Source organism: Colias croceus, chromosome 4 (assembly GCF_905220415.1).
Source record: "Colias croceus chromosome 4, ilColCroc2.1".
NCBI lineage: Eukaryota > Metazoa > Arthropoda > Insecta > Lepidoptera > Pieridae > Colias > Colias croceus.
The window spans coordinates 208,468-278,014 of NC_059540.1; the positions used below are offsets into that span (position 1 = coordinate 208,468).

General features: G+C 33.8%; 2 protein-coding genes across 3 annotated transcripts; one reads left to right on the forward strand and one right to left on the reverse strand.

The window, feature by feature from the left end:
- The first annotated feature begins 28,259 nt into the window (after positions 1–28,259).
- Positions 28,260–47,599, forward strand: LOC123691268 (rhomboid-related protein 1-like). 2 transcript variants are annotated; one of them, XM_045635569.1, is made up of 7 exons: positions 28,260–28,306; positions 44,961–45,057; positions 45,436–45,801; positions 45,907–46,059; positions 46,337–46,512; positions 46,802–46,983; positions 47,276–47,599. In XM_045635569.1, exons 2-7 carry the CDS (start codon positions 45,028–45,030, stop codon positions 47,398–47,400), a joined length of 1,032 nt encoding a protein of 343 aa, XP_045491525.1. In that variant the 5' UTR covers positions 28,260–28,306; positions 44,961–45,027; the 3' UTR covers positions 47,401–47,599. The 2 variants fall into 2 exon arrangements, with proteins under 2 accessions (XP_045491525.1, XP_045491524.1); XM_045635568.1 differs by lacking the exon at positions 28,260–28,306 and adding an exon at positions 35,262–35,510.
- A 1,415-nt stretch (positions 47,600–49,014) lies between these two features.
- Positions 49,015–60,544, reverse strand: LOC123691269 (flocculation protein FLO11-like). Its single transcript, XM_045635570.1, has 11 exons — positions 60,491–60,544; positions 54,631–54,678; positions 53,954–54,166; positions 53,599–53,673; positions 53,224–53,454; positions 52,712–52,930; positions 51,812–52,580; positions 51,330–51,739; positions 51,096–51,209; positions 50,740–50,925; positions 49,015–50,578 (listed from the first exon to the last, which is right to left on the reverse strand). The coding sequence occupies exons 1-11, from the start codon at positions 60,531–60,533 to the stop codon at positions 49,623–49,625; spliced, it is 3,264 nt and encodes a 1,087-aa protein (XP_045491526.1). The 5' UTR covers positions 60,534–60,544; the 3' UTR covers positions 49,015–49,622.
- Positions 60,545–69,547: the final 9,003 nt, after the last annotated feature.

A 69,547-nucleotide genomic window follows, 5' to 3' on the forward strand; every position in this document is an offset into this window, starting at 1 on the left:
TGAGCTTATGTCAATAATTAGCGTTAGCAGTTTCTATTCCATGGCGTTATGTACGTTTGTCTAAAGGCCCTACTAACACGTTTATAGCAATTGTATTTTAATCAAAACCTACCCAATACATATTTGATTGCGAGAGTTTTGTCAATATGTGTGTCGATATGAGTATGACATTATCACTTATAATGATACAATTGATTGACGTCAAATGTTCGTCATTACGAGATAAGTGGCGCCGGGATAAATTAGGCCTTCCGAGAATTGTTTAATTACTAGTTCTTAGGTCTTCTGCGAACAAATGCTACGAATCGGTTGGGTGTAATTGATGGAGGCGGTATGGGCTAGTTGACATATATTTCTAGCAATTGTGGAAATTAAGGGAACATGAATTTAATTGAATATTTATTTGATGTATATCAGACGCTTATCAGCTGATGATTATCAATTAAGAAATAAAATAAAACTGTCATATAAATGTGCATGCACATTGTACAAAGTTTTCTTTGACTATTGTAGAGCTTCTAAGATAAAGTTTTATATAATTTATATTGTTAAAAAAATAATTGAAAAGTTCGAATATCACATTACAACGAATATTAGCATAGCTTGTTTTATGTATCTGTATATGTGCGTGCGTGTTTATATACACATACACATGTGTGTGTGTTTGGCATAGAGAATGAATAGCCTTTACATCTCACCGCTTTTTCGCCAAACTGTTTAAAACCATGTTTAAATAAACGATTATAATGGGAACTTGTTTATAAAGTACGAAACAATCTTTCACAGTGAACGTTTAACGAAATATTTCGATTGATTTCATAAATAAGTCAATTATCGCATCTGCCTTGTACAGCGTTCCGTTCGGATCGTGTAGAATATACAAAAATCAAAGGCGGTCAGTGACAGTCGCTGTTGCTAATTGGAGAAACGCCTGTGCCAAATGCGATGAACCCTGTGGGAACAATATTTTTCAGATCATAATAATATTTTTATGACACTATAATATTATGTATGTGTTAACGATCTCTCCGCCCGCGTCTTATAAATCTGAGGCTTAACAAGGTTTACAGGTTGAAATAATAAGATTATTATTAATCCCACTATGATGAGGAAAAGCAGATGCTTAGAAATAAAAAATAAAAAAATAATTAAATAATCCACATCATAGTGGGATTATTTGTGTAGGTAGGTACGTTAAGGTATTTCATATTGAAGAAGGGTTAATTAATATTTACGCATGCCTACGTACAGTTATGTAAAATCTTTGTCAAAATCAAAATAAATAGTGTTACTAGTCATACAAAAAGTTTATTATATTTATATACTATATTATTTCTAGTGATGCATTGATTATAAAGAAAACATATTAAAGAATTTAATTTTTGTACTGTTATTAAGTCTAAAGATAGACGAAACTTAGTCGCTTTAATTAATTTGTAGGCTTCTCGGTTTACTCGGCTTCAGAAAACTATTCAGTTCGATGACATTGCTTTAAACTTGAAGGACAATAAAGGTCATTTTACCTGTTATACTTTTGATTTTTCGATGAATTTATTCTTTAGAAATGAAAAATCTTTTTTGTAGGACTTTGGTTAGTGGATTCAGATGGTGTTCGAAACGTCGTCAAATAACGATTATAAACACGTCGCTTTTTAAATTTATTAAAAATGGTTTAATTTCTAATTGTATCGCTAAATATTAGTCAGTAAAACATATTTTGATTTCATGCAAGTATGAACCAACTGGATTACCAAAAACCCGCATAGTTCCCGTTCTTGTGGGATTTCCAGGATCAAAAGTAACTTGTCTTTTTCTGGGTCTTCAGCTACCTACATATCGAATTTCATTATAATCGGTTCAGTAGTATTTACGTGAAAGATTAACAAACATCTATCCTCACAATCTTTCGCATTTATAATATCAATAGGATTAGTAGTATTTACCACATCACAATGAAAACGTTCTCGTATATGCAATTCACAATTTGCTTCGTCAAGATTTTCCTGCTATGAATTTTCTTTTCATCGCGCTGCATGCAAAGGCCAGTGACCTCAGCATCGCGCTGACCCGCGGTGTGGTCGAAATATTGGACGCCAGATATAGCGCAACACCGCAACGACAGCTTTACTGCATGTATTTTTGGAGAGCTTTCTTTGATACTCACTCTCAATTTTATTGTACAAACGTGCATTGATGTTCAAAGAGCAACTATATATATAATGTATTCCAAATTTTTGCTAGATTTTGCTATGCTTTTTCATGAAATCTAAAATTAATTTCCTCATATATTTGCAGTTCTTGGTATCGTTTGCTTGCAATCCAGGTTGAAAGTAACTTTTTAAATATATTTTGCACTACTATAGTCAATGCTTACTTTATATCAATGTCAAGTACATTAGTATTATTAAGAGGGTTTGTGGGAACCAGTAACATACACTGAACACCGATATTATACGACATTTAAGTACATTTAATATAAAGTTTAATATAAGTAATAGTGAACTTTCTGAACCTTTTCGCAATTCAAAGTTGTACTGGCATTTTTTCTGATTCTTGCTAATGAAGTGACAAGTTGTTTTTAACGAAGGATTGTGCAACGAAACATCACGTGAAGTAATTAAATTGTCTGTCAGAGATGTAGTAAAAGATCAGGGTCGGAGTTTGGAGACTAGAAGAACTAATTTAAGTTAATTAATTATTATGTTTCATCTAAGTCTGTTACGGATCACTCCTTTCACACTTATTAAGCCGAGAGTAGAAGGATACTGGGCAGTGGGCTCTATCCGCAGTGAAAACCATTGAAAATAATTTAAAACAGTTTTATATTGCTCGTTTTTCTAGGGTCGGTTACAGGAGACTCGGTTACTTAATGTTCCTAGGGCTTTTCCTCAATCCACCCAGATTTGAATTGTAACAATAGGCATACAACAATATTAATACCTATATATATTTTATATCATTCATTTTTAAGTACAACAATTATTTGGTGACGCAATACACTAACAATTTTTTTTACCTACTAACTTACTAAGTGTATTCTCCATAGGACAATAAATAGAGCCTCCTGTGGAGTCCGTCTGGTTGTAAATAGAAAGTTCTAGACTGTATCGTTGCAACCTTGAAACTATTCAGACTTCAGTCTTACTCATTAGTACGAGTATCTTAATACGGTGGCATTTACAGTATTATTTGGTTGAATTAAAATATTTAAATTTGTTTACGAAAACGATTAGGTATATGAGTCTAACCCGATATATATAATGTAAAATTAAGTTTATCTAACTTAATTTTACATTCATCTAGTAGCTCCTTTTTTATTGTGTTTTTTTCAAACATAAATGTACAAACATCCGTTTGAATTGATTAATAAGCATTATTTTTTTTAGGAATTTAGGCAATACGTAGGACAATACTGAGATATTCGAGAGTAGATAGTGATTAGTGTTGATAAAACATTGCTTATATAATCAAAATTTAATAATTTGCTTTACTTTCGAGTTAAAGCAATAATTACAGTATAAACTTAATCAAATAAAAACAATATTTAGTACATTTTAATGGTTTATTTACTTATGAAGCAGAGCGGACGCGGCGCGCCACATCCGAAAGTGGTACCAAATTTAATTTAATTTGTCGCTATAAAGCTTTTATTGATTTTTGGTTATGCGAACGTTTCCTGGAGTAATTGTGATGTAATTTTAAAATTAATTATGGTGAAAATTGAATATTTAACAACTTCGCATGAGCGAGGTGGTGGTCGTAATTTTATCAACGTGAAAAAATGATGAATGAATGATGTAATGTTTGAGATTGTGCTTGTATTGCCAAAATGAATAGTAATTTTTATAAAGATTCTCCGTCTAGTTGGTTCACCTAATTTTTAAAGCAAAGAACCTCTTTAATTTAACCTTCAGCTCAAGATACACCTTACTATCTAATTAAGGGTCGATTTTTCAATGCTTGGATAAAACTTATCCGTCCAATAAAGTATTACACGATAATATTAAAATGTCACGTAAACTGTCAAATACGGGCAATTAGAATACGTTTTTAAAATGGTAGTTTTATACATTATTCGACGAATAAGTTTTAACCAAGGATTGAAAAATCAGCCCTTAGATTTAAGAAGTAATTATGTTTCAAATAGTAATAAGAGCTTCCTAAAGACTTTATTTTTCGTCAACGACGTCAAGGTGTCAGATATTTAATAAATAAGCTCCATTTTATACTTCAGTACATTATCAACGCACATTTATATTCTCGATAAGCCAAAGCGTGTGGCGAATCGATCACGCATATTAGTTATACGGTATCAGGTACTTAAGTCTACGATAAGAAAGCCCATACGTAAATTCTAAAGATTTTCATCTTTAGATAAGAAACCGGACAAAGCTCATATCGTAGTATTATAGTATAGTATTCGTGTTAAAATTCAGATTTGTCGAATGGATTATGTATGTTTCATCAGATTACAAGTTGTAGAAGGAGTCTTTAGAATGATAAAGACAAATCTGGACCAGCGGTATCTATACTAATATTATAAAGCTGAAGAGTTTGTTTGCTTGTTTGAACGCGCTAATCTCAGGAACTACTGGTCCGATTTGAAAATTTATTTCGGTGTTAGATAGCGCATTTATCGAAGGCTATATATTATCATCACGCTAAGACCAACAGGAGCGGAGCAATGCGGGTGAAACCGCGGAGCACAGCTAGTATCAAATAATATCATGTAGGTACTTACAAACTAATATTATAAACGTACGATTATAAGGCGAGGAATGTACTCAGCAAGGACAAAAGGAAAGGCTTCACCGACGCATAAACTGTGGAAACAATATTTTAACGCACACGCAACCTGCAACTTTTGCACGAAATGCCATAAAAGTTATCATGATTTATTTCATACAATAATATAACTTTATGACTTTATTTCAGCAATGTCAGGTGAAAGGATATAATATCTATGAGAACATCATTAACATTATTAAAGCAAAACTTTTGTATGATGGTTGGAAGAGATTGGTTGCCCTATAACGCAAAGTTATAAGTTAAATATTTGGCTGGAATTTCATACGCAAATATTATATGGCTTGAAATGTAATAAATCCCCTCTTTATCCAAGTCGGTTACACGCGACTCGCGAATAGGTTCAGAATAATGTACCGTAGGTGTCTAAATTATTCGATATTTCGCAACGTTGTTCTGTCTTGACACCCGAAAAAAATTACCTATGACCTACGCACAAATCTACTGATTCAAAATGAATTTTGTGAAAATTCGTGAAGCTGTTTGGAAATAAATTAACAAAATATATATTATATTTTATAGAGAATTAATAAAAATAACTTAATATTTAATCTACTAGCTGACCCTACAGAAGTTAACCAATATACATATAAAAAGCCAAACGCCTGAAGTTGTAATAGTTATAAACTTTTCTGACCCTTTCCTAAAAGTATTGGAAAACTTAATAAATATAAGTGAATCGGCAATGGTCTTGGGTAAGGAAAAACATATCTATTTATTTAGACAATAATATAATGTGCAATAAAGATCTATTTAAAATAAAAGGTGCTTATTTTAAATATTAGAAAAGACATGTGGAGATATGTTGGTTTTTTCCTTACATCTAGCTACCTGATACCGGTATGTTTCTTATTGAGGATATAATTTAATATACTCGGAAACAACCCTTATTCTAGTAGGTACCATGTAAAAACCTATGGTCACTTCCTTTCAACCGTTTACGGTATAACTAACTAACATACAACTCAAATCCCGTGACTAGTCCCATAGTGAGGTTGTTCACTCTATACAACATAGTTTTTGTCCAAAGCTGGTTTATGTCTTCGGAGAATTGCTTTTTAATCATTCATGTATGTTAATCAAGTTAGCAAGAAAAGACGTATTGCTATTGGCAATTATTATGTAAATATTTGCATATTTAAGTTCATCGTTTTTTTTATTACAGTAGGTGAGTAAGGTTTATTTCTCATGGAATGAATACGCATACAAAATGAATTTAGTAGACTACTTAAGTATCTATGTTAAATACTACAACGAATATAAAATTTATTAAATAAATGGACGGCATTCTTCCACACATAGTGATTAAGTACATAATATGGAAGTTGTTTAAATAGAGCGAAATATAATAAAAATTTCCAATACCAACCGTAATTTCTCACTGGATAAATATGGTCTATACATCAAATAAACGCTTTATGAAGTTCATTGTATGAAACGTATGAAACAGTAATTAGTGTCGAAGTGTCGTTGTCTCCAATATATCAGAGAGACAAGTGGCAATCATCGCGTTATTAGTTTGGGATGGAAACAATTTGGAGCCAGGCTCGTGGGAAATATCAGATATTAGTTAATTTATAGATTCGGTTTCACTTGACCTTTTTGCGATTTATTATTCTTAAATCGCATATTAATTAAATTTTATAATCACAGTTTTGAGTAGTATAGGTATTAAATAAATATTATATGTAGATGCATCATATTTTATCTAATATTTTTAAAGGTCTACCTACCATTTTCTTATGATTTAGCTTTCCTCTCCTTCTTGTTCCAATATTATTAACATATTTCTTATTTGTTTGTTACTATACAATACGAAATCAATTTCAATGTTAATTAAATGACCGATAAACTCAAAAACGACTACACTGATTTCATACTGTTTCGATTGATTGATGAATGCCTTAATGGTTCTCAAGGAAGGTGGAAGGCTAATATTATAATCATATTAAACATGTGTATTTTGAGTTCAAAGAAATTAGTTGGATGTATTTGTTCTAGTAAATAGCCGTGTTGGTACAATACAATGTTTAATGCAAACTATTTTGGTTACGTTTAGATTGCAGGTCGCGGCAGTAACACTACGATTCTACGAACTGTTCAAATGTATGACCACATTATTACTCACAAATAACTTATTTATGGAAACGACAAAACGTATTTTTGTGGTAAATCTTTGTGGTATAGAAATTATCGTATGGTTATAATAGGTTCATAAATCATAATTCTTCTCTTGTTTTGGTAATAAAACGTAATTATTATCATTTGCGTTACATTATGATGGCATGGTGAAGATTAACATCTAGTTACTAGCTTTTAAAGGTGACGGCAATTTGTAACTAGGTAAATAAACCACTACAAATCTATAAGATACGACTCTATAGACATTTATTAATCTAACGTCTCTTCTCAAACAAAATGTTTTTATTGGATATTTCGAAGTTGTGATTTATAGGTATCATAAATGTATGTATCGTTGCACATAGGTAAGTACTTTCATTTTATGACCTGTAATAGATTTCTCAGAAAAGCACTCTTACCATACCAACAGTATAGATACAAAGTGTGAAGAAATAGCACAGTCTATAATATTATGTGGTCTATAGCATAACCATAAAGTGTGTAAATATTTTAAATAATAAGTTTGTTTGTATGCTTCATTTCAGGGCATTATTCCCGTCGAGTGGACTGCCACACTATAATTTATACCCCTGCAGCGTAAGTTTGGCTGGTTCATTCGAATTTAGTCACCGTGACCGAAAAAGAAGCATATTGCTGTTTTAACTTCAATCCAAAGCAGTCAGTAAATGTATATATGATTCATAAAAGCATATTGTTCTACATAATATAGTAGTACAAGAGAGCATTTCATCGATAATCCGCCATAAACTGTATCAGGCTATGTGAGTCACTTGGCCCACTTGTTCTCCTTTGTTTACAATTACGCACTCGCTGCTCGCTGTTTATGATTACCTGTTAATTATTTTAGTAATAGTTTATTTTTGAACACTTACTTGCCTATAGACTTGAATTTTGAAGTACTACGCCACCACTGCCTTATGTAATATTCATAATAATAAAATACTTTGATATATTTATCTAAATTATTCATTATTTTGTATAAATAATAAGTATTACCACAGTATTACAATATTATTTTCCTATGGTAATACTGTGGTATTACCTACGTTCATCAAAGCCTAAAAGGTAACAAGACATTTATTGACTGTTAAGCGGTACGAAGTTCGCCGTGTCTTAGCTAGTATATTATTAATAAATAATTCACGTTTCTACGCAATTATATCTTACTCTTATTTACCGTAGATGTCGACGGATTACTTGATAAGAACATTGCTTTATTCGCCGTTAATTTGTTGCGTAAAAGATCAATGTTTGTGTGTGGTTGCATTCCCAGGAAGAACTATGAATAATATTATTTTTGGCATAGAAAATTCAGCTAGTATAAAGAGAATAGATGCAATAGGTGGTAAACGCTTTTGTCTATACATTCCTCATATATGGGCATGGGACCTTACATATAAATCAAATAATAGCTGTACCGTAAAGTGGGGTTATTTGGTACAAAATTTATCGAAAAAAATATATTGTAACGAAGTATGTACATCTAATCCTATTTTGATATTTGTTTTTGACAGATTCTACAGTGATATACCACTGGCTAGCACTGCCAACCCTATAAGGATTAAAATACCAAAGATATTATTTTTTAAAAGTGCTGTTCCAATTATCGCAACATGGGGATTTTTTGGAATTTGATACAGATTGTTCTTTTGTTTCAAAAGATTTTGGAAACTTTTGATTTGAGCAAGTTAAGCGATATTCGGAATTACGATACGGTAAATGACCTTTTAAAATAATAGAGCTCTTGTTCTTTTACGTTGTTACAATCCAGTTACTTTCCGAATGAAAGTTTACCATATGAATAGAGTGCCACTATATTTGGGGATATTTGGAATTAGTATAGTCATTCGTTGGAACTTTAGTTGGCAAATGTAGGATATATTTGGAATAATTTAAGGGGAAGTCAACACAAAAATAAAAAAATCAGTACTTTTATAATATATTTTCTGGATATTTGCACCCTCTTTTATTAACCGACTTCAAAAAAAAAGGAGGAGGTTATCAATTCGGCCGGTATATTTTTTTTTTTTTTTTTTTTTTTTTATGTATGTACACCGATTACTCCGAGGTTTCTGAACCGATTTACGTGATTCTTTTTTTGTTCGATGCGGGATGGTGTCGAATTGGTCCCATAAAAATTTTATTCGGATAGGCCTAGTAGTTTTTATTTTATGAGCATTTTTGTCTGTAGGTATTTGTAAATTTTGCAAGTGCAAGTTTGAAGTCGGTTGTTTTTAACGCAGTTATCACTTGTATATATAATTTTTATTTCCGGGGTCATCCGTCAAATTAGTTTCGTCATAGTTAATTATACAATCTTCAGCAACACCTTCAACTATTTTTCCATAATTTTCAAAAAAGGCATCTATATCTTGTGGCGTAAATCTTGCTCGATCACTAGAAATATTTGCAGATTTGCGATTTGAAATTTGTGACTTATATCTTAAAAGAAAATTACGGGCCCAATCCACCCCGGGCATATTGTCTTTAAGCCCATATACTTTTTTACCAATCTTATTAAGGTATTTCTGGGCAAAAATACGGAGATCAGTCGAATCAAATGGAAAGCCCCACTCGCCTACTACTAAAATAAATTTAACGAAAATTCTCTCCTCTTCAGGTGAAAATAAGGTCGGATGACCAGCCTTCTCTTGCGAGCAGTTGATATTCCTAGTTTTTCTACTCAGGGTACTCTTTGGCACACCGTACGTATTCGCTGCATCTGTAAGACTCATTCTTCCTTCTTTTACACTATTGATGGCGGCTTGTAAGTTTTCCGGTTGGTAGTTCTGATACGGTAAATGTGACTTTCCATTTCTTATATTTGAATATTTTCTAGTGTATGTTCGAACCATGGTTTTAAAACTGAAACAAAAATGCAGTCAACATACCCTTAAATACAAAAAAAATGTACTACTTGGTACTAGGGGCTATTTGGTACATCATTCATACTCCGAGTAAAATAATAACCAGACATAGAAGGGGCTATTTGGAATTTCGTTTCAAATAGCCTCAAAACTGTTTCAAAAAGCCCCATTTAGAAAAAGATAAAAAATAAAGTGTTTATAACCTCTTCAGAAAAAGCCGGCAATAAGCATTGAAATCACAACAAAACACATGATAAATGACAAATATTATATTCAACTTACCTCCAAAATTTTGTTGTAAATAAACAAAAGTAAGACACCCATAAATTTAGCACAATTTTTTACTTTTTTTAAACAATCATTTTGCGACACACGCAATGCGTTTATAACCTCAAAATTTTGTCTCGTACTACTGCTTTAGTATTAGTGTTGCCAGATGATAAAAATAATATTCTATTGGTAGAAAAAAATAAAATATCAGTTCTTAAATATTTTATTTCTGAAGTTTTAATTAACCCCATGGTTTCCAAAATACCCCACTTTACGGTATATATTATAGAACAAACCCATAATTATAATATCCCTTTAATTCCAATAAGTATGTAATATCCTATAAATTAAGAATCACTTAAACCCTAAAATCTCCTAGAATATGTGCTCCATTAAATCCAATCTAATATATGTCCAATAAATAAACGAAACGTTCCGGGAACATATTTCAATTCGATTATTGCTAAAATATGAGACTCAGATTTGGCAACACAAATACAAGTTACTGCGTATTTGCGAGTTCAATTATTTATATCCGATATTACTGGGAAATAACTAGGAATCCATCTGTACTATATTATGAGAATGTAATAAGAATTTAGCACATTGAAGTTACTTGGAAGAGAATATTCGATTTAGGTACTCTTAAATTGATATTGAACCCAAATATCTATACTAATATTATAAAGAGAAAAGGTTTGTATTTATGTATGTATGTATGGTTTTCACGCATAAACTACTGAACCGATTACAATGAAATTTAGCACTTGGTAACTTGGATTAACACATAGGATAAGTTTTATCCCGGAAATCCCACGGGAATGGGAACTATGCGGGTTTTCCTTTGAAAACGCGGCTTTCCTCAGGCGGAAATCTAGTACTATCATAAAATTCATATTTAACAAGAATTCTAACTAAATATTAGTATATGAAATACTATCTGTCTCTATTCTCATGTGTAAATTAATATAGAATATTCTGAACTGCAAAGGCATTCGTAGAAAGGTTTAATGTCTATATTGTCTATAAATAACGACGGATTTTAGGAGTGGGTAGCGACCTTGTCTGTGCGAAGAGGCGTGGGTTCGATTCTCACAAATTAAAAAGGAAAACCACGGAAAATTATTTGCGGGAACTCTGCTATAAAGGAATTGAAAAGGGTATTTACAAAGACCAAGATGGAATTAATTCTCATCTGTTCCTTTTTTAACTTCGATATCTTTGAATGATATCTTGCGAATATTCTTTAGGTTTTTAGATAAAACGACGCTGCTCTTTGTAAATTTTCTTAATTACTTTCATTCTCGTATATAAATTTGCAAATCGGTTCCCGTCTTTTGATCTATGAGAGAAAGATTAATAAAATCTTAATCTGTACAACCTTATATATTTGCTTTTCTCCAAGCGAGGGATATCGAATTTCATCAATAGAAGATAATACCTATCTCTATTCCGATCTTTGTAAAAATCTTGTAAATTGTCGTTGTAGGTATATGATAAAATAATCTTATAGTTGATTAGAGAAGATGTTCATCTAACAAAACAAAGGTACTTATAACGAGTAATTGATAAAAGAAATTAAAATTAATGTTACTATTTCCTCACTAATAGATTTCAAGTATTAGATAATTAGTGTACAGACTGTAAATAATCCATACAAACCATACCTAATATTTAAAACAAAAATATTGTAAGGTGTAAATACGTATTACAAATCTAAGGCATTTAAAAGATATAATAAATCACGCACACACGCATTAAAACTGTAGAACTTTTATACATAAATACTGATGAATTTAACATTACACATAGGTAAGCAAGATCACGTAATAAATCCACTTTCAAAAAGAATAAATGTGTTTATGACTCGAAAGATTCCGCTCTGAATATTTCGCATGTCTGCTATTACCCCGCGAACGATATCTCAATAAATAATTCGAATGTTACGTTTTTATCATTGTCATTCTATTTGCATTACCTTTGATGTTCCGAACAAACATACATTAGGACAGAATGTTTGATATTATGGAACATAAGATGAATATGATATTACCTATGTATGTTTAATGGGCTTTTATTTATCGTGCATTGTTTTTTCACGCATATATTTTTGTTTATTATGATTGATGTTTTGAAATTATTCTGCGTAATATGATTGCAGATTTGCGTTTGAAACGAATAAAAATGATGGTACAATTATTTGAACACTAGCCGCTCCGTGCGGTTTCACCCCTGTGGCTCAACTCCTGTTGGTCGTAGCGGGATGATACATAGCCTATACCTATAGCCTTCCTCGATAAACGAGCTATCTAACACCAAAAGAATTTTTTCTAATCGGACCAGTGGTACTCGAGATTAGCGCGTTCAAACAAACAAACAAACTCTTCAGCTTTATAATATTAGTATAGATAACTTCTAGAATTTTCATACTTTTATCGCAAGAATTTTAACTCTGTGATGAGGTGTTAGTTTTCACAAAAATATTTCTAATATTAAAGTCTATGAATTGATATTTATTGTATACCTGAGGGAACGACGGCTATGAATTTCTTCTTTAACATTTTTGTTATTTATGAGAAACGAACTCATCTCGGGATAATCCCGTACAATCCTACGTACTTTAAAAATTCAATAACATAATATTGCAAAGTCTGGAGCTTACTTCCTGCCGAATGGATGGCGAACATCTATAGACGGAATTTGATGTGAAATTATTAGATTTGATTAAGGTGAAGGCTTTTTGTAAAAAAGTGAAACCTCCAATAAGAATAATTTTTATTGAGAAAACAGAACTTGAAGGAATTTGTTTCATCCCAGCGAAGTGAAGAGATAGTTTATTTATAAATTTTCCCTTATTTTGTTTGCAGAGCCGCTGGATGCAGGTCACTTCTGATCAGTCGTCTGAAAATCTCATGAGGACGTCCCATATGCGAAGCTGTGACTTCTTAGCATTCTCATAATTGTTGCAGACGGCTAAATAACAAAATATTTCATCCAGTTGAGTCATTTATACTTAAAATTGTTTGTTTGTTTTGTAGTACCAACGTAAATACTTAGAAAACTGAAATGTTCACATGTTCATTGATAACAACAATGAATGGGCGTCCTTGCGAGGCGACCTCAGCTATAAATACAGATGTTTATATAAATAATGTGGAATGTGCGGATACACGGTAATTACGCAATCGACTGTGAACAGGGTTGCCGCTTGCTTGCCGCGTGGGGGATAAAGACAAAGGCAGGAAATGAAATGTGCTTCGTTTCACCTGTGACGTCTTACGATTTACACATAATTAAGAAATAATTCTTATGGTAAAGAAAGTTAGAGGCCATGATTATGAGCATCTAATTGTAATACTAAAAATAACGAATATTCAATGATGATGCAAAAGTAATGCTGGGTACAAAAGGGAGGTAAAACTTTATTAGATTAGAAAAACATCAATGATTATAGGAAGCAGTAAAATATTATGATTGTACTCATAAACCGAAACCGACTAGACATTTCTCCAGATATATTATAAGTCATTTCTATAGTGTCATAAATAAAGCAAAAATAAATGTTAAAAATTTATGACATAGTGTATAAAGTCGATCCAACCATAAACTAGATATAATTTGACAATTCAAACTGTAAAGAATAGCAGGCGGATACCGATGGGTGGTATAGTAAATAGCACATGGGTTTTTTTTTTTTTTTTTTTTTTCCACCAAATTACCCACCACGAGGCGGCGCAAGCTGGAACACGAGCTCACGCCACCCACTCGCCGACGATGGATTGTTCCCCGTTCCATCATCGGCGTTCCCCAAACCCCCGACCCCAGCACCGACCGGCCGGAGGGCGCGCGCCGAAAGGCCCTACGAAACGTGTTTCACGCGTCGAAGGACCCTCCGGCGCACTTTTATAGAGGTTTCCCTCGCAGCCCCCACCTCACACCAGAGGTGGCGGCCCTCGGTCCGGCCCCACGGACCGGATTACGAGTTGGCAGACGGCTGTCGCAGGACAGCCGCCGCCCCACACCCACCTACAGGAGTCACCGCATGTCACCAAAGTGACGTGTCGGGATCCCGCCCCCTGCTTTGTTGGTAGTCAGACTACCAACAAACACAACACGCGCGGCCTCTGGCCGCCATCCGCCGCCGCAAAAGCGCGGCCCCCTGCCAGTCAGTCGGAACGAGTCCCAAACGAGCCTCGATCGACCTTCCAACCTCATTTTTTCCCAGCCAAATCGCCAGGCCGCGACCGCTGGCCGCCATCCATCGCCGTACCGCAACGGCACCTGAGCCAAACCTGGCCCCCCGGAGGACCCTAGCTAGCTAGCCGGCCATCCAGCCAGCCAGCCAGCCAGCCGGACAACCAGCCGGTGACAACAAGCCAGCCAGCCGCCGCCCAAAGCAGCCGGCCAGCCAACCAGTGGAGCAGCCGGTTTCAGCCAGCCTGCGAGGCAGCCGGTGTGACCAGCCGGTTCCAGCCAGCTCGGCCAGCCGGCCTTCAAGCCAGCCAGCCAGCTATATGGATCCCTGGCCGTCGAGCCAATCGAGTCGTCAGACGACAGACCGGCCGTTCAGCCCCTCCGCGTCCAATTAGCTTCACCCAGAGTACACAGTGCACTCCGAGCTACTGAGCCCCCCCGGCCACGACAAGGCTTGGAACTGATGGGGGGGGAGCACATGGGTACGTTTATATTTAGTTAAGATTAAACTTGGATCTTTTTAGTTGGTTCTGAAGAGAGAAAGAGAAAATTCATCAGACTCTTATACTAGTTTCATTTAAACAATTGATGCTAAACTCATGACAGAGGTCTGTCTTAATTAAAATCACTACGAAACGACATTGTCACATACACACGAGTAATATATTGAGTGTTGTTTCATGTGACAGCCCTACTGTAAATCCTAGGATCGTAAAAGTATTGTTATAAGTAACTATTAAACTCTGTCTGGCGTATGTTATTTTTACGTGAGATATGAGCGGGAAAATTGGTCTACATTTTTTTGGATGACCTTCACCTGCCTGTTATAGACAATATATAAGATAGAAGATACATAAATAATGCAAGCTCAAGATTTGACGCTTCGTATATTTTTATTTATAGTTTTACGATGCAATGAGCTTGGGGATGTTCAGTCTAGCTGGATGTTTGTTTATGCAATTTTATGTTCAGAAGTATTTTAATTTACTACCTATTTTATCGGGAGAATAAGAAAGACTGTAACCTGATAAAGTTATTTCCTCTGGTTATTATTTTCTTACCCTTATCATAATAATATTATATTTGTTACACATAATACATTCATTGTATGTAATACTATTTATACTTTCATATTTTCATCTCTAATGATCATAGAAAAAATCTATCATCATGAAAACACTTTTTTATTCCAACATGCTATTTTGATCTAAATCAAATGTTGGATCTAAATCTGTAGTTAATTAAACCCTATTACTGGCGACAGTGAGAAGTAATTTCTCGCAAACACACAGACACCGTTGTATCACAAATCATAACGACCGCAATGATTGATAGAGCTCGCTCTTCCGACTCGTAAAACTTTACAAGCTAATAATGTAAGGCTGCTCACGCGCGAACGGTTTAACACCTGACCACAACCACATGTGAAGGAGGTATTTATAAAACAGAAGTAAAACTATTTTGGATTTAGAGTGTGGTAAATGCTTATCGTGCTGTATAATGTTTCGATTACTTACTGAAACATGCTTTAAAATTAACTCGCGGGACTGTAATAAATATTATTTACAGTTTTGTAGAGTTAAGACTTGAGAAGCTTCTCTATTCCTAAGATTTAATAGTAGGTACTACATCGTAAGTCATAATTCCTTTGAGATAATTCACAGTTAGTAATTACATGCATAAATAAACTTAAGCATATTAAGATACAGTATTTTAAGTTGATAACCTTATATTTATTTCATATTGTTTCTAAATTTTAAATTTAATAATCTTAACACCATAATATTATTGTACCATTTGTGCAGCAATAACTTAAAGTAAAATTAAACAAGATTTTATTTTCTCACACGTTTAATATTAATTATACTTTTAAAATTATTTACTACTTTTTATTTTTATCTTTTTACTTCTCTTAATACTTTCATACAAAAACGCGGCGTCTAGACGCTCGTGTACCACCATCCCAGCGTATAATAAAGCTAACTCCGAGAGAATTTACGGCGCACTTTGATGTAGACTTTCAGCGTAACCGATAACCGCTTTATCGACGACCATGTGCCAAACACCAATCGAAAATAGCACGATGAACTGACACGGTAGTGCGGGAAATACACCAATCTTTCTGCCTCTTTGTGGTACTCGTGTAAACAAACGTATTCGGAAATATGGAACAGATTTGAGGATATACCTTAAAATAGATACAATTTAGAGAGTACTCAACGCTAGAATTGCACTTTATTTGTGTCTATCGGCTAGAAATAAAAAATAATAAGCCAGTTAATTTACAATTAGACAGAAAATAATATTAAAGTCCGGAATTAAGCAAGGTGGGCACTATTAACTAGCCTTATTAAACCAAATATACCTTACAAAACATACACTTCAAATATATACAGAACCAACCAGAAACTCATGTTTATCTTTATATTGTCCAATAGAAAATCTAGGAATTCTCTGAGATGTCACGCACTCTCCTTCAATACTCAATATATTGCATAAACAAATATATTTGGATGTCAACTTCCCTCCTACGTGTTCCTTCGATCAGCGAAGCTGTACACGTGGACACATAACTTCATTTTACTCAAATCTAAATCAGATTCTCGATCACAAGAATCTCACTGACAATTCAATTGTCGCGACAATATTTTGTGAATATTTTCTTTTAGAAATCTCGTTTTATTCTCAGGTTTTGAATGACATTTCTACATTTCATGTCTTTTGATAGCACCACTTTTAGTGACTGCTTAGCAATATTTTATTTTGAGATTTTTTTAAACCTAACAGATACATATTTACTTGTACAGTTGTAAGTACTTGAAGTAAGGGAAGGAGACGAATGAAACAAGAAACTTTACACGTTAATATCTATTTACTTAGTAAATAGTGTAAACTATAGTTTACCTTACAATTAACTCAAATGGAATTTTTATAACCTATCAATATGATCACACAAAACTTTCATATTTGTGTGTGTTACATTCCTGTTAGATTACACGAAAACATTAATTCGAATCATACATTAGCTTCCGTTTGATCTTCATTGTTTCTTCTAAAAGGTTTTCCATTCTATAGAGTCGTAAAAATACTAATAGCGTTTCTGGCAAATACGCAAAATTTAGTCATTTCATTCTAGATTTTTCTGATTATAAAAGAGCTTGAGCTCAAAAAAAAAAACAGAATTTTAGTTACTCACCCAAGCCCATTATGACATTCTTATTTCTTATAAAAAGCTATTGTATTTCATTAACCGAAGAACTTACATACGGGCATTTTTCTAATATAATTATCATCTTGGACGTTTACTATACATCGACAAATATTGTAATACATATTTATAGAGCCATCAAGCGAAATTCCAACTGGAATAAACATTGTTATCTGAATAATAAACATGTCTGTTTGAACATCACGTTTCTCCCCGAGTTACTGACCGCTGTAATCGTGTACATAAATTAAGACTGCTATTAATTTTAAGTCACTTCATAAACTTCGGAGGAAGCTCTTAGACTCGATTTCTTAGTAATTGATGTTAAAGTGGAATTACTTTTATTTCTATGAAATTATATTTTGTAATATTACTGACATTGGGACTAAAATTAAGGAAATAGAGTAAAATGATACTTTAAAAATATGCAGTTTTGTCAAATTGGTAACACAGGCATAACCATGAAGTCAGTAATTTTATCTTATCTTAAATTATTCGTATATTATGTATCTAATACATACTGTCTCAGATGTAATCAAACACAAGAAAGTGCTATTTATATTTTATCAAGGACCCTTTGGGATTGTGGAATGTCACTTATTTTCCTCCAGAAACTTGTTGTTTTCCTGGTGCAGTTTTGTCTGAGTGACTTTCTGATTTATCCCAGATCTAATCTTATCTAAAAATAATCCTGTACAAGTCAGCTATAAATATTTTTATTCGGGTAATCACGAAATTTTTTTAAATAGAATTGACTGCAAAAAATAATTTAGATCACTAAAAATTCTTCAGTTATTAACAGAATGGAAGACATTCTTTTCAAATAAGGGAATGAATGTCTTTTATATTCTTTATTAATGAAAAATGTTTCATTTGGAAATTTTCTGTGACAGTAAAATGAACTTACACTTCGTTGATCAATGATTGGGACATGAAATACAGACTGTAAAGGTATACAAAAGAAAATTTAAGGTAATCAATAAATCCTAGCATTCGCCCGCCTTGTCTAAAACCTAATAAATTATATACTAAAACCTTCCTCTTGAATGACTCTATCTAAAAAAAAACCGCATGAAAATCCGAGGTGGAGTTTTAAAGATTTAAGCATACAAAGGGACATAGGGACAGAGAAAGCGACTTTGTTTTATACTATGTAGTGATATATTTTCCGGAGTTACAAGACAAAAGCTTCTCTTAGTATTCCTGTTTAACACTAACTTACACTCATAATGCGGATTAGATATAACAAGCCCTAGTTCCACCACTCTACTCTACAAACAGAGCACTGTAAGAGCTCTGAGTGGACAAACACTTTACAAGGAAAACATTCTAATTCACATCTCTTCAGGGCAAGTGAAACGTTAGCAATGTTTAGGATCGATTTTACTTTACTACCTATAAATGGTAAAACTTTCCAAAGTTCATAATATGCTAATAATAAGTATGTTTGTCCAAATATAATTTGGAGAAATTTAAATATTTGTTCAATGATTTTTGAAACAAATTATTATTTAACACAAAGAAAGGTTCGGATTTTGCTCAATAACGTGAAAAGAACTGAATCGATTTTGAATTATAACACTTATAATTTCAATTAAAATATAATGCTCTATAGCCTAACACGACGATTCTTTAAGGCATTGCTCTGATAATATCGCATAAAGTAAATGCAATATACAATGATGACGTCAGGGTTCGTTCCCTGAAGGAAATGAGAGCGTGTTTATATGACGATCGCTTCCTTCTTTAAATTATACGCTCAAAGCTCAAAGCTGCACTAGTTTCATACAATAATAAGCTTTTCTTTCTTGAGTGTTGTTTACTTTGAATAATGATGCAAAGAGTGTTTTTAACAACACAAAATTTGGATGAAAATGTGTAATGTGTAGGATTTCATTTTCAACCTACTTATAGATAATGTTTAAAACAGGTTTCATTTCAAGGTAATTAGATTTTTTAAATTCTTACTTCATACTCATATGGTCATTACAATCCTTATAATATGGAATTTTCTAGACTTGGACATTTGAGTTAATAAACTTACCTTTAATAGAATATTTATGTGTTATAATCAAGTTACAATATAATTTTCTTTGATAATATGAATTTGTATCTACATTTAGGTATGAGATGAAAATCACATAATTTTCTTCGAATTCGTCTTAATATTTTATGGAAAAATGAACTAACGACGATGAATGAAATAAGGATTCATAATTACAGAAAATTCAAAATCATCTAAGGATTCATTTGAGAAGATTTTTACTCTTTATACTTTTATGGTAATCATTAGAAATTGTAGAGCGTATTTAACGATTATATAAATAAGCACGTAGAATTGGTACCTAGTTATTGAAATATGTACATTGTACATGTATTTACTATATAATATTAGAAGAGTAAAGGTAACATATTATTCGCCTTTTTCATCATCATCATCAAGGACACGGGGCACGGGCCTTCTTTGAGGTTTCAGGCCATCCACCACGCTGGCCAAGTTCGGGTTTGTAGATGTCACATATCGTCACATTTTCTGTATCTTCGATATGACGTTCAATTCCTTATTTTCCTAAAGCAACAAATTTGCAATTTAATGTAAAACACGAATACTTTTGTAACCAAAACACACGAACATAGTAATATAAATTAGCGTGTTCCAGTTATTGGTACAGTAATATGATAGCGGAAGTTATTCCACGGTTCGCTCATTTTCCAATGTTTGCTGACGTACGTACAGACACACATAATACATAGTAGCGACCCAGATTAGCATCGGTTTAACAGACAACAAGAACTGCTGTTCGCTTTGTATAAACTTTTTAAATGGTTTCAAAGAAAATGGAATGATATGTTTAACATATCGGATCGAGACAATTATATAGAAAAAACTGAAACTTAAATCATCTAATAGAAAGGTATTATTTGGTCTATTTGTTTGTAACGAACAGAGAAACAACGAACTTGCGATAAAGAATTTCGTTGTACGAGTCCTTCTGAGATTTCTATATTAATCAATCAATAACAGCTTTTAGCGAAAAACTAATTTTCATCGAAAAACTTTCCCCTCATTAACTCCGCTTTGATATAAGTAATATCGTGATTGGATAAGATTTATTACGACATTCCCACGAGCCTGCGATTGCGATAACTTATGCCATACAAATAAGGAATGTTCGTAAATAGATATGATTTACGGTATTTTCCGAGATTTTTCTTTCCTTTTTATAGCTTGACACTTCGTTATGTGGGCATTATATCCTTTACTTTAATAAAACTTAAATTCTAAACTCATTTATGTTTGCTACATAGTGAAATATTTATATTTACTTGACGATCATAATCTCCTCCTTTCTTTTATCGGTAACGCTATTTGACAATCTTATACTCTACTAATGCAGATTTTCAGATAAGAATTTTTATAAGAAGGTCCAGCTTGACTCTATTATTTTCAAGTAGGTAGATAAATATTTGAAATCTATACTTAATATTATAAAGCTGAAGAGTTTGTTTGTTTGTTTGAACGCGCTAATCTCAAGAACTACTGGTCCCCATTATTATCACCCTAAGATCAACAGAAGCGGATCCACGCGGGTGAAACCGCGGAGCGCAGCTAGTAAAGACATATAGCAAGATTAACTAGAATAGCAAGAATACAAAAACAATGTCATAAACATTTCATATTAACCCAAAGAAAACACCTTTATATGAATGTTACAATCAAAGCAAGCGATGACAAACAATTTAACGACCCTTTAATAAAATTTTAATTACGAAATATTATAGTTAGAGTTCAAGGTGAGCGGTTTATTGCTATTCCTCACGCCAGGCGCTACGTGAGGGCGTCGTAAATATCACATTAACTAAAGGGTCAAATGTTATGAATACAGAAAATCTAGCACGCGATTGTGAATAATCCTTTATCATTTTTATTATAATTTCACTAAAATTCGTAAAATTATACGCTGCTTTACATATTATAGCGTGTCATTTTATGTTTAACTAGCTTCCGCCCGCGACTCCGTCCGCGCGGAAAAGTTAAGATTTTTTTTTTCTACGTATTTTTCCGGGATAAAAAGTATCCTATTTTATGCCCAGGATAATAAGGTATAATTATACAAAGTTTCATCGAAATCGAACCGTTAGTTTTTACGTGATGCCTTCACATACAGACAGACAGACAGACAGAAAGACAGACAGACAAAAATTGATTTAATCACATATTTGGGTTTGGTATCGATCCAGTAACACCCCCTGGTATTTATTTTTTCAATATTTTCAATGTGCAGAATTGACCCTTCTACAGATTTATTATATGTAAAATATAATAGATAAAGTAAATATTAACGTAGAAGATCATATTATGTATTATAATTGTTACAGCTAAAATAAAAAAAAAATGTTGTGTGGTTTTATGAAACCACGATATAGACATTTAACTAAAAATTATCGTATTTGTACGATAATTATCGTACGTATCGTGCGTCACGCGACATGCGCTACGCAGACCAAAAAGTTTGAGACGATGTAATAAAAGTTTCACTTAAAAAAAACTTAAGATAATAGGACATACAGATAATATTATAACTCTATACAATATAATTCTTCACTTATACGTAAGATAATAAATTTTACATTAAAGTATTTATAAAACACTCCAAGGGTTGTCTGGGAAGAACTGAATCTTAATGAAATATATTTCAGTAGATTAGCCATCTGGTAACAATCGCAATGATTTATGTTTTTGGTCTAGAATTCATTAATTATATTTTGGCGTTTTCTATCTGGATTTAGTCTGAAACTGCTTGTTATTTTTAAAAGAGAGTTCTAAAGTACACTCTAATGTATTTATCTACTACATAATTGACCTGTAGGTATGATAATTTATATACCTACTAAGGCAATATTACATAGACAATCTCTGGGGAATACAGGCGTACAGTCATGTTTTGCTAATTGGTCTATTATCAACATTAGTGTTTGTTATTACCTATAATTGAATTAACGCACTGTACGGTCATGTTGACTAACTTACAACCGTTCCATTGTCAAACAATAGTACATGGTGACATGATGTTATTCATTAATGGGTTTATACCGTTGCTTTATACTTTATAGGGAAAGAAATTCGACCTTCGGAAAACTGCAAACTGCATACCTAGTACAAAATTCGCGATACGTGGAGGTAACATTCTCAAATTTTTTTTTTTAAATTACACCACGGATACGTATGTATGTTTTGGAAAATATATAAAAATATCTCACTCGACCTTTAAATAAAAATGATTCGTATTAAACCGAAAACAGTCCTAAAAGACAGGATTTATTTAATAATTAATCTTCATGGCAGCGCTTATAATATTTTTAATATGTACCTATTTATTTTCCCTTTTGATTTTAAATGTTAATTATGAAAAACAAAAAAAAACACACCATACGGTCCATGCAGCAGACTTTTCAGTTTTTACTCATTATTTTTTACCAATTACAAAGTGAATTTCACAATAACTCTTACCTTAAAGATGAAAGGTATTCGATCAAAACCAAGGTTAACACATTTCTATAATAATATATTTCTATTGTAGGTAGGTAGTCTGTAGGCTAAACCGCAGGCCACAGCATTCGCAGACAATATACATCAAAGGGTACCTTATAGCAATGGCCACTGATCTATTATGTAATTATTTATTACAGCTATTAGTTGAGCCATCAAATGTTAATGATTACAGATAATTCACACTCTAAAAAACATTTTGCTAAAACATGAGCTTTTAAGTTTAAATCTAAAGCGCTACTAAGAAATCTAGCTAAATTAATATTTATTTCGATTCTGGATTTGTAAAAATAATTTGGAGAATTTGATGAGACTTTTTTAATACAAGTGTTATTTCAGTTTATACATCTACAACGCATTTAGTGATATACCTATACAATTTAGATTCTACTACTCAGCTGATTCTTCTTTAAAAATAAAATGAAATTATTTTTACATATTGTATGTGGGATTTAATTTCAATTAATAAATGTCACGAAAACATACGCATTAAATAAAGCTTTTATCGTTTAATCAACAGAATATAAAATTAGCAGCTGTGAAAATAAATAATTGCCTATAATTTACGAAGATTTATTTCACAAACCAAAACACCTCAGTTCGTTGCCCAGTGTCCAAACTAAATGAAGATTTGAAAGCATGTTTATTAAATTAATCACTATGCCGTTTTCGTCAGATTTGCAGTGACGTATTTGGGTTATACTAAAATAAGGGTTTTTTGATGGCTTTCTTGGTCAGCGAGAGAATTAAAACAAAGCAGTCTACTGTCTCATTAATAAACTTACCTATATCCCATGTACAATATTAGTTACTGCGCGTACTCTCACTAAATAACAAGATGATGGGACACTAAATTCAGATAAAAATATCATCAATAATCGAGTAAAACAGAGTATTTCACATAGTGAAACCACTTACCATACTGCAGTTAGCATTTTCAGCCGAATTCTATTCAACGTAAGAATACCTACTTCAATAGGCCGACATTTAAATATTTGAACAAATACTCTAGTTACCATGTTTTATCTAATCCCGAGGAATTATGTTAAAGCATACAATTACAGCTACAAATTAGCATCAATAACAAATTGATGGTAATGGTATAACACTATACATTAATGTCGAATCTGGGAATAGTAACGGCTTAGTTAAAATGGTGAAGACAAAAATATATCGTGGAAAGCTTCTCAAAATATACGAACGTACTCCCGGCAATAATTCTCTGAAATCTGGAAAAGATCAGCGTCACTTTGGGTAAATAAGCAATATTTATAAACTGGCAACTGACTTTAAATTTGCCAGAAATTTTTTGCAAATTTTTTAAACGATTTGTTTTGGCGGTTCGTTAAAATGTATTGGTGTATTTGGAGTACTGTACTATAATTAAATACTATCTGATTAGTTTAAACAGACAAAATTGAAATAATACCTATTTGCGTACTTAGGTAATAGAAAAAAGGTAGAGTAGTTAGCCACCTAACCTACATGAAGAAAAAAACTTGTAGGTAGGTTTTTTTTTTTTTTTTATAAGAGAGGAGGCAACAGAGCAGACGCGACGCCTGATGGTAAGCGTTCAGCGTCGCCCATAAGCACCCACAACGCCAGGGACATTGGGAGTGTGTTGCCGGCCTTTTAAGAAAGAATACGCTCTCTTCTTAAAGGTCCCCAGATTGTAACCATTCGGGAATACCGTACTAGGAAGCTGGTTCCATAAGACTGTTGTGCGCGGAAAGAAGCTCCGTTTAAAGCGCACAGTTGTCGACCGCCAGCAGTCAAGGTGGTGAGGGTGGTATTTCTGTTTATGGCGGGCTGTGCGGTAATGGAACTCAGCGGTGGGTAATGTTCCAAACAATTCCTCAGAGCACTCCCCATAGTAAATGCGGTAGAGAACGCATAAGGAAGCGATATCTCTTCGCAACGCCAGAGTATCAAGCCGATCGGTGAGACTCGGTTCGCTAACGAGTCGTACAGCTCTCCTTTGAATGCGGTCAAATGGAAGGAGGTATTGCTGGGGTGCCCCGGCCCAGAGATGGGAACAGTATTCCATGTGCGGCCTGACTTGCGCCTTATAAAGATTGAGGCGATGACGCGACGTGAAATACTGTCCCGCTCTACAGAGCACACCAAGTTTCTGAGAAGCCAACTTGGCTTTGCCTACCAAATGACAGGAAAACTGCACGTTACTCGAGATTTCGAGACCGAGAATACCAATACTAGCTGTGGCTGATAGAGGAGTGCCCTGAAAAATAGGGGTTACATCGAAGGGAAGCTTTTTAGCGGTAAACGCGCAAACCTGTGTCTTCTTCGGGTTGAATTCGACTAAGTTTAGTCGACCCCAATTAGAAACTTCGTCTAAAGAAGCCTCAATTTCAGACACGAGGTTGTTCCGGTACTCAATGACGCGATCCCGAGAGACATTGCAGGTTAACAAAACTTAGTGCAGAATGATTAAATATAAAAAAATTCTTAAGTTTTTATATATGCAACCTTTAGATGAACAGATTCCACACATTAAACTTACTAGTACGGAGTACCACAGAATAATAACTAGTAGCTTGCTAGTACCTAAGTAGACTGTGCTAGTAGTTACCTACTAAATCCATATTAATATTATAAATGCTAATGTAACTCTGTCTGTCTGTCTGTTACTCAATCACGCCTAAACTACTGAACCAATTTGCATGAAATTTGGTATGGAGGCTACCTTTTATTGCGAAATATGTACCACGGGCGAAGCCGGGGCGGACCTTTAGTCCATACTAATATTATAAATGCGAAAGTAACTCTCTCTGTCTGTCTGTTACTCAATCACGCCTTAACTACTGAACCAATTTGCATGAAATTTGATACCCGAGAAAGGACATAGGATAGGTTTTATCTCGGAAATCCTACGGGAACGGGTTTTTCTTTGAAAACGCGGGCGAAGCCGCGGGTGGAAAGCTAGTATACAATAAGATTATAGATCCTAGATTAAATTAAAAATTAAACCGAAATTTTATTTCGTGACATCTATCGGTAAGCACAAAAAACGCAATAACGTTGGGCAGGAATTAAAAACATTAAAGTGCTTTACAATAAAACACTAGATGGCGCTACTTATTTAAATAAAATGGAGCATTTTATAATATTTCCAATTGTTTTTATTTTAAAATTTAATAGAATATTCCCGAATAGTTAAGCAGGTAGACTTTAATGGTCTTTAATTAATTATACACAATATACATAAATTATAATATTTTATACTATTATCAAATCTATTAGAAACAACGCCATCTACTGTTTTATGTCGTAACTTTTATGCCAGGTTAGAATGATGTTAGTAATGTGGTCTCAATAACCTGCTAAAAGGTGGCAGCACTCGTTAGTGCCTTGTTCTTGCCTTGTTCATCGAACAATAATCATTTGACATAATTATGTTTTTCAAATATGTACTAAAAATGGGAAATATTTCTATGGGCTACTATATAATCTGTGCTATGGAGGAATCTTTGCATAATAATTATTAATGTCTGTAGAGTGTAGATCAATATTATTTCTAACTGTAAAGTAAGTTCTTCCTTATAGAATAAATTTTGTTATGTAAAACTCCAGTAGGTACCTAGTAGGTATTATAATAATGTTATCTTTGGTAAAACTAAATAAAACAGTGTTTATAACTATACCAAATGGAGCAGATGCTCGCAGTTAGTTTGAAAAGAAACAAAAATAAAATAGCAAATACCTTTTTTTTTTTTTTTTTTTTTTTTTTTTTTATAGTGGAGAATGCATTTAAGCATACCCAGGGCACTCGGGGAAAGAGCCCTGGGTTATGTCGGACTCACCCTGCTGAGTGCAGGGACCTACCGACTAAACTCCACTGTGTTCCGCCGTGCCGCTTTATAGACGGGGCCGCGGGTATTCGGTAGAACCGCGTCCGCAGACCCGTCAGCGGCAGCCTATCTCCAGGCCCAACGCGAATGTGGCGGGAGGCCGCCAGGTCTACCTTCCTAGGGGGGCGGCGTGAGTGGAACACTTCTCACGCCGCCTCTCCGCACCGGATGATGGATTATATCCCCGTTCCACCATCCGGTGCCCATCATCAGGGAGGCAGGTCGCGACCGTGTAAAGCGGCCGCGACACGGCGACGACGCCCAATAGGACGACGACGCCGAATCGGATCCGAGGAAGGGTTTCTCTCGCGGACCCGCTCTGCGTCCTCCTTCTGCGACATCACAAAATAGCAAATACCTAACTTGAATAGCACCAAAATAGCACAGATTCGTTTAAATCAATATTGAAATCCCAAAACCATCTTTCATCGAATCTTCAAAGATTATTTATTTTAATTCGGTTTTAATTCGAGAACTATGTGAAGGTCGACTTCAAAGTGTGGCGATTGAAGAAAACCACTAGTATGTAAATTTATTAATTTATTTTTACAAGAAAATGTTATAAATAATAATAAATCGTCGTGAGGTTATAACTAATAACATTTTGTATATTTATTAATACAGAAAATTCCTTAAGTTCCTACTGTATTTCAATGATTCCTTACATATTTTTTTTATTGTCCAGTCAGTGTAATATAGGTACCTAGGTAGTTTGAATTTCAGTTATAAAATTCCCAGGAATTCCGATGTTTTTAAAAAAGGAGGTCTCAACAAGTTAAATAAAAAAATGTTGTGTGCTATAAAACTTTTTTCTTTATTATACAAGTTTAATTGTGAAAAAGAACTTGTATTAGAAAGATTTAGACTGTATGTAAAAGAAATTAGATTGTATTAGAAAACCAGCGCCAAAAATTGATTAATTATAAATATTTCAGATTATTTTATTAAGATAACTTTTTTAATTAGGTACTCAATCTCAAAATTAAAGCATAATTCCAATCATAATATTATATTCAATGTTTATTACTGTGGTTTATTATCAGGCACGCACATTTTCAAGTGCAATCGAACCTAACCTTCATGCGCACACACGCCTTCAGGTATTTTTCAGTTTTCCACGCGTTTAGCGCCACATGCATCATGGGACTGCACTGAAGCTTTCAGGATTTGCAGTCTGTAGCAGGACGTTGCCATGGCAACGCACCGGCCGATGACCCCGCCGTCGCGACGACGCACCGTATTTTATTTGTAAACACAAAACCTATTCATAGTTCTCAACAAGCAATAGCTCGGGCTGATGACGTTTCAAATAATCGCGGATAATGGTGGGATAGAGATTAGGGATCAATGTGAATTAGTGTAGTGTAGTGTTGGTGTAATTCGCACGTTGGAGGTATTGGTAAGTCTTTAAGGTCGTATTGCTTGACATTTATACTATGCTGAAATTGTCATAGCGTTTTGCTGATATTGCACCTGAAATCCTTTTATTTCTACAATTCATGATGGACGCAGTACAACATAGTAACAGTATAGTTTATTTTGTCCTTTCATGAATTTGGTAGACCTGAAAATTAAATTGAGGCAATAATTTATGTCTCACTTACCTTAATGCTGAGCTTTATTATAAGAAGATCTTATAAGAAGTCTTGAATAGTTACTTTCTTATGAAGTGGGAGATATTATTAATATTATGTTTGAAGCAGGATGCTCACTTCTACATGACTACATACCTAGTATGACATCGTATGTTGCATAGACCATTATTATGTATGCATCATTTTACCTTATTATTGTGTTATTCTGATCTTTGACTTATACTTCAATATCTTACCTATTTAAGTCTTGAGGTTTATGATGACATAATATTCAGATAACATTGTTTAGAATCCCTAATAAAACATGATAAATGATAAGTTAGGAATGTCTGTCTGCATAATATCTAAACTAGAACACCGATTTTGGATGAAATTTGGGATAAAAATAATTGAAGACACAGAGGCTGATAATATTTTTTTGTAATGAACTCTTTACTAACTGAAATAGTTTGCAACAGCGAGGCGATAAATAATCCTAACCCATCATTTTTATTAGCCGCTTCACTTATACCATCTTCATGTTTAATCCATTATCTACATTGTGTTTATAAATTAACAATTGCTTCTGGCAAGCATCGCTATTATTCACTAATAGATAGTAATAACATTACACCATTTAATAGCATCGCACTTGACCGAATTGAAAGCAGAAGCCGACGTAAATATTTGCCTTGGTCTGTTAAAATTGAATGCAACACGTGTCAGGTGTTGTGCAATTTATACAATAACATACTGTTATAATCCTGCTAAAATTAGGTTCGATATTTGTTGCTGTATTACGCCAGAACGGTCAGACTTTGACCGGATCTGGATCCAGGATCTGGAAATAAACGTAGAGAAGCTAAACTAAAGAATAAGTAAATAAGCCGCCAAATAAAGGCCTAGCCTAGCTTTCTTACATCTTTCTTATATTATTTTCGAAACATTGCTCCCTAGCTCAGCGTGCAGCAGTAAGAACACCCATTACATTGTCAATAGTTTTGCTAACCGAATCAGTACCTACACAGATAGAAACTGAATTGTAAAGAAGTAGCGAAAAATTATGCCTACTATGTAAGTATATAATGAAGGCACTGCACTGGCTTGAAAGGAAAAACGGAAAAGCTTTTCAACCAAGGCCATATTGTGATGTCGGACATCCTTTCTGCTCGAAAAAATGATACCTCTATTATATAGTCTATTATATTATCTTGGAAAATCCCTAAATGTAATCTTTCTCTTCTCTGAAATTCATGAAAATTACAGCTTTACAGTTTTAGTAACACCTGACTCATTAACGCAAAACAGACAATACTATACTTAGGACTTCCCTCGTAATATTTCAAGAACACGCGGCCAAAACGAAGACAAAGGCCAGCTTATAAGGTCAGTGCCAAGTGAGTCACAATTGTTTAGCTTTTAAACTAGGTGACCCCTTTAGCAGTATGGCTGCGACCTCGGAACGGCGACCAGCCGTCTATCTGATCGCAGCCTTATTTGCCTGTCCTTGTCTTGAACGGTAAGAGGGAGGGAGACGGGTATGCCATGTCTTCTGCGATGGGAGGGAAAGAGATGGCAGTGTCTGATTACTGATAGCTGATCCTTCCGAATTTGCGTATGGTCAGGAATCAAGTGGTAATTAGGCAACGTATACTTATTTGAATGTAAATTTGGTAAAGGATGAATGCTGAATTAATGCTGATTGAAGGTTCTTGTTACAGGATATGGTAAAACTGCATTAATTTTTTTCAATTCAGATGTTGATAAGGCATTCAAAGAAGACGAATCCTTTGAATGTTACTTTAGCGATTGCTACAGCTAAATGCAAACTCTGAAAGGACCGCAGCTGTAGGAATATAAGTTCATACTAAGATTATAAATGGATAAAGATGTGTTAGTTGTCTCTGCATTGAAATAGTTTAGATCCTGCAGTATCAACAAGGCTGTTTTTTTTTCTAAACCAACGATTAAATAATTGTAATCCTCCTCCTCCTTAAGTCGAAATCCTCACTGCTGAGGGTCGTGATCATTTTGGAATTGTGATTTCCTAGTTATTTTACGCCATTTGTCTTTGTTAGAATGATGAATGGCGTACTTACTTAGAATTAATCATATAATTTTTACTGTAGTATATTTTCAATTTATGAGCTTCGCCCTCATACACACGAATTTCAACTAATTTAGAATTTCCCACGCAATATTTTAATAAAACAATGCTGAATATCACGCAAGTAGCCATTTATATCATCATGTCATGTTAGTGTGAAACAACAGGGACAATGACGAAATAAACCTATTTATTCCAACATGATTTACAACATACGAGGTAGAACTAGTCATAACATAATATTCAGGTACGAAAAATTGACTGTTATCGTAATATTATTATCATTACATTTAGTTTAACTCCATCGCCAGTCATTTATGTATACAGTTTTAACGCCAACCATTATAATATTTCCTACCTGCACATTCCCAGGATTGTTAAATAAAATCCACCCAAAAGATAAACGCAGAGTTACAAGTAAAATATGGACAATGGTCGTACTAACAAAAAGTCTGACTCATGGATCGATACCTGTAGGCTTTACCACGCTTTACTGTGTAGAACCTGCAGATGAACAATAATTATACTCGTGACTCAGAGCTTGTAATTAGCAAGGAATATGACAATTACGCCTTTTTAAACAATAGGCTGCCTGGCATAAAAGCCTTCTGAGTAAGCAGTTCTATTGATTGTGAGATTTGCATGCAGGCCAATAAAAAAGTATTATTGGTCTGTGTTGACATCTGAGTAATTTTTTACTAAGTAGCGGCTGCATTTCGGGTTAAAAAAAATGTAATTTTACTCTTATATATCTGTTCGATACAATAACGCATAGGTATAAAAGATTGTAACAAAACTTCGTCAATTTTATTGATAGACACGTCGTGTCACTAATCTAATGTATTATTAATTATTATATGAGTCTAGATATAATAACAATTCAGCAGAAAATTTTAAATAGAACACACGAATATTACAATTTACAAGTGAAATAAGATCTCGCAATATGCAATTGTATCACGGTATAAACTACAGCTAGACGAGACGGTATCGCATGGAAATATTTTAATGAGAATGAACAAGCGGCGTAGTAATTACAATGATTATGATGCAGACGAAACGTGAAGATGTAGGGTGCTCCACGCGGGTCGATGCGGCGGCGCGGCGCTTCGCCCCCGCGGCTCGCGTATGGTAATGCAGTTTGATACACTTGTTATGTACCTACGCATGATAATTTTGATTTGGCTGAATTAATGGCAAGTATACTGCGTCGTAGCTTTTGATGAATCGATTGGTGATCGGCGCAGAGGTAAACTTAAATTTAATTGTAGAGACAACTGCAAAAAACAACATCATCAATTACCTATTATGAATTAAATTATTTTAGTACTATCTTGTCGAGATTATTCAGAAAATTATTCGTCATTTCATCGTATTAATATAAATTTAAACCAAAAGTACGTTTAATTAACCACAATGAAGACCACGGTAACACAATCTAGTGTATTATACAAAATAATTATCTTCGTTATTCTTTACCTTTTTAATTTTTATCTTCCACTAGCTCCGCGTGGTTTCACCCCCGTGGGTCCACTCCTGTAGGTCGTAGCATGATGATATATAGCCTATAAGCCTTCCTCGATAAATGAGCTATCTAACACTGAAAGAATTTTTCAAATCGAACCAGTTGCAGTAGTTCCGGAGATTAGCGCGTTCAAACAAACAAACAAACAAACTCTTCAGCTTTATAATATTAGTATGGATTAATTAATTTGATGCATGCCTGAGTACCACATGCTATTAGATGACGGTGTTGTTCCTTCTCCTTGAATTAAAAGTCCCTTTGTGTGACGTCACTGCACCCGTGACCGAGGCCGCTTATCAGCTCTTATCAGGCGTTGACCCCTGCCCTGTGAATGCACTAAATTGGCACTAACCAGGTTATTATAATCAGAACACTGGATTTAGGTTTAACTTCCTAGCCATTTTACCATTTTTATGTCATTTTACTGATAGTAATGTTTATTTTGCTCTTTTATGTAATTTTCGTTTCGAAATGCTGTTTGTGATTGTACTATAACTCATGACGAAAAATTATGTTAATTTTAGTGCTTTCGTTAAATTAATGAGACATAGTTATAGAAAAATCAATTTTTAAGGTTTTTAATACTTAACGGTGTCTATTTTATTTTCTGCGTTAATATACAATACAATAAAATATTACAACCAGTAAGTAGGTACATTAAAGGCAGTTTGTAAGTAGCGTGATGATAATATCTCATTATTTAGCATGGAAGGCAGATTTGAATGTTGATTAGGTTTACGCCCGCGCGGCCGCGGTTTGCTTGCGTGCCTGTGCGCTACCCGCCGAAACACGCATCTCACAAAAATATGTTAATATAAATATATATTTAAAAATACATTTATTTTGTACAAGCTAGTTATGGTATACGCGAATTAAGCCTGGTTTGAAACCAGATAGTGTTTTAACAGACGAACGGCAGAGGCTACTGGCTACTTCAGCGGTCAGCCGTCGCCACATGTCGACGTCAGTCGATGGCGCGTCCGCGTCGGCGGCAGCAGTCAATATGTCTACGCCTGCTTGCTAATACATACTCTAAGATTTATTAAATTAATGTATTATTTCTGATCATTTGTACTTGTGTAAAACAAATAAATAATTACAAACAAAGAAATTTTGTTTTAAATAAGTCCAAACAATAACAAAGGGTACTAAGATAAAAGTATTACAGGAAATTGTGACATTACAAAACTCAGAGCAAACAGAACAGGAAAATAAATGCAATATGACAAATTTTTATGCAGACAGACTTATTTTACGGAGAAAAATGGAAAAGGGCAATGGACTGCAATAGCTGCGGATTAAATCCTTTTTAAAATGGGTTGCCTCATGGTAATGATAAAAACTGCCCGGTTTATCGCTGAAAAATACAATTTTTTATTACTGCGTAATTTTCTGTGTAGGTACCTCCTTAAATTAATGTACCTACTGAAATACATTAAAATATAATTGACTTAAATTCACTAATCCATACTAATATTATAAATGCGAAAGTATCTCTGTCTGTCTGTCTGTTACTCAATCAAGCGATAAGTCATAACTACTGAACCAATTTGCATGAAATTTGGTATAGAGATATTTTGATATCCGGGAAAGGACATAGGCTACTTTTTACCCCGGGAAATAGGATAGGTTTTATCCCGGAAATCCCACGGGAACGGGAACTATGCGGGTTTTTCTTTGAATGCGCGGGCGAAGCTGCGGGTGGAAAGCTATTTTTAAGTTTATCATAATTTAGAAACCTAAATTTAAAATTACAAAAATCTATTTTATCCTTACTAAAGTTATAATTTATGCGAAAGTACTTTTTATATATTTTCTCTGTTTGTGCAGACAATCTTTTCTCGTACGTAGCAAGAAGCAACGGAGTAATTTTTCACTATTATAAATGCAAAGGCGTAATGTTTATAACTTCCTTTCAATTCACAACGGGGCTATATAACATTCTCGTATAGTTATTTCCCAGCTGCTTATCAAACGTCTCTCCCTTATCAGAGGCTGAGGATCACTCGTGCGAACTATCCCCGAGTGAATCACGTCTGATAAACTATTGCCCTTTTCTTGTGCGAGACAATGTATTAATTGTATTAAAGTGTATTTACGAAGCTTAGAGTATGTTATGCAGTTAGATGGAGAGCAAATGTAAACATCCATTATGAATTTATATTTTTTATTTCATATTATTCAGACCGCAGGTTCACTTGCATTGTCTTCTTTCTGTTACGCATCTTCTACACATCTGATATGTAGCTATATTTTTTACAGTATTATAGTATGTGTATTTGTAAATAATTAATAAACAAAAAGCTGAAGTTTTAAGGGTTGGACTCATTAATTTAAATTAAAATTGTGCGTTAATTGCAATGCGATTCTGTAATTGAGACAAATTTATAGGCACGCGGTTAATACTAACGAGATCAGGTTTATCTCAACCGCAATTAAAAAAATCTGCGTAAATATAAAGTATTCATTTCTGTCGATACAAAGTAATGAATTAATCCCACATAAGGCTGGTCTTGCACTGTGGAAATTCGATTTTGAATCAAATGGTGCAACTTGGTCAAATTCATGTCGATTTTAAAATCTTATTTTCTTATAGAGAATCTAGCAAATAAACATTTCAGAACATTTTATTTTTGTAAATAATGCTTTCACTGTATTTTTAAAGCAACCCTTTTGATATTGTTTTCAGTAACATATTTTATTCTATGAAATCCTTCGTCCTGTATACATATACTAAACAATGCAATGCAATGCAAAGGTCAAGATAATGCAAAGTTCCAAGTTTCCAAAATTCCGATTAGCATAAGATCATACTATTCGGAATTTCTAACGCTTGTCCGTATCATTTCATCAGATCAATCTATACATACTCTGACTAATCGTAAATTCGTAACGCATTTTTATAAACTGTATGCACTTGCGAATTTAGAAGATAAATCCAACCATGTGTTTCATGCACACGTTACATGTGTTTATAAATTGTATGCGAATTGAGACGGTAAAGCCAGCCATGTACATACACTAACATGCAATTTAGTTTGTACCTAGTTTTAGTGTTATATTATCTATGGTCTGTACCGCCCTTATCTGTCAATGAGTGACGTAGGCACGTGTGAATGGTAACCAGACCTCAGTCAGCTATTTGTTATCGCATCAGTCTTGCTATCAGAGCCCAAAGGGTCGCACGTGCGGCGTGTCGCTAAAAATTGTCGTAAAACATCGTTTTTTACGTGTGACTGTGCGATATATTGAGAGTAAACAAAATATGGTGGTTTTTTGAGGAATGATAATAAGTGCATCGAACTGCAGTTTTTGTAGTCTTTTCTTATTTTTCTTGATTTCGAAAATGGAGTTTAAAATTGTAAATGAGGCTTGATGAAAAGGCTGTCGTTTTACTGTAAGTTTATCTTTTGTTTATTTATCTAATCTTATCTAATAATTGTTGTATTTATCTAATAATTATTTTATCTTTTACCTACATTTCTACGACTTGAAGCAATGATTGAACATCGAGGTTTTGGATAGATACAAATAAAACGAAGGCAATGCAATATTTGAAAATAACAGAATTTCATTTTTCCATAATTTTTCTCTCAGAGGCAGTTTAATAAGTTTCACACTATACCTATAAATAACCCATAGCTTATTTTTAAAATTTATCTTATATTTAGTCCTATTATGTGATAATTAATTTAACGTCTTTTAATTGAAAGTACCCGCCATTCACAGAAAAACGATCATATGTTTTTTTTTTTTATGAACTCGTGGTGTTATTTAGTGGAACCGATTAATTAATTATTGACTGATAGGGAGCACCAACCAGCTCAATAGTGGCTGATCTTTTGGGAAATAGATAGCGATAATAATCCGTTTATAGTAATGTGTTTCAATTCTATGAAAAGTAAATAGGAATATATCAATAAGAATACCTATGACTGATGAAGATGTGAATGTTTGTTATTTCATCATGACAGCGTTTTTATTCACTGTTAATAATATATGGTGTACACATGCAAAACAATGTGTTTTGTGTCTTGTGTGAATAAATATTTAAAATAAATATCATAATCATCCGTTTATCTTCTGATGAATCTATCTATACAATTAATAAATCTGTCAATTCTGTACATTGTAAATATTGAAAAAATAAATAGCTGGGGGTGTTACTGGATCGATACCAAACCCAAATATGTGATAAAAAAATTTTTGTCTGTCTGTCTGTCTGTCTGTCTGTCTGTCTGTATGTTCAGGCATCACGTGAAAACTAACGGTCCGATTTCGATGAAACTTGGTATAATTATACTTTATTATCCTGGGCATAAAATAGGATAACTACTTTTTATCCCGGAAAAATACGTAGAAAAAAAAATCTTAACTTTTCTTAATTTTTCCGCGCGGACGGAGTCGCGGGCGGAAGCTAGTGTATAATATGAATGAATGAGATGATGGTAGGTTACACCTATCTCATAGCGGGTATAAGAAGAATGTAAAGAATAAAGAATCCTCATAGCTTTATTTGGATATATTTATACATATTACCTTAATATTTGTAATATAACGTGTGTGTTTATTTCATTAAGAAAATTCCGCTCAATTATATACGCATAGCATGCTATAACAGTCATAAAAGGTATCAACCATACGTAGATATATGTTAGCTTTACTGTATCTCTTAAGGTCATATACCTAACACCTTTTTAGAATATGAATGCAGACTACCGCATAGTCTAGATTCTGGTGCAATATTTTATTCCACGAATTGCTATTTGCTAAAAACGCCAAAAAATTTAAGCTCGAAAGTTGTAAACAACTGTAACATAGTCTATAGTGACTTACGAATAAGAGGATTTAAGTTTGATCTGCAGTGTAATAACACAGAATAATAACTAGTAGCTGACTATACTAACATAGTGTTATATTATCTGTGTTGTATTTTTTGTGCTGTTACTGTGCTTTTACATGCTAATGCACACTAGTAAAGCATATAATCTAAGTAGGTGCATGATTTGGTCCAGGCACATAGGCTCTAAAATTAATCGAAATTAGGACATTGTTCCCATTTCACGTGGGTCAGTTTATAATATGTAAGTACATATATAAATAAACAGTTAAACTTTAACCTTATAAAATATTAATGAAATAAACGTCACTTCCAAAACTACATCGATAACCGTATCTTTAATTTAAACAAAGGGCGCCTTATCTGCAAGGACATTAATTATTATTGTACATTTGTACACTAATGCGGACACTAACTTGGTTTAATTTTTAGGCATTTTAACCGACTTCCAAAAATTAGGTTATCAATTTGACACGCATTTATTATATAATTATATATACCTAACCCAATATTATCCTAAGTCACCATAAAAATTATAAGTATTCGCGTTATCTATTTTGGGCTTTCACAAGGTGATTTCTGCGAATCAGTTAATCGGTTGGTTCTGTTTTTTTTTTGTTGCATTTAGAATTCCAAGAAAAATAGTGCAAATTTCCCAAAATTGATGATATGTCGATAAAAAAAAATGATTTTTTTTTAATTTATAAATATAAATTAAACTGGCACGAAAAGGTTTTGTAAGTATGTATTGAAAAGCTAGCTCATCCAGGTAAGAATAGTAAGGACCCGAACAGCGTGGTGGAAATTAACAACAAAGATACTTTTGTACAGAATGAGTATTTGTGGCGGGTTTATAATAAGCTATTGAATGTTTACCTTTATTATAATAACCATACGAAGGGTATTGTTCTCGTAATAACTAAAATAACAAATGAATACTTCACTTACTGAACGGTTATGTGCAGTCCGCTTGAATACCAATATTATTGTATATCCTATATTGTTTTAACAATGCACACTAAATTGAGTTTACATAGAAACGTATTTTAACTTCCCTGAATATTAATTGTATGCAGTGTAGTGTTTTGTTAAATATTTTATTATTCGTAATTTTTTTTTTCTATATTTGTAACTAGGTCAATGATTGATAAAAACGGCTTAATAGGAAATATGGTTTTGGGTACCATTTTTTTCCTTGAATCAATTTTAAATGTTTAATGTTTTGCTCTATTAAATTGCACTTATTTTGAACGAGATCCGCATAAATAATATTTATGATGGTGAGGATTATCCTTACAACCGCTGTCGCATAAATCTTTGACATTGTCACATTTTCAGAACATTTTTGTTATAGGTAACTTTTTCTTTGCGAAAGTTGTTTCCTGTTGGAAAGGAAAACTAAATACATTAATACAATAACATAAATATCTACAATAAGTTTGAAGGTTATGCAAGCTTAATATATTTTAGTTTCGTGCATATACCAAATAATATACGTTTATAGCCATAATATATTCGCACAGCCACAGTTGTATTCTTCGAGATATTAAAGCTATTTGTAAGTAGTTTGACTACTGTATTCATAAAGTATAGGTATCTAATAGATCTATCATCTAAGTACATATAAAATATACCAGGGTGCTTGCTAGTATACAAATTTATAAGTTTATTATGTGTATGGTAATAAAATACGTCAATTAATGTAATTAGTTCAGCGGTAATGAGACACTTGAGGTCGACGCGCTAATTGAAAGGCTCGTAATAATGTGGTTATGACTTTTTGATTTCATCTAATCGAATGGATATGTTTTTTTTTTTATTTTAGTAATTATCTGCTCGTCTAGCCTGCGTCTATCAACTTAGGTGAATTGCCGTTTGATAAGCTATCGGTGGAAAATATTTAATCAAAATCGATCTAGCTTTGTATTACAACAATTTATGTGCCGGCTGTACGAATAAATATTGATGTTGTGCCAAAAATTAGTTGACGATGATTTTCAGTTCGGTAAGTTTGTTCATTGTTACCATGGCAACGTACATTCACACGGCCTAGGTAATCGGTCGTGTCAGTTTTGTACAAAATCTGGAAAAAAGGACAAGATTTATAAATTACCAATCAAATGATGAACGCGTTGTCTATAATTTAGTGACATATTTTATCGTAATTATCTATTGGAAGTATAGGTGCTTCAGTGTGCATACTTTTTTAAACTCTAGGAGAAAACAACTGAACATAGTTTAATAATTAGTTTTATCATAAAGGAAATTATACTTTTTATCGCCAGATGAGTGGTGTTTAACTGCTAAGAGTATACTTAATTGATAGGACGATAAAAACCCATGGAGGGTTGTCGCGTAAAAGCCACAGGACAGTTCTTTGGCATATTATGTATTTAGATATAAGTTACATATTATGTAATATCGACATGATTTTAAAAGAGCAACTATGGAGTTTCTTGCCGGTTCTCCTCCATAGATACTGCTTTCCGAATCGGTGGTAAATGTTAAAAATAATTTTGTAATGACGATTCGAAAGTGCTACTAAATAGTAGTCTAATTGAATAAATGAATGTTTGAGTTTGAGTTTGATGATTGAATATAATCTGTATCTTCATAATAACAGTCAAATTCCTATACAAAACTGGTACTTGATAGTTGCAAAAGTACTTCCCACAACTAACCTTCAAACCGCATATTCTATCGTAACTAAGTACAACCCATGAAACATATTTTATAAAGCGATACATTCACAGGCTTTCAATAGAAAAACTATTTACATAATTTTATTGCTCTCATTTATGGGCGAATACACTCAAGGGTAATAATTTTTATCTCGTGAATAGCGTTTAATGCGAACAGATACTCGTACATACTTTATTATTTACGACCGAATGTAAATCATTGGAGGGAAGTCGATTTATTTTCTCTTTGACCTTCGCCTTGGCTTCTACAGTTCAACACGTTGAGGAGATTTGATTTGTGCTGTCTATAAATATTTGCGTAACGGAGCATTTACACCGAGCGAACATAGAGCTAGAGAATTCTTTCGTGATCTTTTAGTGTAAACGAAAACTTATATTCAGCGTTGTTCAGTATTGAAAAGAACAACGAAAGAATGCTCTATGCCAGTTTACACTAAAAGAATTTCACATAGTGGCTACATGGGTTAGAATAAGCATTCGCTTGATTGATCTTAATCACTAAATGCACCATAAGATGTAATCATGTTCGTGTTCATACGTTTTGTAAAAATGACATGTAGATATGCAGAGATAAGCGCATCAGGGACGAAACTGTTTGTTGTTGAGACAAGATGTGTGAAGTGTGTGTGCGATTAAGGGGAAATAGACGTGTCTATATAAAGTGAGATTACTTATTAATATTATATATGCATAATTTTCTGTCCATGGATGTTTATTTTTAAACTCAAACTCAAACATTTATTTATTCAATTGGACTACTTTTAGTAGCACTTTCGAATCGTCATTACATAATTATTTTTAACATTTACCATTTTACTATAGAAAAACGTATGTAGGTAGTGATTGCCTGTCTGAAAGTGAAGTGTTTGCTTTTATCTCATCAGTGAATAAATACATAGATTATAATGACGCAATAAAAAGTTTTTTCTGAATGGTGTACGTCAATTTTGGTACCTTTTGCGTCAATGCAATAATTCATTACCATGCAGATAAAATAAACAACTATTACGAGAATATGATATTTTGTTAGGAAATTCTATAGAATCGCAGCGGTTTTCCTCGTTATTCGGAATTGAATGTTTTCGCGTATCTATAATATTATGACCTTACAATGACATGGCCATGGCACTTGGTATGATGAACATCTGCCGAAGTCTTAAAGACTTAAACTTAAATCCCTGAATAGATTACAATTTTTAATGAAAAGATACTATTTTTTTTTGTAGTTTTGTTTAATCACAATTGCTAACAAGGACTAGTAGCAATAGAAAGCTCAGTAACATAATATGATTGAGATTGACACAGGTGAGGGTCGTGCCCGATTAAAGCTAAGCAAGTCAGTTGTAAGCGGCTTGTTAAACCAATTACGGGTCAATTACAAACGAATGCATGTTTGTATGCAAATAGATGTGTGTACAGTGTGGGTGGTCTATTGTTTTCCTGCAAGTCTATAGAATATGTTGGTACAAGGGCTTTGGACGGCGTAATCTACCATGCCGATGATGTTTGAGTTCGTACATGTCATATTTTACTGTTGTAATATTTTTTAGAAATACGCGTTGTATCATGATTTTTCCTTTACCAAAGGGATCAGTCAATAAAGTGAAGATTTTTTTTTAATGTAAGGCATAACATGCTCATAATAATTGATAATGCGATCATGGGACTGAACATGAGTCGCCGCCTCATGATCGAATAATTTTTTAAATTTGTTTTATGATTCCAATTATAGTCTAGTATATCATCCTGTAAAAAACAGTAAGTTTAGTAAACACTATTGTCCCCATTACCAAATTTCCACTACGACGGCTTTTCCCTCACCCAACACTAATGAAAATCAATGAGGTTAGTCACTGACCTAATAAGGTACTTACTAAAGTATTCCCATAGGGCCACAAAATGGCATGTTTTATGTTTCTTTAGAAACAAGGAAACTGTGACTAATAGTTACTAGATTTATTTTGTGTTTACGTACGTACTATAATTTTAACGTTATCCTGCTCCTTACGTGCCATCAGACATACAAAGTATATTATTTTCATACAGGAAAAATATTAGGAAAATGACTAAATCGTTAGCAAAAACTTATTATGTAACAATCTTAACCTGAATATGTATGTCCCAGTTCTTAAAAAGTATGCACAGAATAACACATTTTTCATATATTTGAATCTAGGGGCATTGAAAGAGGAATATTATATAGCTTGTTTACCTACCTATGAAATAAGTTATTCAATACGTCTACCTCATTATATGCATGCATATTTATTATGACTAAAGCAAGCGTGGCTAAAAAGGCTATCTCCATCACGAAATACACCGCGAATATTAAGTGTTGGCACTAATTACACTAAATGTATGGTGTTGGTGCATTAGTGTGCGTCTTGCATAGCAAACACATCCCGATAATAAGTGAATTGTGCATCGCAAAATGGGTGTGGTGGACCGCACCACGTGGGCATATACTCATTAATTGATTTTGCGTGTAAAAGCTATAACTGAATTTCAAACAAGCGATGGTTTATAATTCTGCGTGAGCGTTAGATCTTGAGGGATGTTAGTTGGTAATTTATATTATGTAGGTACCCATTATTTTATTGATTTTTAATGCATATTATAAAGGCGTACTATCATGTGCGGAATGAAATATGATCAATAAGTCATCATCAATTATGTCCTGTTATGAGTATGTACTTGTTTGTCTGTTTGTAATTAGGACTTAGGTAGGTTTCCTTTAATTTTTTATTTATTTTAATACAATAATAATAGAAAAATCCATGTGCACTTTTCTTTAATAAATTGTTTATAAACAATAGTATAAATGCGTGAAATGTTTAAAAATTATTTTATACTATTCCTTTTAAATATAAACAAATATAGGACAAAATAATGATATATTCAGAAATGTAACACGTCATTAAGTTCCTGTAAATTGTAATCCCATTGGGGTCAATTATCTTTCGTAATATACGTGCAGATATCACGTGTCGCGCCTCACGGTTTTCAGAATGTGATTCATTCAAATAACACACAATAATTGAAGCATTGGGTGCAACAAGGGCGTATGTTGTAAAATAGAGTTTCGAGAAAAATGATAATGAAAGTTGTAATGCCTTACATTATTTTAATACTTATAATTTGACTTACATTTACTGTATAATTTCTTAGACCCATGATTTAGCAAAAAGATGAAGGTATTATGATTATTTTGAAAAAATCAGAAATATCATAAAATCAATTTTTTTTAACTTGTGTTATCCGCCCTTGTTGCACCCAACTGGTAAAACAGATAGGACGTTAATTTTGCTATTGATTTTGCGTTGAAAATAAAATAAGAAATGTAAGTTAATGTGTATTTATTACAACCACCGTTCAAATATTCAACTTAATCATTTTTTCTGACTTTCGTGGTTTTAATCAGATTCATCAAAATCGACTTTTCTACTACTCTTAACTATTCTTAACCGTTTTTCCGAGATTTTTAGTAGCGACAGTAATTAACTTTCTGCAAATGTTTATCTTTAATCCGTCTACTGTTAAAAAGTATTTCCATTATCTCGTTTCAACTTATCAGGCCCAACATTTTCTCTCAACTTTAACACTTTTTCTAAACACGACATTATGAGGGTATCTTGCTGCGCATTGTCACCTATGTTTCAAAAGTTACAAAAAAATCTTCTCTGTGCATTTTTTTGGAACAACACGTGGTAATATGTTTACAAACTTTTCTAGGCTTCCTTCCTTGAGCTGATGTATATTCTTCACCAAAACTTCTCTAACTTTCGGCACGTTTTTTTTTCACATGTTTTCATTCTTCACCTTCTTTCTTCCCCTTTTTTTGAGGGGCTCATGTTCGCTCTGGTCAGCATCTGATCTTAAGTCACTTGAATCACTCGTTTCAATCATTTTTTACACAATAAGTTTTTACAAACTGCAGACAGGTCGTAAAGGGTTCGAATTTAAACGCACTTTTGATATCTATGCAATAAGGGCGTAGTGCCACCTTTGACATTATTGATTCTCACGCCATCAAAAAGCGGCTGATCTAAACAAGTTTTCGGGATACGAAACTAGATGGCTCTGTGCATGTTTTGATGTAATAACATCAAAACGGACTTTGGGTACCGAACGCCCTTGTTGCTCCCAATGCTTCAATTAATTGTTCATTAGATTTGCATAAATAGAAGCGGCCTTAGCGGCTCAAGATATTAATATGGTATTTCCTCGATTTAACCACAAACTCGAAAACCCATGAAGGTTGCTTGTTTATTATTTTACAGGTACAAGTTTGTCTATTTAGATACTGTAAACTATTTGTATGTAGTGAATTTGATTGTAACTGATTACTTATAATAAGTAATAATCAACGCTGGACTACACGTCTAGCTGAAGATTTGATTTAGTGTTGAAAATGTTTTGTATATTTAATGAGAATTTTCTGCCATTCTTGTTTGCTTTTATATTACGTTGTATGACGCTACAAATATTATATTATTTTTACAACTTACCTTTATTTATCAAGAACTTAAAAGTTGAAACGGCTTATACCAAAAAACAGTAATACTGACATAGGTTTATTAAATAAAGTTGGCTTAAAAAGCTGTTTTAATCTCAAATGAAGATAAAAATATAATAATAATGACTGTTTATTAAATTCTTAATTAATTCTTAAAGTCCACTTGACTGTGTATGGTTAATATTCAATTGATTGTTTTTTTTTTCTTTCTTTGCACAAAAGCTCTGATATCGTACTCTATCGTAATCGTATCAACAACAGTAATGTCACAGTAATATTGTCATATTATATTTTCGTGGTTTTATTATTTATATTTTATACTACCGTTGAACGAACAGATTTGTAGTCTACAAATAAATATACGGAAGACTGGCAACTAACTCTGAAAAGCTTGAAATTGTGCCAGTATTTCGAATCAAGGGCTATATTTATGATAAACATTTATTATAGTATTAAAATAACTGTTATAAAATATATTTAAACTATGTTTCATCATTAAAATTTTAATACCATCTAAGTATATGGCGTTCAGTTGGTATAAAAATCCGACACTTTTGAAGCTAAATATGAATAAAGAGCACCTCGGAAATGATAAGAATAAACGCTTATTACTCGGGATCACGGTAAATCTCTGCAACTACTCGATAGTAAACCGCAACAATAAATACGGACAAACTGTTTCCCGTTATATTAATATAGAGGGAATTCCTCAACAAATCCAAATATAGTTTTCCTATGTGTGAGGTATATATTTGATGGTTTCTGTATGTGGGGTCACTTTGTCGACAGGCGCTCAAGGCGATGCTGTGACATGATCTTCTATGGAAGATGACAAGGGGATTGAACGACAGAGAAAATGGCTCCACACGCGGAGGATTGCGAAGAGGTTATTTATGTTTATTTTTTTGCCAATATTATTTTACTCTATGATAAAATCCGATTATCGGTTCATGTTATTCTGTATTCACATTCAAATTATTTGGTTAACAGTTGAAATTAATTTAATTAAAACTAGAAAAAAAAATGTTTATATTATCCAAAATATTCACATGTAGGTATATAAATAGAATGTAGAGTCTTAATTTTGTGATTATTTTTTCGCTTTAACCCATTTCTTTCTTGATCTCAGCTCATATAATATGTTTTATGTGTCATTGCTATCTATAGAATTGTAACAACCCTGTTACACATGTTATTCCTAAACTAACTTTACGATCTTTCTTTTTATGAACATATATGCTAAATTAGTTTACTCGATCTACAGGAGGAGCGATTAAACGGGGAGAATTATCAGCCTGTGCCGGTACATCAGGGGAGGAGGATACTGCCAGACGACAATGCTCCCGCACAGGCATGGATCGAAAACGAAGATTCGCCGCAAGGACTCGATAGCAGGACCAACAGTCCTGGTGAAAATCGCCGCCTTCTTGGACATAAGCCGATCCACAAATCCACGACAAGGCTTCAAGCAGGATTAACTTTGGGAGTATGGAAGCAATCGAAATGCTCCTTAAGCGCTAAGAGCGTGAAGATAAAGCCCAGAGTCAAGAGCAAATTCGAGAAAAGAAAGGAGAAGATCGTAGAAGCTCTCCGGCCGCCGTATTTCATCATCAGCATGATCATATTTATAGTAAGTTCAGGTAGTTCTACAATTTTCTTCATGATAATGAATGAAATGTTGATATAAACTTATGAAAGGAGTTGGCTAAAAACTAAATTGTATATTTCCCTTCAGGTATTGCTGCATCTTTGTGGACCGGAAGAATGGCGCGCGCATTTGGAGTGGTCTCCCGGCGCCTGGTGGCGGGAGCCCTGGAGGCTGATCACGTACGGCTGTGTACACGCTAGTACCGGCCACCTGGCACTCAACGCACTTGTTGCTTTAGCTGTAAGTTTCATGTTCAATTTTACCTTGCATATTTATGCTCTACGTAGAACAAGACAAACTCATTCCGCTTAAAAACATGTTACGTATTTCTATTGAAATCTTAAACTAATTTAAATCAAAATCAATAGATATGTAGTTTAGTTTTTTTATAAGTTCTTCGAAATTTACTTCATTCTTATAAAATTATTTCGTAATATTTTTCATCAACTTAAACAATTAACGGAACTGTTCAACAATTAACGATAGGTATTAATTCAATTTTAATTCTTTTTTCCAGGTTGGCTGGCGTTTAGAACGCGAGCAGGGTTGGATGCGGGTTGCGCTGGTGTGGGGGGGCGGTGTGGCGGCGGGCGCGCTCGGTGCCGGCGCGCTGCAACCAAGGGTACGAGTAGTTGGAGCCTCTGCTGCCGTGTACGCGCTGTTGACCGCTCATCTGCCTAATGTGTGCCTTAGGTAAGATTTCTGTTTTATTGCTACGTAATATACTTATGTTTCATGTTGTTTTAAAATAGGTTAAACGCAAATGTTGCATATAAGATTTTTATTTCACTGATGAATACACGTTTTCAATACAGAATATATAATTTCTGGATAAAAATTTGTTAATAGTATTTATCGTCAATAATTGTTATAAAATATAAATGATTATATTCATTTATCACTATGAATTAGTTAGTACCTAGATCATTTCTCTACTTTTGTGTTCTCTACATTCTAAACAAACGATTTCTTTTTAATTTAGATTTGGGCACATTCCCCTCTGGTGGTTTCGGCCTCTAAGTGTGGTGGTGCTGGGAGCGTCAGAAGTTTGCTGGGCCTTCATCCGTGTGTCGGAAGGCAACGCTAGCTCGAATCATGTGGCTTGGGCTGCGCATGCTCTGGGCGCTGCTGTCGGTGTACCGCTTGGATTTCTCGTATTTAATGGTAAGCTATTTTGTATTGACCATCTAGTCTTTTTATTCTAGTAATAATTTTTTTTATTTAATTTTGGGTCAATGGAACTAGAAGATTTTTAAGACCAAGTTTACCAAGTTTCCATGAAGTCAAACAATAAAATATCTTCCGATTCTCTCTCAGATCCCTATATTATATAGAGTATCCCGCACATAGAACTTTTAGTTTTTCCTACGCTGATAACGTAAAACATGCTATTAATTTTGAAAGTGAAGAAATAAAAGTAAGACATAGTTTTATCAAATTCTTATTTTAATTACAGGCGAGAACAGCACAAGGAAAAATATGCTCTGGTGTAGAATTGTATCGAGCTTCATCATGACGGTCGGCGTGTTGGCCGCTATCTGCCACTACCTGTTCTGGTACGACGTGGACCACTACACCTGAGGAAGACTTGCCTCCTACCTCGCATCAAGGAGGAAATACAAAGTCTGACAGTTTCGATAATCGAAATATAATGTGATCTTTTGATCGACTAATGTAATACTGAGGTATTGGATTATGATTGGCTTTAGTTTCATATAAGGAGCCTGAAAGTTGTGCTGATAAATTGGAAATTTTAATGTCAAAGGCAGTGTAATCGTTGATTGTAATTATTTGCGGAAGGTTTTGCATTGGATGTTTGTGCCATACGATAAAGCGGGAAAAGAAGCTTTGACAAGAAAATATTATCTAAAAATTTTATGTACAAAACAATGTGTTCAAAAACGTTTTTACATTGTTGAAATTGTTAACATTTGGCCGATATTAAATGAAACGCACAAGAGTCTTCCTCTAACATTGTTGTATGATATTATAGATAGGAATCTAACCAGTACTTAAGCCTAACGTGTACTATATATACTATCTCTGAGAGAGATAATGTGTGATATTGTTGTTATAAAACGTTTGTCGTAGACCAAATGTTGAAATTGTTTGTACTTTACATTGTATAAATTACGCTATAATAATGTTTATATTTCTAGTAATTACTTGGTCTACAGCACTCGTTTCTTTACCAATAGGTAACTTAGAATGATACAAAGACAGAGTTTGTCAATTGTACAGTATATAAGCTAAACGTAAGAATTTTACATGTTGTCGGTACTTTTTTACCATTTTTTATACTGATCGATAAGCGATTGTTGTAAGTAGTTAAATGTTATGAACATAACCGTGTGACGTTATTTAATATTTTTAACTATGCAATGATTTCAATGAGATCTCGCTATTTGTTTTGTATCAAAACGCAATAGGAATTGATGTTTGGAAGGACAAGTTAGCGAATTATGTAGGTGTATTTATACTTGTTTTTGTGAGTTATTGTAACCAAAGAGATTATTAATCTAGTCCTATGCTTTATGTTGTTGTAGAAAAAATTTTGTGAATATGAAAAAAACTTTGAATTTAGTTTAAGGTTCTCCCGCATAATTTGAAGTTACAAAAAGGTTTCGGCAATTAATATCATAGAAATAAAATTCGTTCATAAAAATCATTTAAAAACCTATGTGTCCCTGATTTGATACATGAATCTTCTCTTAAAATGTTATTGTAATTGTATATTGATATGAATATCACGATGTAACTTTTCTTTGTCACGAGATAAAAACTCAACAAACCATCTTTTCTCTTTTACAGATGAATTTTATTGCCGATTCCTAATGTTAATGTTAAATGATGAAATAGAACATGACTAACATTCATTTATGACCATGAAAGTTTATAATTATATTCGGGACGACCTGTAATTAAATAATTTTACAACAAACATGTTAACTTTATTGTAATGTCTTTTTATTGGTCTGAATTACTTACTGCATATTATTCTAACATATCATAATATTTTTACATTTAACCAAGAACAAGTTGTCTGTGTGTCTTATGCGTACTTAATAAACTGGAACAAAATAAAATACTTTAAAAAAGCTTTATTGTTTTATTTTTATCAGTTGTTTTAATAATTTAAATTTTCTTTTACACAATCGGAGTAGTAACATATGCAAATATTATAATTAAGGTCATTGGACACTGCAATTATAATATTGTTTATACAAGTATTTTTGAAATTCATGACATTTTAATGCTAACGTCTTGACGAATATATATTTTAATCAAAATATATGAGGGATTGTAACCGAAACAGATCTAAAATGTATGTATGAAAATACATATTATAAAGAAGTGAGATCAAAGCCAACGGCTAAACACTGCTTATCTTATTAACTAATTATTATTATATCTTACTGACTACTTATATGCTAATTTATATTAATCATAGAAGCGTTTTCAACGAAAATTTTACTAATTAACATGTCTAATGTCCATGGGTACGTGTATAATAGTTTTTCATAGGTGTTTTAACAAAACTGATTGATGGAAAATTCTATGACAATATAATCTACATAATAATTGCCTTCATCATTAAAAACGCTTCATGTGATTAGTAACAGCGCAATAGGCGTTGTGTTATAAATGCAATTCTTCGAGGTATATTGACTTCCAAAATAATCCGTACGTTTACCGAGATTTTGTTTTAAAGACACTTCTTAGATGAACGTTCTTTGCCAGATTAATCTGAGCTAGAGCTCAATTTATGGAAATTGGTATCCTGATATCATCTAGTATATCTATTAACTACACGTTAATGGCCTACATTGCACTCCAAGTTCCGTACATTTGCATTCCTGACATGGTGAGGAAAGTTCAGCTATCATCCTGCCGACATGGTACATTCGCCCGTATATATTACATCCCGCTAGCTTCGGGAGGCCTGATATCAAACCTGGTAACATATTCGATGGTCTGGAAACTTCTACGGTCTGCCCTGATTGACCCTTGCTTGTTATTTCAATAGTTTTAGTTGTTATCGGTCGAGGAGTTGGTTTTAAGAAAGGTTTTCTTGTTGGGGTGAATGGTTTGGATGTGGTAGGCCGAACGGTTGTCCTCTTTATTGCAGTCGCTTCTCCGAGAACCAAGTGATCGATCCTGTCAACTGTGTTTAATTTTTTTGATGGAATAAATGAGTACTGATTTGATGGAACAAAATTCGATACAACTTGCGGTTTTCGAGTAGTCGTGGTAGCTGGTGTCGTGGTTGTCCGTCTAGGAATATTCGTAGCTACATTTGGAGGCATTTTTTTAAATGGCACAGTGGTAGTAGTTTCATATGTTTCGCTGAGCAGCAGTTTTAAGACGTTTCCTAAAGAAAATCCTTCGTCATCGTCTTCATCTTCATATTCTTGTGATTGGGAAGAACTAGGATTTACTTGATCCTTTGTGGAAATATCGTGTTGTGATGTTTGTTTTTCTGTTGTTGTTATTACAACTGGTGACGTAGGCAATGCTGTTGTACTCACATTCTTCGGACTTACTCCATAGGTTTCTCTTATATCAGCATCGATTGCGGGATTTCCATTGTTCGTTGTGATAGTCATATTATTAGTAAATGGTTTTGTTTCAGTGATATTTTTAAACTCAAATTTGCTTAGCAAGGAATCCAGTGTTATGTTATTTACTACATTAGTTTCGGTTGTAGTAGTAGTTGTTGTTGTCGTCGTCGTTGTTGAAGTTACTTTTGTTTTATTTGCTGAAAAAAAAATCATACGTTAATTTTACAACTACTTTATTGCAAAACATTAGGTATATTGAAATCTCTACTTATATTTCAGATTGTACATATTATATTGTTTACATACGTATTTGCTACCTACCTGCTAATGTATATGATAAAACGTGTTTCATTCTTACCTCTTTCACAAACCAGTTCACCACAGCATTGGTTCGCAGTCACAAGGCGGCGTATGCATCCCGGGGGAATGTTACACGGGCGAGGGGAGCAGTGCAGCTCTCCCCACGCGCATGTGCAGATGGAACAGGCTTGAATGACGGAGTCTCCTTCAGCCACTTGTTTACCATCATTCGATATGCATTGACCTGTAATCAAATTTACTTTTAGTACTAATACGTACTATAATAATATAGTTAAGTTAAGTTATAGTATATAGTTATAGTATAAGTTAAGTTACAGATAAGTAATATATATTACGATTGCAGTTAATAATATACTTGCTAAATTAATTTGAGGGATGATAAATAAGTTTTACCTTTCTCATCAATTTGCATTGATGTTGTTAAATGCGGTATAACTGGCCCTGGAGGTGTACTGTATACTGAATAATATTCGTCGATTATACCAGGTCCTTTAGGAATGAAACCACCTGAAAATAATGTGGAAGAGTATTCCATTTAATTCGTAAATCATTTATAGGATAATATCAAATATTATTTATTATCTGCCAATGATTGTATTGAAGAATATATTGTACGTAAAGGTCTACCTTCAGTTTCTGCTGGCGGGGAAAACAAATTCATTGCAGGTGCTTCAGCCTTCATATTTTCAGTTGTGATGGGTATTTTCGGTTCGGCTTTAATTTCTTTCGCACTTCCAAATGACGTACCAACAGTAAATTCCATTGGACTTTCCAAATCATCCACATGAACTGCGTAGGTTTCTGGTATTTCATGAGGTAAGGGATAAAGAGAATCTTCTTTATTCGTGAAAACTGGATACTGCGTTGGATTATAAGTATCTTCACGTCTTGTTATGTATGGAATATCCTTTGTGTCAATAGTTGGATAATAAACAGGAAATTTGTCTTCTCTCTCTAATGCAGGATACGCTAAGTCTTCTTTAGGAGCAACATCATCATCATCAACGACAGCATCAGCTGCTAGAAAGGGAATGATTCTGAAAAATACATTATTTTAATAATAAATTATAATTAAATCATCACAAAATACATTTTTATTAATTACTCACTTCAAATTAGGTAGTGAAGGTGGCAACGTCGGTTCATTATAATCGTAATCAGCTTCTTCTTTTGTCTTCTTGGTAATATTGTGAGTATCAGCCAACATTGGTGATACAGTTTTAGGAGTTACGGTAGTAGTTGAAGTAGACACAGAAGACGGGACTGTTGTGTTAGTCCTTAAAGAACTCGTCACATTTATAACAAAGCTTTCGTTTTCATCAAAACCATCGTTGTAACTTTTTTCAGTGATCAACTCGTTCGCTGGGAATGTATGGGTTTCTATATCTAAGCTATCGACAAAAGGTATTCGTGGTTGTGTCTCCATGTGCATTTTTAATGTATCGTTTATATTCGTAATATTGTATAGCAGCGATGTAGACGATAATTCAGCTGTACAATTGATTGTACCGTTTATCATTATTTTCACAGAGCCATCAGGTTGTTCTGTTGTTTGGCTCTCTGCAACTTCTTCAGTAGTGCTTTGTTCAGTCATTGTTGTCGAGTCTTTAGTATAATCATCTAATTTTACTGTTGTTTCAGACATCACCGTACTGTCACTCTCTGCAGTTAATTGAGTAGTTGAAGTTTTAACTTCTGTAGTGGTAGTAATGGGTTGCTTTTTACTTGTAGGGATGGATGTACTTTTATCTGTGGCTGTACTTATAGTTTTAATAGTGGTTTCTCGTTTAGTTGATTTCGAAGGGTGAAAAGATCTATCTTCACTTTGCGATGGTTCTAAATAATTTTCTGGGTGGGCAAATAAGTTATGAATTATACCTGAAAATGTAGTGAGAAGTTATTAAGTTATGAAACGAATAGAAACATGCAATATTTCGATACATCAAAGTTAAAATAATACTTTTTAGCTTTATAAATATGAAGTACGCATAAAATAACACGTCGATTACCTAATGCTGGTTTCATTTCTGGTCTCGTGTGATTGCATTGATACTGATGAGGACAGCACTGTCCAGCTTGTACCAATGGTTTGCATCCCTGAAGATTCGGAGCACAAGATAGATGTTGACACCGGATCATGCCTCTCAGACAGAAGCATTGCGTGCAATCGTCTCCAGACACGACTCTTTCTCCTTCACCTATCCACTTGTCATGACTCGTTTCACAGTCTGAAATATAAAGATAATATTTTAAGACAAAATTATCCTATGAAGTGTTTGTGAAATTTATAAACAGGAAAATATTTCGATGTACTCTATACATTTTTTTGATCAGACTGTAGGTAAAAGAAAAATATTCTAAGTATACTTAATTTTGAAGTAAAAAATATGTGTTTAATTCAAGAGCAATGAGAAAAAAATCATCGTATCCAAAAATCAATAACTAGCAACAATAAGCTACAACGATACCTAATAATATTATTTTCTTAAAACTAAACTTCTGTAGTTTTTTCAATGCATACCATTTGGATTTCTCTCCGGGGCTACATCGGTATCATGTTCGCAATAGTACCGCTGCGGGCAGCAGGCGCCCGGCGCGGGGCGTGGCTGGCAGCCCGGCGGGGGCGGCAGGCACTGGGGTCGCACGCAGCGCCGCGCACCCCCCAAGCAGAAGCACTGCTCGCAGGCTGTGGTGGAACTCATTGCTGATCCGGCTGCGTAGACCGTGCCGCCTTCGACGCAAGCGGGTAGGGCTGAAATTAAATGAAGCAATTTGGAGAACAAAGTTGTAAACCCTAGATATATAATTTTTTTTTATTCTTGTCAGTTTATACACTCGGTATAGTATTGTTTCGATATAATATATTAACATGAATATTACGAATATCATAACATACCAAGTCCGACAAAGTTTGGAGCAGCGACTTCAGTGTCTTCCAATAGAGCTTGTCCATTGACGAAATTCACTCCGTCTGAAATAATGAGGTTCAAAGTTAAATGTAATTTAAAGATATGCCAGAATTAAGAGTATTTTTTCAGTTCCTGGAATTAAATTATAATACAAACATTGAAATTATGCAAGGTATATAAATTTAAATTTAATCATTGTACAGTGAGGCTCTACCAGGAAATTGTAAATTTCTATGAGATTTAATAAGGTTCAAGATCTTAGACATCTGAAATCTACATGAACGAGCTTTATGTTTACGTAGAAACCTAGTCATTTCACGTAGCTAGTCTCAGTCTACATACCTGGGCACTGTATCTGCGGGCAGCACTCCCCCCGCCGCTGCATCACCTGGCAGTGCGGCGGCGGCTCGGGCAGCGGTGCGCAGGCGCGGCGCCGGCACGACAGCGCGCCGCGCGCACACGTGCACGCCAGACAGGCCTCCCGCGTGCCCACAGTACTGCCGTCGCTGTGCCACCGCCCTTCGTACAGGCAGCCGGAGGGGAGCTCTACCTTGCCTATAAGGATAGTTAAGACTGCTATAACGAAATTTATTTTATGTAAGAGCGAGCTAAGAGGTAGTTGGGCCACATAATGTTAAGTGGTCACCAACGCTCATAAACACTTACGTAACACTGGTAGTGTTACAGGTGCTTTTCCGGCTCATTATTTATTATTAAAATGATCGAACAAAACATCTCTACGCTCCTTAATACATTACATATTTTGTGTAGAGCAAAATTTCAAAACCTGCTGTTTATTTTATGTTTGTAAGTGATGTTTAGGTATGTTCCTTATATGCAAAAATAGCTGAACCGATTCTGATGGATTGTAACTATATCACAATAACAGAAAAAAATAGATCACGAGGCGGGATTCAAACCCACGACTTTCGCCCGCAAAAAAAATCGATGTATTTTACACAACTACTCTATATTATAGGATTTTTTTTAAATAAAAAAAATATCGCTTAATTACTTACTATTGCCTCTTAATTTACGAATAGTTCTATCTACGCCTTCGCTACAACCTGAAATTGAAAAAAAATATTTTAAAAATACGTCAAACTATCACAAAAGATACATTTTATGCATAAAATAAGCGCCTTATAAAAACTTTTTGCAAATATTTTGTATTGTGATACACCATTCTTCTTCTTAAGTATTTTAGCAACTGAGATACATTTCATTTTAGTATGTTTTATTAAAACTTAAGTTAATTATGAAATGAATAAATACGAGACTTGTAAAACTTTACATTATAATAAAAAATAGATTCAAATTTATAAATTGCATTTTATAGTTTTAGAGTAATTAATTAATCCTTAACACAAAAATGCCTATATTTCCCTTAAACCCATAAATAAAAATAATTCAACCTAGAACTTCCGTGAACAAAAGGCACGAACGTAAAAATTGCTTTGGGTCAGTATGGAGAAGTCAGGGTAATTCAGAGTGCCATATTGTCGAGCAGGTTTGCTGTGGGGGGAGGGCAGGGGGGAGGGAGGTCGTGGGAACCGACGGGAGAGGGTCCATTGACTAACTGTACTCCATCGATGTGCCATATCGGCTCGATTGGTAACGTATGGCTTTAAAGTGTATCAATGTGCTTTGATTTGAAATGTTTAGACGAAGGAAGCTTAGATTTGAAGTTAGGATTTTGCTGTTTATTTCACTCCTATTCTAAGTTACAAAAACTTTTATTCATTTTATGAAAATGATAAAAAGGCTCGTTTACATTGGTTTATAATGTAAATAATGTAATTGGCGTGGATTTCATGTAGATCGGGAGTTAGAGCTTTATCTCTTATATGCACGCTATGTTTATAAGAAGCTCAACTTTACCGGATTTTATTAATTTTAAAATACTGAATTTATATATATTATATAATATTGAGTTGAGAAATTCTCGTACTAAAGACATTCGATTCATGACCATCTCGTTAGAAACGAGTATCACAATTAAACTACTGCTTCATATTTATAATAATAAATGCACCTAACGTGTTTTTAAAAAATAATTATCCTTTTATAAAATAATTACCGCCATTGTTTTCAAAATGCTAAACAATACGATACGAGTTAAAAACAATTAATAAGAAACACACATTAACGTCTTCAATTGTGAGTATGAGTATAATATTGTAAATATAATAATAGAAATGAAAGTATGAATGAAAGTTTTTCTAATTAGTAATGAGAAAAAACATAATGGCGGTTTACTTTCCCATATGTTAACCGAATTGTGTCGTGCGAATTTGAGATGACTAAAAACTTTTTAAAAACCGTTTTGAATACATACTTTTACTTGGAAATATAAAAGCCACTTATTGCATATTATGTTATATTTCAATATTATATACAACATACATTTCTAGAAATAGTTAAAAATATGAAATGGCTCTACGTTACACAGAATACAGAATCTTTTGTAACGTAAAAAGCTTGCTCTTTCAAAATGACTTATTCAATCCATTCCTCAGAATCGGTAATTCATCAATATTAAATGACCAATTGGAATCCTTCCAGTTAATTTTAAAAACGAATAACGTTAATATAACTGGTTTATAAAAATGGTCCAGACACCAGAAATGCTGTCTACCTGCCAGTTAACTTGATTGTTAAGAGGATCTTCTTTTTAGCACAAGGTCATGGTATTGTATTGAAAAATTTATAATTTCACTCTATGTTATAAAATTAAACATTTCTTGATCTTCACAGAATACTTAATAGTACCTACTTACGTTAACGTATCTAGAAATTCCATCTATACAACTATGTTTACGTAAAAGTTAATTTTAAACACACGTTACCGTCAACTTATAATCAATCTTAGTTTTCATATCGACTTCTTATTTCCAAAGAAATGTAATAGACCTAAGACCATAACACAGGAAAGTAAACATTAGGGAAGACAAGATAGTTTGCAAAAATGAAGAGTTAATCATCATTACTTTCAAATAATATTATATCCTGTATTCTCTACAATAGAGTTTTTAAACAATGGGATATATCAACCATGCGCTTACGCTAAAATTTACTCACGTTTTGTACCGTTGAAAACTATTGTTCTGTTCTAAATATTAATGTTTGTATCTTAATGAGATGAAAGTCAAGGTAAGATTTGGCAGACAATGGGTTCCCGCGTGAAGAGACACGCCATGGGAGCGGTCTGCAGCGACGGGCATCAAACCAGTGACCCACGAATTATGCCATTGTTCTAGTTGATTATAAAAACTACTTGATGAATATAAAATGCGCATAAATTACTTCATAAGTATAACTGCGTAATTTAAAACTATTTGAAAAGTAAAACCTTTTTGATAATAAACATTTATAAAGATTTTTGATAATATCCACGTACAATCAGTAAAATCGTGTTCTATTCATAGTGTAAAATATAATATTTAAAACATAGAAAACCCGTATAATGATCAGTGTGAAAACGACCAAGGGACCCGCATGTTAGTGTTCAAATGATAACAATTAGAAATTGAAAGTCGAACATCATCTGTATAATTTGCTTTGTATAAACATATTTTTTAAATCTAGTTAAACGGAGTAAAATAAGTTCTTAGTTGATAAATAAATTACCTACATTAACTTAAAAAAATTAAGCTTTGTTAATAATAATACGTATCAAGTAACGTAGAAAATGTATGTAGAGTTATCTCTATTTTTATAATTTTATATATTAACATAAAGGCTCTCCGTAAGTTATTCAAAATATAGTACATAATACCAGAAGATATTTATGAAATATGACAAATAACAACGGGACTTCGATTCCGGTTTAAGTTCATTCATTCAACAGAGTTATGTGAAAATTTATCGAACTTAAGTAATAAGGTCTAATTTCCTTTAGATCATTGCTTAGATAGCGGTCTGTTTGCATAGATTACCGCGGTGGTTGACATAATGTGACGTCTTAGAGAGTTAGAAATATATTACGGTATAATCACGTATGCTATCAGCTGGCATTGACAGTTCCTTAAGAAGAAAATATCCGAAGCCTAGAATGAGATTTTGATGAGACACAAATTCCCTTTATTCGCGCTTTTTCTTCGAAAACTTGTTTTTCCTCGTATTTGTTCTTAGTTTGACTGCTAATTGGCGCGAATGTAGATCTTCAATTAATTCCACATAATATAAAGGTATGAGTTGCGGAGAACATAATAATATGTATTAACTATCTCTGAAGCCATTGTTAGTCCAATATAGAAAAGTGACGACGATAAACAAACATTTATTTTCTTACTAAAGCACAATAGTTACTGTGTATTACAAAGTATAACAATTTAAACATAGGAATTCAATGGCTTATATTTTATGAAAATCATCATGGTATTCATGTTATATTTTTTATGAAAGCACTTCATACATTTTACATCTTTATACAGTTTTTACTGAGGCACTAACAAACAGTTTTTCCACTTCACTAAAATAAAAGCATTCTCACTTACACTACTTAACAGTACTAATCATAAACCTCACTCAGTGCATTGTATTAGCTTAAATATTTAGGCTGAGCCTCAAAGGAGGCTTTGTTTATTTCAGAACCGTGTCAGTGGCGCGCTACGAACTATTTGCATGACAAAATATTTATTTTAGCTCATCGTGCTCAACTGAAATATTGTACTTACAATAATAAGACGTGTATTTAGTATTTTTTATACGTTTTGCAATATATTATTATTTCACAAGTTCACAAGAATTCAAGAGGATGCAAAAATATCGGAATCTGCGAGGCAATTTTGGTCCAGCCGGCAAAAGCGAAGATAAACATCAAAAAATACAATAGGACTGAAACCTCAGGTCATCGCTTCAAGGACAAGAGCCAGCGAAAGAAATTTCTTTTTATTACCGTCCGTCGGTTTGCGTTGTGTCGGTCCCGCGTCGGGTCCGCATCACACGACTTATAAATAATACCCATTGTGTAGCCATTAATTAAATTGTGACGGGAAGCGAGCCCTTTTGTTTTATACGAATAGCGGTCGGGAATACAATGTTGCAGATCATATTATATACCATTTAATTATATAATAACGCTGTTGCTAAGAAGACTGAAGGATTTACTTCAAATGTTATTAGATGCTCATTAATTGCTGATAAAATCTTGATAACGAACTTACGAATGTTAAAAGTCGCGTAATATATTTTACTAATACGTTATAGTATAGAAACCATAGATTAATTATGTATATCTTTGGTAGAGCTTCCTGTCACTTCTCTGATTTCTGAATAAAAATGTCAATTAAAAAAATATTATGAGGTGCATACGTGATTACTTACTACCTTTAATTTTTAGTTATACCGTTACTTATTTGAAATATATTTTGCATATTCACCATGCACATCGTTTGTCAACAAAAAAAGTTTGCAGCCCTTGGTGTGTGTGGCGCGCGTTGAACTCTTTTTGATGAGCCGGTCTCGACCGCAGGCTTTACGTGCTGGTCTAGCCTGCTTAACATCACTCGACACGCTTGCTAATTATATTATATTATAGTGTCTATACGCGCAAACTTTTAGGAAAATGTATAAGAGAAAAATTATCCCAATAAGTACTTATGTGAATTGATTATTCAATTTGAAAATTTAACTGCCGATCTGCTCATAGGGCTTTAATAATATGATATATTTTGTAAATATATAAATCTCGTGTCACAATGTTTGTCTTCAATCGACTCCTAAACCACATAACCGATTATAATAAAATTCGCACACCATGTGCAGTTCGATCCAACTTGAGAGATAGGATAGTTTAAATTTCAAATCGTTTTAGAGAAAACAGGCGAAGCCGCGGGCGGTAAGCTAGTATTATGTAAATTAATATGAGCATAATTAATGTCCAATTCCAAAACCCAATATAATTTGACGTAAAATATTATCTGGGATTTAAATACAGTAGGTATGGACAATATTCATAAATACGAGTATAATATATCATTATCTACATAGCCCATGGGACAAACCCATCATAATACGTGATATCGAGATTACAAGAAACCTGTTCACGATCATTGATGCGCATGCGCATCCTATGAAATCACGTAGATCCATTGCAATTGATACTTATAATTCCTATTAGACTAGAGTTATGAACATGAAAACTTTTCATGATATATATTTTGAGATTCTCACTCCCAGATTGATTGCCATAATAGAACTATTCAAATTCAACAATTAAATTGTCATTTTTCACATCACTATAAACATTAATTTATAGTGAATGTGAGTGAGAGTGTGAGTGATTAATATTTTTAAGTAATATTAACAAATAATATATTATTATATTAGTTTAAAGAATCGAATTCACAACACAAACATAAATACTCATTAAAATAATAATAATTAAGATAATCTTGATTATCTATTGTCTATAATCAATATATAATAAGCCATGAAGATATATTCCGTTATGTAAATTGAGATCGAGACAGATTAGCTCTTATCTCATCTCAATCGCGGCAAGCTCTTCAAAGCTCAAGCATCCATTATAAATTATAATGCTGGGAATATTGCACAAGTTCACGTATTGTTATAATTCAAATAAGGTAATGACTTCCTACTCCCTGTTATATACAAAAACATCTTGACAATACGATACTACATAAACTATAAACTATACGTATAAAAATCGATGTTTTAAAGTATGTTTATAAACGTAATTTCAAGTTCAACGTATCAATAATTCTGCCTAACAAATTTCCTTCAAATATCAATAAAACCATACCACTCGTGTATCACAAACCAAAATAAAAACAAAAAACAGAAATCCACGACTTAAAATGTCATAAGGCGCTTATCCTTGTGCAAGGGTCATTGACCGTATTTGCGTAGGACCTGCGAACGCGAGGAAGACGCACAGAAGGGACAGCGGGGCCATGGCGCACGTGCAGCCTCCGCGACGGCTAGCCGCTTACTGACTATCAGAGTATCAGAGCCTATCAGTACACACTACACCCACCTACACACCTACAAAACACCATACAGAACTATGAGCTTAGCCGCTTTTACACTGGATGGATACGGGACGACTACGTCTGAGAGAGAAGCTTCGATAACTGAAGTTTATTTACTTTATAAAGATTGCATTTTTGTAAAAATAAATGTTATAAATAATGTGAAAAATTATGTGAACGATTTCGAAAAGAGACTACACAGGACTGCGTTTTATAATCGTTTGCTTTACTCTCTATAAGTAGAGCAAGCGAATATAAAACAAACAATTCCGAAAACATTGTCACAGTTCATACATTTTGGCATCTACTCAACCGTATCACCTTTAACTGTGTTATGGAAAAACGCCCAGTTTTAAAAGTGTTGCATCGAAGTACATTGCTGCTTGCGTTTGAAAATAAATAATAAGCTTTTCATTTTCCATGTGAACCAGCAATGGACATCGATTTAACGGGACGATTATCAGTTATCAATACAATGTAATGTAGGAACTGACATTCACACAATATATCAAACAAGTGCTCGATTTATATATTTTTTACTTTGAACAACTTCTTGGCGGTTGGCGAGTTTTTTATGTAGAGCTTTACGTATGATATGAAATTTATTAATATGAAAGGAAATTATATTATTTATGAATGAATTACGTTTTTCATGTACTAATATAGACAGAAATGCGTCGTTCTTTTTTTCGACCAAATTTAAATTGATTTGGCGGGACTTTCGTGCCACCATTTTCCTTTAAAATTTAAATTGTTTTCATGTACGTTAATGTTTCATTACATTTATAGATTAGAAATTAGATTGTTAATTTTCAGAATTTCAAAATACATAAATATAATTAGGTGTAATTAAAAAAAAACGCTCTACGTATTAATTGTTAGCAACAAAGTAGTCTAAAATTCTGTCTTCACTTTTTCTCAACCGAAACATACCACCAACGTCATGGCGTCAGAAGTAATTACAATTAACAACAATTAACATGCACTGGTCTTAATGTCTTGGGATTATGGTGAACAATTTGTAATGAGCTTACAATGTCCCTTAATTATTATATTACGTACCTAGAGTGATAAAAGAAATGACGAATGGTGTGTGTTTGTTGCTGACAAATATTAAATACCAAGCTAACATGAGAATATATACCAAGTCTATTTATTTTTATTTATTAAAGTGAAACTTTTATTACATCGCCTCAAACTTTTTGGTCTGTGTAGCGCATGTCGCGTGTATCGCGGCAACCGAGTAGGTATTACCTACTCGGCACGCGACATGCGCTACACAAAGCAGTGTTCCGAACCGTTCGAACAATTTCATTTTACCGGGGTTTCATAAAACCACACCCTTGGATATGTCGCCATGACCTCACCTTCACCGAGTAGGCCGAGTAGGTAGACCATACCTATTACCGAGTAGACCAAGTAGACTGCACCTTCGAGTAGACCAAACCTATTACCGAGTAGACGAAGTAGACCGCTCCTTCGAGTAAACCAAACCTATTACCGAGTAGACCAATTAGACCGCACCTTCGAGTAGACCATACCTATTACCGAGTAGACCAAGTAGACCGCACCTTCGAGTAGACCAAACCTATTACCGAGTAGACCAAGTAGACCGCACCTTCACCGATTAGTCCAAGTAGACCATACCTATTACCGAGTCGACCAAGTAGACCACACCTTCGAGTAGACTAATCCTATTACCGAGTAGACCAAGTAGACCAATCCTATTATCGAATAGACCAAGTAGACCACATCAATTTCCGAGTAGACCAAGTAGACTGCACCTTCACAGAGAAGACCAAGTAGACCGCACCTTCACCGAGTAGACCAAGTAGACCGTACCTTCACCGAGTAGACCAAGTAGACCACACCAATTTCCGAGTAGACTACATCAATTTCCGAGTAGACCAAGTAGACCGCACCTTCGAGTAGACCAAACCTATTACCGAGTAGACCAAGTAGACCGCACTTTCACCGATTAGTCCAAGTAGACCAATCCTATTATCGAATAGACCAAGTAGACCACATCAATTTCCGAGTAGACCAAGTAGACCGCACCTTCACCGAGTAGACCAAGTATACCACACCAATAGACCACATCAATTTCCGAGTAGACCAAGTAGACCGCACCTTCACCGAGTAGACCAAGTATACCACACCAAATTCCGAGTAGACCAAGTATACCACACCAAATTCCGAGTAGAACAAGTAGACCGCACCTTCACAGAGAAGACCAAGTAGACCACACCAATTTCCGAGTAGTCTACATCAATTTCCGAGTAGACCAAGTAGACCGTACATTCGAGGAGACCAAACCTATTACCGAGTAGACCAATTAGACCGCTCCTTCGAGTAGACCATACCTAGATTACCAAGTAGACCAAGTAGACCGCACCTTCGAGTAGACCAAACCTATTACCGAGTAGACCAAGTAGACCGCACCGATTAGTCCAAGTAGACCAATCCTATTACCGAGTAGACCAAGTAGACCGAACATTCGAGGTGACCAAACCTATTACCGAGTAGACCAAGTAGACCGCACCGATTAGTCCAAGTAGACCAATCCTATTATCGAATAGACAAAGTAGACCACATCAATTTCCGAGTAGACCAAGTAGACCGCACCTTCACCGAGTAGACCAAGTATACCGCACCAAATTCCGAGTAGACCAAGTATACCACACCAAATTCCGAGTAGAACAAGTAGACCACACTTTCATAGAGAAGACCAAGTAGACCGCACCTTCACCGAGTAGACCAAGTAGACCGTACCTTCACCGAGTAGACCAAGTAGACCACAACAATTTCCGAGTAGACTACATCAATTTCCGAGTAGAACAAGTAGACCGCACCTTCACAGAGAAGACCAAGTAGACCGCACCTTCACCGAGTAGACCAAGTAGACCGTACCTTCACCGAGTAGACCAAGTAGACCACACCAATTTCCGAGTAGACTTCATCAATTTCCGAGTAGACCAAGTAGACCGCACATTCGAGTAGACCAAACCTATTACCGAGTAGACCAAGTAGACCGCACCTTCGAGTAGACCAAACCTATTACCGAGTAGACCAAGTAGATCGCACATTCGAGTAGACCAAACCTATTACTGAGTAGACCAATAAGACCGCTCCTTCGAGTAGACCATACCTATTACCGAGTAGACCAAGTAGATCGCACATTCGAGTAGACCAAACCTATTACTGAGTAGACCAATAAGACCGCTCCTTCGAGTAGACCATACCTATTACCGAGTAGACCAATTAGACCACTCCTTCGAGTAGACCATACCTATTACCGAGTAGACCAAGTAGACCGCTCCTTCGAGTAGACCAAAATGAATCGGTCGAACCGTACGATAATTATCGTACAAATACGATAATTTTGTGCCTAAGTTTCACTTTTACCGTGGTTTCATAAAACCACACAACATTTTTTTTTTGATACTCAAATCATTACACGCATACTGTTCTGTGATTACACCATATTAGTTACACGATTAAAATAAAGTAGAAACTAATTAAACTTATTTTTATAATATAAAATCTTATAAAAGATAAGTGTGTCCTCTTCTGGTTCACTCTATGTTTTTCCAAAAATATTAGAACCTAAAAATAAATTGATTGTTATTTGTAAGGCTTTCAGTATGTCTTATCTTTAATATAAATTTTCTCACGATAGGCTTTGTCCTTAAGTCACCTGCTAGTATCATATCCAACTTTATACCCAGTTATTTTAACTATATGACTGATAATTAGGTCTAGGCGGATGCTGGTTGAGCCCTAGGATTCCTAACGGTGTGCGGCGACGGCGGCCCGTGTGTTCCGGCTTAATTGTGATAATAATTAACACAAAAACACCTATAGTATCCAACTCACCATTAGCTAAGACATTTTAAACTGTTAAAGGAAAACCTTGGATGTAACAGTACTGGATTCTCCAGTAATTGAATTAGCTAATTATCGATAAGTAACGACACCTCGGCAACTGTTTAATCTATTATATACCTCCTATACGAATGTTTATTTTATTTGCTTCTAATGTAGCCTGTAGGTGAAGAGTTTGAACTTCCATAAGTTTGTGATGTAAACATTTAAAGCACTTCTAACTTTGTATTTTGCTACTTATGTAAATGATGTTTATGAACTTATTTGGAAATGCAGGCAATAGGCTTGGTGAGTTACAAAACAATACCGTTTACGAATGTCGGAACAATAATTATGGATGGTGATCGGATGTTACGTCACTGGTCTGCTCTACCGCGACTGCAATTGAGGCCATAGAGTTATCGATGTACCCGTGGGTTAGCCGTAAGTTATATATTGTATCGCCTGTGAGTTATATCATGGACTTAGTAATAATATGACTTCCGAAGAGAAAGCTTACATTTTAAGAAAATTAATGAAAGGACGATATGTCAGTGTTTTCACCGGATAAAATTTTCTGACTCAAAACTATTTTTAAACCGAATTAATACGATCGAAGAATTAATAGATATTATAAACTTAGATCATTTTCCCGTTTTCACGTTTATATTTTTCTTAGTAATCTAACTTTATTTTTCACAATCTTCAGTATTACGAGGTTATATAATTAGAGACAACCCTTAGAGGATGTATGAAGTATATTGTAAAAACCGCGGAATCTCAGCCGCGTCGGTCAGCGACACCACTGTTGGATTCTGCGCTATTTTTAATTATTACTCAACTGAAAAATAAAGATTCATTGACTCTTATAGATAGTGTAGTTTTTCAAAATCTTTCGAAATAAATAAGACGTAGGTAAGCCAGAAAAATACTAGAGTTTTCCAAGTTACAGAGTAAAATAATGATGACTTTCACAGTTAAGATTAAACGAAATCCTAAACATATGGTCATAGGAAATAGGGATCTCTATTTCCTGACACTTCTCACACAAGCATTAATAATAATTATGAAGTCATTATATAATTGAAAAACATTTCCTTTGTCGGTGAAAACAAAATGAACATTAGAATAACCTAAAACCCATATCTGGTGGAGGATGGTGATAATTACAATGTGTCGGTAATTAGGTATTCTCGGGAGTGGTCACTGGAGGGGGTGCAGACGAAGAGGGGTGGGAGGAAGGTCGCAAAAACATTGCGCTCCCACACGCCGCTGTCACTAAGCGCATCATATTTATTGGGGTGTGTACAAACTGTGTGTTACATTTATTTATGTTTATTTTATACTCTTATATGACATCGATAAATGAACATATTATAACTCATTTTAATTTATTATGAAATAAAACATAAACTTATCTTCCATACTGATAATTATACTCACGGTCCATTTCAGTATCTAACTATTAACCTGAAAGAATTTTTTAAAGCTCTTTTAAACTATTGAACTTAATTTTGTTGAAACCATGTTGGTTTACCATCTACATATAATTTAGAATCTAAATACGTTATTCACTCACAAAATGTATTTTTTTGACAATATACATCCTCTCCCAAGGTTTTTATCTATTCCAAAATTCATCAAAATCTGCTCGGTGGTTTAGCAGGATTTTCAGATAGAGTTATTTTCGTATTTATAATATTTGTGAATATAATATAGATTTCTAGGCTTAATATCTTTAATTATCTAACTTTGTGCACTTAGCCCAACAACAGAGCACGTTATAATGATAATATCAACTCGTCAATGGCACTACATTGCTGAGTGTATAATTACCAGTGTTAGATAAATGTTAATAAACTCCGATTTGCCCAGGGACGTGCCAGGGATACACAATATATTCCCTACTAGATGTTGCCCGCAGCTTTGCTTGCGTGGAAAAGATAAATTTTCATGGTATAAGTTTTCATCCCCTATTTCACCCCTTTAGGTGATGAATTTTCTAAAATCCTTTCTTAGGGGACGCCTACGTTATGACATCTACCTGCATGCCAAATTTCAGCCCGATACGTTCAGTGGTTTGGGCTGTGCGTCGATAGATCACTATATCAGTCACCTTTGAGTTTTATATATATAGATTTTTAAACGGATTAATATTGAAAAAAAGTTTCATATATTTACTGTAAGACAGTCGGCTCTTATGAATATAGAGTAAGGTAGATAACTATCGCTATAGGAGAATAACAAATAACTATCATCTTTATAAAATTTCTTTATTTGATTACTAATTCTTACTTATACACACTAAAAGGTATTGAGGATTATTTTATAAACAGTTTTGATATCAGGTAATCTATACTATAATATTATTATAAAGCGAAAGAGTTTGTTTGAACGCGCTAATCTCAGGAACTACTGGTCCGATTTGAAATATTCTTTCAGTGTTAGATAGCCCATTCATCGAGGAAGACTATAGACTCTATAATATCACCATGCTAAGACGAACAGCCCCCCTAGCCAAGTGTCTTTCTGTTAGCGTAGCGTTCAATAGAATAGACTTGGCTAGGGGGGCAGGAGTGGAGCCATGCGGGTGAATCCGCAGAGTGCAGCAAGTATTCAATGCAAGGAAAAGTAAATTGAAAATCTTCCTATACCTATAATTCAATAAATAGAGCAATAAAAATGTTTATTTTAAGATACTTTTTTAAACAATCACACCCAAAACTGTACCATGTAGTACTTATCATTTCCCTTATTTACGTACTAGGTATACATTTCCTAACGTATTCCGTCATCGAGCGTCAACAAAATAGTCGCAGACCACACACGCGGCTAACGGTAGATCATAACATTAATTAACTGTATCAAATACCGCGGTGTCGCCTCACACTTCCTTCTACATTAACTATTCACACGTACAGACGATTCGATTCCCACGGGTGGGACTTTTTCAAGAATATCGTGTATTTTTCTTGGAAAACTGTACTTGTTTATACAGTTTTCATGGAAAAAAATCGAACGTGAAGGAATCAATCAAGGAATTTTCAAATCATTGTACTTCAGAAATCAGGTTGTAACAAATAAAACAAGAATTGCTCTTTTTTAACGTATTTAACACGTTATTTTTCTTTATAATTGTTTTTCTACTTTATACAGGGAAAATTTGTTAAAAAACATATTTTGTACAGGGAAAATTTGTTAAAGTAAAAAATATTTTTGTTATTAATATAAATAATATAAATATTACATTGGTACGTGAGATGTACCTACCTACGTGTATTAAAAAGCTCATCACTCCAAAATATAATGATACTTTTAAAAGGCGCCATCTGTTTTGTGAGTATACAAACAGATATGGATGTAAAGTAGTCACCACAGTGATTACTTTGTGAAGTTTTCTTTAGAGACACTAGATAGAGCCACTATCAATTCTTAAAAAAATAATTATTAAATACGTACTTACTTGAATCATTATGTAATATATTTAAAGGAATATATAATAAAGGAGAAATATACGGTATTCCTTTTTAATCAAGTAATGTAATAATTGTTGTCGTTTTGTTTCCTCAGTATGCGGTCTAACGAAATCCCAATGTAGAGTCGTTTGAACTACTTTACTCTACTCTAGAAAAAGGCAATCAGACGATTACTTTAACTAAATATGTACATATAATTCTTACCTTTAGTGTATTTATTATTTACTGCTCTCTCTTTATATACAAATAGAACTTATAATATTGTATAGAGGTAAAGTTTCCATTTCTAACTTTAAATGTATACAATTATTTACATTAGTTTATTTGTAGGGGCTTTTCCAGTGTATGTCTGTGGCAAGAGGTTTATTTTTCATCACTATATGCATCTTTATATATTACCCAGCGATATTACTTACCAGGCATTTACTGCAAGATTGTTTTGAGGCATTAAAAACAATTGCTTGTGGCTCTCACACTTGTAAACATTAGAGATGATAATGTAACAATGTATAGATATTCAATATGTACCTAATGCTTACGAAAAACAAGGCATTACTTAGATGCGCTGTCACGATAAAACTAACTAGACACTTTCATCTGATAAACTATCAATCGTTAATGGCATGGTATGGAATGGTAATGGCTGTGATGTAATGTCTTATAAATATCATATTATGTGTAAATGTTTTATTGTATGTACACATCTACAACCGTATTTATGTATGTTTTTTCTTTAGGCATGTAAGTGATCCCACTAAATGCATGAGTATCATACTTATTATAGTTTTACTCTTTTCTGTAATTTTTCCATATACCATTTTAATTATAAACATGGCTTTACTGAATACTCCATTAAAAATAACTACGTGTGTAGGTAACTCCTAAACCACTGTACGATTTTTTATAAAATTTTCAACATCGATAGTTAGTTTGTTTTCTTGACAAGAATCCATTGCAATCCTTGCTGGATGGATTCAAGAAAAGAAAAGTTAATGTATATAAAACGATATGGTTAATGTAAAACTACTAACGATAAAGTCAAATGCACGCGAGCGATTACGGTTACCTAATTAATATTATTTACTTGTTACCTCATGACCTTGCGTAATTAAGTTATTGTATAATAATAATAGATTAAAAAAATTAAAAAACACGCTTTTTATAGAAAACCGAACTAAATAATATAAAGTGAAAAAACTAAAACCCAACTACGACTATAACCGGCGCTGAAAAAGTATAAAACAAGATTTCAGAATACTGAACTGAACAAAGTTGCTAATGTAGTTGCAAGTAAATGGACACAGTAGACTCTACCAAGATGCCTTCGTTGTTAATTGACAATAATGTCATACAATACTATTCTGAAGTATGCAATATTCCGCTATGTAAAGATAAATTTTCATGTTTGGAAAGGCGTAGTCACACGTTGTTGAAGTGCTACGGTAGATAGGTACATATTATGTAACGTGTGACTACGCCTTTCCAAACATGAAAATTTATCTTTACATAGTGGAATATTGCATACTTCAGAATAGTATTGTATGACATTATTGTCAATTTACAACGAAGGCATCTTGGTAGAGTCTACTGTGTCCATT

Excerpts from the sequence above, each read along its gene's own strand:
- LOC123691268 (XM_045635569.1), top strand. The coding sequence starts at position 45,028 with ATGGCTCCACACGCGGAGGATTGCGAAGAG. Across the intron at positions 45,058-45,435 it reads ACGCGGAGGATTGCGAAGAG|GAGGAGCGATTAAACGGGGA; the intron begins GTTATTTATGTT and ends CTCGATCTACAG. Across the intron at positions 45,802-45,906 it reads TCAGCATGATCATATTTATA|GTATTGCTGCATCTTTGTGG; the intron begins GTAAGTTCAGGT and ends ATTTCCCTTCAG.
- LOC123691269 (XM_045635570.1), bottom strand. The coding sequence starts at position 60,533 with ATGGCCCCGCTGTCCCTTCTGTGCGTCTTCCTCGCGTTCGCAG. Across the intron at positions 51,740-51,811 it reads CCTTCACTACCTAATTTGAA|AATCATTCCCTTTCTAGCAG; the intron begins GTGAGTAATTAA and ends TGTATTTTTCAG. Across the intron at positions 50,926-51,095 it reads AATGCAAATTGATGAGAAAG|GTCAATGCATATCGAATGAT; the intron begins GTAAAACTTATT and ends ATTTGATTACAG.